Consider the following 72089-nt stretch of genomic DNA (forward strand, 5'->3'; position numbering starts at 1 on the left):
TAGAATGGCTAACTGAAAGTATTAACTGAAATAAAAATGCACACGGTTTGTTTCTGGATGTTCGGAGAATATAATAACTCCTACGTCACCCCTTCTATCACGAAGATAGGATTTCAACTAAAAGACTTTGATCGAATACAATAGTTGTACTGACCCACTTCAGTTTGGACTTAACACTGCCAAAACTGAAACTCTTAGTTCACAAAAACTTTTACAGTGCGTGACTGAAATTTTACACGACTGAATGAATCTAACAAAGATTTCAAAGTGCTAACAAGCTCGTAAATGTAGCCTTGATTGCTACTGATATATCTGATGAGAGTGAGCTTTTCGATATTTGAAGACGAGTTGTGATTTTAGCAGAGTAACAGCAAGCTTGAATAGAATAGTAGTTCGTGTTATCTTCACCTATTTATAGGCTTCCCTCTCAACGGTAATATTAAATAACGTTTGAATCTATATATCTGTTGATTGCCATGTCATTATTCTCTGACATCTGTTGTACTATTTGTCGGTTGTCGTTCTCAACTTATGACGTGTACAACTGAGAGATCAGCTGAAGGATAATAGCTTGAGTGTTTTCGGCTGAATATATCGACTGATAAGTTTACGACTGATCAGTCGGATGACTGCTCATTCAGTTGCGTAAATCAGTTGCGTTGGTATCAGTTGCCTTTAATATTAAGCACATTAATAATCAGTTAGGCAAGTGATAGTCGATTTTCGAAGCCTGGTAACTTGATCAGTTAGTCCAATAAATTCGATGCTTAGTTTGTCAAATCACTGAAATTTAGTTTCCAACAATTTCCTCTTTTTTAGGTGATTGACAAAACTTGGAATTTAATAAACTGATCAGCTGAAGTAAAGAGAATCCTTGTAGATAAAATAATTTTTCTAGTGTACAGATTCGTACAAAGAAAACAAATAATCTTCAACAATAATCTTCAACTAATAGTAGTTGTCTCTTCAGTTGTATCCTCTCTTATTCCTTCATTATTCTAGCTGTTTCCCCCTTTTTGTCAAGCACGTCGACTTTGAGAGATAAAATCCTAACATTAGCTGCAATATCTTTGACGGCAGTCAACACAGTGGTTTGCAGCAAGTCGATTTTCTTTGAGACAGATGTTTCCATAGATTCTACTCGCTTGCTGATTAAGTCTTGAGTAAGTGAGAGACTTTCAGCTAAGCCTCTGTTCTTTTTAAGCTCGTCGATCACAAAAGAGATGGAGGTCACAACTGTTTGAATAGATTTCAGTTTTTCTGAGTTGAATTCACTGGAGGAGTTCAGCTTCAGAGAGTGAGAAAGCTGAGTGCGTTGAATCTCCTTTATTTCGTGCATTATCTTTGACATGTTGAGCTGAATGTCCTGAATCTCTTCAAGGACTAAATCCATGTCTGATGATGGATGAGGAGATACAGGTCCAGACGGCCCTGGTTCTTGTTCCTTGGTAGATTGATCAAATATTATCAAAGTCCGGTCAGAAACCTCTGTTTCAGCATGTGTCAGTTCTGTAACGTCTTGTATACTGACTTCTTGTTGAATAGGAGGAGAAGAAGATTGATTTAAATCAGCAGATGGACTATCCTGCTGATTGATTGGAGATATGTGGAAGTTTCAGTTGGAGGATCAGTGACAGGTGGTTCTGATGGTTGATCAACTGAAACTTGTTGCGGTTTGTCAACATGCAACTGAGTCTCTTCAGTGACAACATTCTCTATATTTGGTTCAACAGTTGAGGGAATGTGTACTTCAGTTTGAACATCTTGTTCAGTAGAGACAGGGATATCAGCATCTGTAACTGCTTGATCTGTGGGAAGATCAACTACTTTAGCTGAAGGCACATTTGTTTGAAATTCTCGGGCTACTGACTGAATGATTTCATCGATATCAGCAAGAGTCAAGTCAGCGTCCGAGTAAGATTGAGGATCAGCAACAAAAGAAGATGGTGGCACATCCTGAATTGGCTCTACAGTTGTAGCAGCAGCTTGTTTAGGGGATGGCTCTTTGTGCTGAGATGTCGATTCATCTTCTTCATCTTCTGAAGAGCCTTCATAAATGACCAATTCCTGATCTATTTCCCAAAATTTTATCTGCGATTGCAAAGCAATAAGATCTATGTCCAACTGAATGAGCACAACTCGATCATTATAAGCAGTTGGACTTGTGGGAATGTAGTTGCTTTTGAGCTTTTCAATCAGTTGGCCCAACTTTTTGGCTCTTATTTGATCAAAGAAATAATTCTTTCTCCCCAATGCCTGAACAATTGTAGCAGCTTTGACCATTTTGAGAACAGTTGCTTCCAATTTGATGAATGTCTCCAGTTTAGACTTCTTTTTCAACTGTTTGGCAAAAGTATGTGTTCTGAAGCTCGTCAAAGCATTATAAACTTTCAATTTTGATTCAGCAAAGGCGTTGACCTGTTCCCATATAAGGTCAATGTGAGTCTGAATGGCATTTGATGGCCTGGGCTCTTCGATATATTTGTCCTTGCCTTTCTCATCAGAAAGAATGTGTGGAATGCTCAGTCCAGAGTGAGTAGTATCCTCTAGCTCCTGAATTTTGATTCCTTTGGTTCGAGCAGGAGCAAGGATTGTAGGTCGATTCATTTCGATCGAAGGAGCTGAAACTTTTGCTGATTCTTTCTCTTTACCAGCTGTACTGATGACCTTTGTGGATGGATCAGTTGTTGGAGGTAACTGATCTTTAGCTGAAACATCAGCTGGAATGGCTTTTAAAGGAATAGCCTGAATAGGCTGTTGAGCGTCTGATTGATTCACATTTTCAGCTGGGAAAGATGCCAAAGTTGCCACTGGCTTGGTTTTTTGAGTCCTTTGTTTCTTTGCAATCAACTGAACAGGTGTTTCCTCAGAATCTGATCCACTGACAATCAGTTTTCTCTTGATTGGTTTCAATTGAGCCAAAGTTTTTCCCTTCTGTACTGATTTGGGAGAATCCTGCTATGTCCCAATCTCCTTTTTTATCTTCACAAACTGATCAGGAGAGATGTCCAGTTTAGTTTTTTGGCGGCTGAACATTCTTGGCGTGAAAGATTTTGAATTTTGATGATTTCTCTGAATCATCAGCCACCATTCCTTTGACTTTCATCAAATAGCTTAGCTGTACGGCGAATCCTTTGGATTGCTTGGTGGATTGAAACATATTCTTCAAGATATTGAAAATAAGGTGCTTCCAGTTCAGTCTTCTACCAGCCATAATGACAGTGATGGCTTGAAATTTCTCCAAGGTTAGGGCAGCAAATGATCCTGCCTTTGCTAGTAGCCCTTTGGCTACAATATCAGCTAGCAACTGAACTTCGTGCTTCAGTTCCTTCTTTGGATCGGAAACTTTGATTTTTCGTCCATCAGCAGAAAGAAGAGTTTGCATCTCTTCGACATCAGATGCTTTAACGTCAGCAAGGTTGGCCAGCCCATCAGAAGGCAATAAGAACATTTCTCCAAACGATTCTTCGGAAATGGTCAACAACTGACCATTGACAGTAGTGATGATGCTTCCATCAGAATTGATATTTCCATTAGAGTAGAAATCCTAAAGTTCCTTCGGGCAGATCTCTTGTAAAGATTGCCCCAAAAATGACCTCAACCCAGCTGATTCTAGCTTCAGAAAAACGTTCTTGACATCGGTCTCGCCGACTGATAGAACTGATTCAAAATTTATAGTCATAGCATTCAACATGTGAGCGGGAATTTGATTTGGCATTAGAATTGAATGATTTCCTGCGAAAAAGAAGGCTTGAATTTGCTTTTGCTCTGAGAATTTTAGGTAAGCGTAAGGAAGAAAAACTGAAATGGAGCGGGCAAAGTACTTATGTACGTGACTGTTTAAATTCTTGGACACGTGTTAGTCCAGAAAATTTTGATTTAAAAGGACGTGTGTACGTGTGGTAAAATCGTGTGTTGAAAGTACATGGATTAAAAAGATCCACATCTTAACCTGTCATTTGTTGAAAGATAGCATTTAATGCTTGGATAATCAGTCACGTCACTAAATTTAAAATAAATAAAATGGTTAATTTGTTAACTTATGTGAGAAGATTAGTGAAATAATCAACTGAACGATCAGTTTTAAAACTGTGTCCTTTCAATTGAAGATTTACTAACTATTGTCTTCTCAGTTAACTTTTTAAACCAATATTCCCCCTTAATAAATGCAAATAAAGATTACGAAATTTTAAGCAAAACGAATCAAATAAAATCTTATGCTTAGAAGATTAATCGTCTGCCGTAATGACTTTGTCCTTTCAGTTTCCTTAACCTTGTGCTATAAATAAGAATAACTCAGTTAGTTTCAATCATATCAGCAAATAACAATCAAAAGCTAAAATGGCAGGTGCAAGTAGCTCGAATACGCCTGATATGGCCAAGGAGTTTATGGACGCAGCTTTGGAGAAACGAAAGGCTGCTATGGAGGATGAAGTCTTCCATAAAATTCTTCGATACTGGGAGGAGCTACATGGACTCCAGTTCCTCTATGAGTGCGGAGAGGCTATCACTCCCAGACTGTTGGCAAAAATAAGGAAATATCGAGAACGCTTGCACGTTGCTGATACGGTGGACCTCTTCGAAGATGGATATGTCTACCAGGCTAATGCTCCAGAAGGAACGGAAGATCCTGGAGCGTATAGCTGACTCAGATAGCTTCCTGAAGACTTCCACTGGAGGGTTAACCCATTGGTTGACCAAGTGGAGGTCTTTTGTTGAAGAAGAATACTTTGATGTAATCCGTGCTAATTTCTTTCGATGAATAAAATGTTTATCAGTTTATCTTTGTCTTTTATTTTCCTGCAAAGATTAATCTCAGCAGTTGATGAATAAATCACGAACTGAACATAATAAATGACAAATAAGAAACTGACATCAGTTAAAAAGTAAGAACTGATAAATAACACAAATTAATCGACAACTGACATAAAAGCAGTAAAACTGATTATGATAAATCAATTAATCCAAGTATATTGCGAAAGTGAGAAAACTTAGTCTCGGGCAACGGTTTGGTGAAGATGTCAGCTGCTTGTTGTTCGGTTGAGACATATTCCAGTCTTATGTCCTTCTTCAAGGAATGATCTCTGATGAACTGATACCTGACATCTATGTGCTTGGTCCTAGAGTGAAGAAGTGGATTGTAGGTGATAGCTATCGTGCTTGTGCTGTCACAAAATATGGGTGATTCTTTGGCGATAAATCCATCGTTTCTCAGTTGTTGCTGAATCCAGAGCAGTTGAGCACAACAACTTCCAGCAGCAAGATATTCTGCTTCAGTTGTGAAAGTAGCATTGGATGTCTGCTTCTTGCTGAACCAAGAGATCAGTCTGTCTCCTAGAAACTAACATGATCCACTTGTACTTTTTCGATCAAGATTACACCCTGCATAATCTGCAACTGAATAGCCAACTAGATTGACAGAGGAGTCTTTAGAATACCTTAACCCAACATTTTGAGTGCCTTTAAAGTATTTTAAAATACGTTTGGCAGCTGAAAAATGTGATTGCTTAGGGTTTGCTTGAAATCTGGCACACATACAGACAACAAATACAATATCAGGGCGACTAGCAGTTAGGTAAAATAATGAACCTATTAAACCTCTGTAAAGTGTCGCCTCGACTGATATTCCCCCTTGATCAGTGTCTAGTTTAACTGATGAGCTCATGGGAGTACTTGCAGCTGAACACGATTCCATGCCAAATTTTTTCAGCAACTCCTTTGTGTATTTAGTTTGACTGATAAACGTGCCTGTCTCCAGTTGCTTCACTTGGAGTCCAAGAAAAAATGTCAGTTCACTCATCATGCTCATTTCAAATTTATTGTGCATCAACTTAGCAAACTTCTCGCATAATTTTGGGTTAATTGACCCAAATATAATGTCATCAACATAAATTTGAACGAGTAAAATATGATCATTCTTAGAGAATTTGAGCAATGTCTTATCAACTGATCCAACAGAAAAATCGTGATCAGTTAGAAATTTTGAAAGAGTTTCATACCAAGCTCTTGGAGCTTGTTTAAGACAATATAAGGCTTTGTTCAAATGGTAGACATGATCAGGAAAAAGGTGATTGATGAAACCTGGATGTTGTTCAACGTAGACTTCCTCTTGCAACTGACCATTTAGGAAAGCACTCTTTACATCCATCTGGTAGACTTTGAAATCCTTAAATGAAGCATAGGCAATGAATATTCTTATAGCTTCCAGTCTTGCAACTGGTGCATATGTTTCATCGTAGTCAATTCCTTCTTCTTGCCTATATCCTTGTGCTACCAGTCTCGCCTTGTTGCGCACAACTGAACCATATTCGTTCAGTTTATTCCTGTACACCCATTTTGTACCTATAAAAGTTTTTGAAACGGGTCTTGGAACTAGGTTCCAGACATTGTTATGTGTAAACTGATTCAGCTCATCTTGCATTGCGTTTGTCCAGTTTGGATCAGCAAGAGCTTCATCAGTTTTCTTCGGTTCTAATTGTGATACGAAATCTGAATGAATAAATAAGTTGAGCATCTGATTTCTAGTTCTCACCGGATCAGATGGGTTACCTATTACCAATTCTGGAGGATGTGATTTCTTCCATCTATATTCAGCATTTGTTGTATCCATGTCAGCAACCGCTTCAGTTTGCAACTGGGTGTTTTCTTCAGCTTCAGTTGCTGCTGCATCAGTTGGTGATTGAATATCCTCAATAGGCTCTGCCAACTGATTATTAGGAACAACTTCCTATTCAACTGATTGATCCACAATTTCAGGTTCTGGTGTTTGAAGGATGTTTCGATTGATGTGATTTTCTTCTTCATGATCATCCTCTAAACTGATATCTGTAAATCTATCTACTAGCTCAACTGGATCAGTTGGCTTGTCAGTTAGTACAGTTTCATCAAAAACAATATGTATAGACTCTTCAACATTTAATGTGCTCTTGTTAATTACTCTATATGCTTTGCAGACTGATGAATATCCCAAAAATATTCCCTCTGCAACATCAAAGGCTTTTAAATGATTTTTGCCATTGTCATTAATAAAACATCTGCAGCCGAATATTTTGAAGTAAGAAACCACACTTTTTCGTTCATGCCAGATCTCATAAGGTGTTGTCAGATGATTTTTATTAATCATCGATCTGTTCTGGGAGTAACACGCAGTGTTTACTGCATCTGCGCAAAACCTTTGAGAAATGCAAGAATCAGCAAGCATTGTTGTAGCAGCTTCTTTGAGGGTCCGATTTCTCCTTTCAGCTACACCATTTTGCTAAGGAGTTCTAGCTGCTGAGAGCTCATGCTTAATTCCCAGCATTCTCTAAAAAATTTGAAAGAATTTGATTGATGAATTCAGCTCCTCAATTGGATCTGATTCTATCAATTCCAACTGATTTCTCATATAATAGTCTTTTGAAAAGCTTAATCAATTGTGCACCAGTTTGGCCTTTGAATTTTAGAAAAATAACCCAAGTAAATCTTGAAAAATTATCCACAACCACCAAGGTGTATTTCATTCCGCCTAAGCTCATGATTGGTATTGGACCAAATAGATCCATATGTAACAGCTCTAAGCATCGAGAAGAAAATTTACTGCCCCTGTTTTTAAAAGAAGATTTAACTTGTTTACCAAACTAACATGCTGAACAAATTTTATCTTTGGTAAAATCCATTTTGGGCAAACCAGTGACAAGATCGTGATTACTCAGATATGCTATGGATTTAAAGTTCAGGTGGTTTAATCTCTTATGCCACAACTAGTTTTTAGAAGATTTTGAAGCAATAAAACATACTGGTGCATAAGGTTGATCATTCCAACTGACTTTGTAAGTGTTTCCACACCGATTGCCAGTTAGTATGACCTCATCAGTTGAATTTTTGACTGAACACGAATGTTTGTCAAACTGAACTGAGAATCCATTATCGCATAACTGACTAATGCTAATCAGATTATACTTGAGATTCTCAACTAATAAAACATCATTAATGATAAAATTACCATGGATAAGCTTACCCTTACCCACAGTTTTACATTTGGAATTATCTCCGAAACTGATGTTTGGTCCAGTGTACTTGATCAGTTGAGATAACAAGTTTGCATATCCCATCGTGTGTCGTGAGCATCCCCTATCCAAGTACCAGATTGATTCCTTGCTTGTACCTGTTACCTGCAATCACACACAAGATATAATTTTGGTACTCTTAGTTATTTGGGTCCTACATTGATTAGTCCTTTAGGAATCTAGACTTGGATCAGTCTAACTGACTGTCCAGTTGCTATATTCCAGATGGTCTTTCTCGATTTGTGTCTGGTAGGTGTGTTGTGTGCAGATGAGACAACATGTGATTTAGCTTTGTTCAACTGATTGTTCAGCCGATATCTTTTTTGAACTGGCTTGTTGTTATAGTAATTGGAGTAGCCATTTGAATAATTCCTGCTGAATCTTTTTGACAACTGACTGCGTGAGTCAGTTAAAACTTTTGGGCTATAACCAATACCATATCTTCTAGCCTTGTTCATACTTTCAGTAGGCTGTTCAACCAGTTTACTTGGCTCAGGTTGTTCTTGTACCATAACTGATTTGACAAAGTGAATGTATTTCACTTTGACCATATTTAGTTTTGGTTGAGTATCATTGGAAGACATTTCATCTTGATTATTGAACCCTAAACCAGTTTTATCAGTAACTGACTTTTGAGAGTTCTGTATATCAGTTAATGCAGCAGATGATTTGTTCCAAGCCTGAATAAGCTCAGCTTGCTTTGAATTTTAAAGCATAAACTTCTGAATCATTGATTGATTCCTGCTTCTTTCAGCATTGAGCTCAACAATATCCCTTTTTAGACTCAACTCATCAACTGATTCATCAGTTTTATTTTTATTGTCTATGGGATCAGTTTGCTTTGCTCTGGCCTTTTCAAAAGATAAGGCAAGCTTTTGGTACTCATTTACCATGTCATGAAGAGTTGAAATAAGTTCTTCTCTAGTAAAATCAGTTGAGGATGAAGTCAAATACATGTTGACTGCTTGACTTCACTTCTGTATCACCAGCCATTAGACACTTTACTTCCTCTTCACCATCACTAGAACTGCATGAGGTTTCTGGCTCTGACTCTTCGCTGTCAGATTATGCCCATTTAGATTTACTCTCTTCAGCTAAGAGTACCTCATGCTTCTTCCTGAAAGATTTCTTATCATCCTTGGATCTCCTCTTGTGCTCATATGACTTCTTCTTTCTTTCAGTCGAGCCTTGACTGTCCTTCTTGGGTTTGGTACAGTCAGCAATGAAGTGACCAGGTTTGCCACAGTTGTAGCAAGCATTTGATTCCTCTTTAGAATTGTTTCTCTGATAATGCTTCTGGCAGTTCCCTTGATTCTTCCTCATGAACCTTCCAAATTTCTTGATGAACAATGACATAGCGTCATTGCTCAGTTTATCAGCAACCTTCTCGACTGAACCATTTGGTTCTGTTCTGATAGCAGCTAAGGCAGTTGTGGCTGCTGGAGTAGATGGTTCTCCTACTCGAATTTGCAGCTCAAACTCATAGGCCTTCAGATCAGCAAATAGATCATGAAGCTCAACCTTGTTTAGATCCTTGGATTCCCTCATTGCCATGGTCTTTACGTCCCACTCCTTGGGAAGACCTCTGATTACTTTTAAGGCAACTTCTTTGTTGGTATACACTTTTCCAAGTGCATTAAGTTCATTGATGATACAGCTGACTCTTTCATCATACTCATGCATAGATTCTCTAGCTCTCATCTTTATGTTGTCAAACTTCTGAACTGCAACAGAGAGTTTATTTTCTTTGGTTTGTTCATTTCCTTCACAAAGCTGGATCAGCTTCTCCCAAATCTCTTTAGCTGTCTTACACATTTTGATCTTGCTGAAAGTTATTTTATCCAGCGTTTTGTACAGTATATCCTTTGCCACATTATCCAAATTTGATTTTCTTTTGTCCTCTGTAGTCCATTCATCTCTGGGCTTTTCAATTCTGTGAGGTGCCCCATCGGTGATTGCAACTGCTGTGTTGGCTTTCAGAATCTTCATTGGTCCGTCAGTGATGACGTACCACATATCATCGTCTTGTGCAGCTAAGTGAGCCTGCATCCTGATTTTCCAATCATCAAAGTCTTCTCTGGAAAACATTGGGATCTTGTTGAAGGATGCCATGATAATCAGTTTGAGTAGAAATATTCTGAGACGAGATATAACCGCTCTGATACCACTTGAAAGGATCGGTTATAAGGTGATAAGTGTTTAGAAGGGGGGGTTGAATAAACACTTACGTATTTTGTATTCTTTTCAAATATTGAGTTCAGTTTAGTGAAAACTGATTCTCGGTATCTCGTCAGTCGATAACAATTAGTTTAACTGAGAAAAACAGTTGCGGAAGTAAACTGACTGAAAGATAGAATGGCTAACTGAAAGTATTAACTGAAATGAAAATGCACACGGTTTGTTTCTGGATGTTCGGAGAATAGAATAACTCATACGTCTCCCCTTCTATCACGAAGATAGGATTTCCACTAAAAGACTTTGATCGAATACAATAGTAAAGTGTATAGCTTGTGAAGAGATAAGTTCTGCTTCTACTTTTCTAAGTTCTGATTCTGTTTTTCTAAGCCGTTAAGTACTCGAAAAGTACTGCTTCTGTTAAAGCGATACGGGAGCTTCTGCTTATTATATTGTCTTCTGATTTAGACCACAATTAAATTAAGTCTAACATTGACAATTTGTAAAAATATCAACAACACAATAATTTGTAGCATGAAAATAAATAATAAGTATGTTAAAGTATTTGTAATTAGGGTAAATTTATAAAATTTTAATCTATTTAATTTATTATAGTTATTTTTATATATGTGTGTTGATGAACTTCTAAAATTATGTATCTTTCACTCACAACATTCATGAAAAATATCATGTACAAGAATTTTGATTTATAATCAAAATCAAGATATAGATTAACTAAAATTATAGAAAATAATTAAACAACAAATATTATATAGTAATTAATAAAAAAATTAATATTTACTTATTAAAAATAATTATTATTTTCAATTTATAGGTAAATAAAATATTATAATTTTTTTATATGTAGTGTAATAATTTTTTAAAATTTTTAATAAATATATTTTTGAATTTTATTTTGAGTTTTTGTGACTGAAACTCCAAAAAAAATGATGTTAATAATTTTGATTTTAAACTATTGCTAGTAATAAAATAATGTTTTTAAAAAGTATAAATAAAAGAAAAAATAAATGGATAAAAAAATGAAAATTTTAGTGTTTGTATTGAGTATGTGAATTTGAGAGATTTTTCAATTAAATGTACATCCAAATCTTTTTTTTGAATCAATGAAATTATTTTACATTTTACTGTTTTACCCTGGACTTAAATTCTTGTACTTAATAGAATTTCATGGAGTCATTAAAATTCTATTGACCTTTTGAATAGCTATAGACTTTTGTAGAATTTATAAAAGTCAAGTTTGAATACCACATGAATTTTTAAAATTCCATAAAAGTTTAAATTGAGTACCACTAAACTTTTATAGAGTATATAAAAGTTAGATTGAATATCTCAAAATTTTTAAATTTCATAAAAGCTTAAAACTAATACACCCCCACTAGATTAGTTAGAATATAGGAAATTTTTTATATTATTATTAAGATATAGGTTTAGATTAGTTAAACTAAATATAGGAAATATTTTTGTAAATATATAATTCTTATCTCAAAATAATAAATATTTTCTATTGAAATGGAAATTCCCATTTCAGTGATATATCAAACATGCCTTTATACGTTATTATAAGTTGTATCGTATGAAGCACTAACTTTCTATGTAAATTAAAAGGTCTCTTAGCTCGAAGGTTGCTAATATTATTTTAACAATAAATTATAATTTAAATATTAATTTTTCAAAATTAGTCTTCAAAATTTAATTACACTTACAACTTGCAATTAAATACGTAAATATAATAAATGTAATCTTCGAAAAATTTAAATATAATAAAATATAAACTCGAATGTTTGTGTAACCTTTTTACTATGGCAAAAACTTGCGTGAGACGGTCTCACAAGTCGTATTTTGTGAGACGGATCTCTTATTTGGGTCATCCATGAGAAAGTATTATTTTTTATGTTAATAGTATTACTTTCGATTGTGAATATCGGTAGAGTTGATCCGTCTCACAAATAAAAATTCGTAAAATCTTCTCATTAGAGACGTACTCTTACCATTCAATCCATGGAACCTTACCAAAAGGGTGTTGCTTATATAAGCAATAACAGAGTTAGTTCCGTCCTATTTTTAAATTAATTTAAATATTGTTTAATTATTCCTAATAGTATATGTTGATTAGTACACGCCAAATTACATATTTTTAATATTTAATATATATTATTTATTTGGTTTTTATCAAATATTATAAACTTGAATTTGTTGGGCTTTCAACGTCGACTTTTCAACGAGCATTATAATTTAAACATGTCATTTTCATTCTTTTTTAATTATTTATAAAAGATTCAACTATTTTCAAATAAATATTGGGATATTTTGATGTGTGGTTATATAATTAAGGGTCAAAACAAATCGAAACGAGCCAAATACGATGGAAATTTGAAGTCTCGAATTCAGCTCGAATTAAACCCTGAGTTTGACTCGAAAAATTCGATCATGTTGAAAATTATTTGAATTATTGCTAAAAAATAAGTATTCGAAATGGTCGAAATTTATTTTTTCAATATATAATTATATTATATTAATAAATAATAAAGCTCATGAACAGCTCGCGAGCTATTGAACAAAATAATTTCGACTCGAAAAAATTTCAAACATATTCGAGTTTGACTCAAATTCAATAAGGTCAAATAAAAAATAAATATTTTTCAATCTGCCTCAAAAAGCTTAGCTCGCGAGCTATTGAACAAAATAATTTCGACTCGAGTTCGACTCGAAAAAAGTTCGAACATATTCGAGTTTGACTCAAATTCAATAAGCTCGAATAAAAAATAAATATTTTTCAATCCGCCTCAAAACGCTCACAAACTATTTTGGTTAATTTACACAACTAGTTATAAAGTGATAACATGTATAAATTGATTCCCCCCACCACCACCACCACCTCGGTTCAAGCCTAATTTCTATCTGACAAGTCCAACCGACTTCATATTTAATTAATCACCGAGTCATAGGAATTCACGGGCCTATAAAGAATTTTAAGCAGAAAAGGCCCAAAATATCTATAAATAGATAGCTAATATAAGTTATGTTTTATTTTGTGTACTTTCACTTTTCTTTTATTAAAGCTGACTTAACAACCATTGATTTGAGCTTAGCAACCATTGATTTGAGCGTTGGAAAGTATTCGTACGATAACCTAGGTGCTTCTAAATTTTTCTTTTTGACTTAGGCAACGACCAGCCAAATCATTCACATGATCATTCGAGCAATCAATATAACATCAATTTGTCGTAGTGACGCAATATGTGAGAAAAGCTAACAAGTATCGAGAAATCATACTCGATTGAACGTGCCTCGTGACGCCAAAGAAAACGGACGCCCACCACCTGTTTCTCAACAACAACCTGAGTTGAGTATCATCCTTGAAGCACTGAAGATGTTACATTGAAAATGTCTCAGTTTTGGTGATAACAAACATTATCGAGCTGTTTATAAGTCAAACCGTTATTTCTTGTATTTATAGGATTCTAGCTAAATGTTATAAGTCAAGCTGGACAACCTTATATTCAAGACTTTTGAAGTAAGGCTGCATTTATATCTACTAGACAAGCAAATTCCCAGCTCTCTAACTAGACTATACAATAAAGCTGAAGACATTTTTTAGAACATTTCATGTTCGAAATCTTGATTTTGATGTTAACAAAACTTGTTAATTTATTTCTAATGAATTTACCTAAGTGCGCAGAAGCTGAAACTGACCAGGATTCGAACTGATAAGTTATTGAGCCAAAACTAAATTATCGAGACGTAAAACTGAAAATGCTAACTGATTACCCAAACTAAATAAGTTAAACTGATAAATCAAAGACCAATTCAACTAATTGTCCAGCTAATAGGTAGTTCAGCAGAGCCTAACTGATGAAAAACACAGCTGACCAGTTCAACTGAATCAGTGAAATCAGATCAGCTGACGAGCCAACCGATTTCACCAAACCAGTTCAATATCATTTCAACTGACCAGTTTAGAAATCAATTAGGAATTAATAAGTTTGCAGTACACCGACAAATTTATTCAAATGGAATCCAGAGCATTGAGGAAAATCTTTTGTCCAGTCAAAAGACATTAATGGACGTTGATGTAGAGCTTAAAGCCAAAACGTTCCAGAATGGGTGTCGGAAAGCATAGACATATTTCGAGGAACAGATTCAAATTGCAACGAACATGTTTGATGAGTCTTGGTGTACGGTCTCATTGCCTCTATAAATACCAGACCAAAGTCTTCAATATACAAGAGTGTGTGTGGAAAAATATAGAGAGAAGGGCACGCTCAATGCACATCAGCTTACAAGAAGCAATCAGCCACATTTGAGGGAACGCTTCAAAGTGTTATCAGCTTAGATTAGAAGCACAATTCCCTCTGTGTGTGAGAACACTTTCGTATTGAATTCATAGATCAGTTCTCGCACACTCACACACGATTACTCACATATACAAAGAGTAGAGCGTATTTAATAGTTGAGTGAGTCTTGCACAAAGATAATAAACTTGTTTATGTAGTCTTTGACATATAAACGTTAAACAAGTGTCGGCTGAAAAGTGTTGCATTCAAATTAGGTAGTAGTGTAAGTCCTAAGCTACATATCTTGTGTATTTAACAGCTTAACTTTTGTTTTAAAACTAATTTGATCAGTTCAGCTGATATCAGTTTAGTTTCACCATAACTGAATCTGATACAAGCTCGAACTGATTCCTCTTATATCAGTTAGTCAGTTTACACAATATAAGAGGCTTTCAAACTAGTTAGCTTTCTTAACGAAAGATTACTTCGAGTATTTTCCGCTTGGTTTAAAACCAAACTAGATTTAATTCATCGGTGTTTACATTCTTTGAATACGAGCTATTGCAGCTCATTGAAAATATTGTGTTTGAAGCACCCTCGCAGGTGTCAAAACCGATCCATCATTGTTCTCTAGTTGGTATTCTTGCAGACCAATCCAGTTTGTCTGCATTCCATCCCGACATTTCATAAGATATATTGACCAATCAATGCACATTATCGGACATCTCTATTTCTCCTTGAATGTCTATTAATAAGAAAAATTTATGCGCATACCTTAGTCTTTTATATATAAACATTTCAGAAGCCGTTTATGAAACGTCTGCCTTTCTTAATGTTTAAACAGTACTAGAAATTTTTTTTTCTCTACCTCAAATTCGGCCATGTGCATGATCCCATAAAAATATTTTCCAAAATATTTTGCATCATTTTAAATGTAAAACGTCAACCAACTAATATTTGAAAATCCAAAGGAAATATTCAAATGTTTTACCAAGTCTAAAAGCAAAATACGTGAAGTGTACCATCCTCTCAAAAACCACTCTAAAGTATAAATAAATGGTCTTAAAAATCTTTTAACGTAAAGTCGTAACCAAAATCATAAGTGCGAAAAAAGTAGAAGCGCTGGTCCTCGGGTTGTGTGCACCGTCAGTCCAGCCAAATCAAGCATCAAGACCTCCTTCAACCTCACCTGCATCTATCACACCTAGTGAGTCTAAAGACTTAACACTCCATAATCTTGATAGCAAGTATACGTATAAAAATCACATGCAACAGTAAAAATACTTTTACGTAAAAATAACATTTTCATGACATGCATACCAAAAACCTTAACATTTTCTCTTTTTCCTCAATCATAACATGACATACAACCTTTTTCATGATCATAAACATGATCCTTTCCTTAATTGAATTCAGATCGTTAATTGTGACTTTCCTCAATCCTCAAAAGTCGATGCATCCATCTACATGAAACCACAGTACTGGGCGGCGGGGACATCAGCAACACAAGATCATCAACTGAGCCTTGGCCTATCCTCACCTTCATGTCTAGTTTTTCCCCCTGATGCATCTCATTTCAATTTTAAGCTTGGTGTTATCCAACGTTTACCCAATTTTCATGGCTTAGATTCTGAAAATCCATACATGCATTTACGAGAGTTTGAAGAAGTGTGCAACACATATAATGATCTAAATTGTAGCATGAACACCATTCGACTTAAGCTTTTTCCTTTTTCTTTAAAAGATAAAGCTAAAACTTGGCTCCAAAATCTTATATCGGGATCAATTCGAACTTGGAATGAATTGCAACAACAATTTTTGAAAAAGTTATTTTCCATCTCATAGAACAAATTCTTTGAAACGGCAAATCATCACTTTCACTCAAAAACAAGGAGAAACTTTTTATCAGTATTGGGATAGATTCAAAGAATTGCTTAATCTTTGTCCACATTATGGTTTTGAAATTTGGAGAGTTTTTTCTCAATTTTATGAAGGCTTAACACCTAAAGATAGGCAAATGGTTGAATTTATGTGTAATGGAACATTTGAAGATAAAGATCCAAACGAGGCAATTGAGTATCTCGATTCATTAGCTGAAAATGCTCAAAATTGGGACACTATAAATACAATCGAACCATCAAACAAGATTCAATCTCCCACATCTGGTGGAGGTATGTACACCCTCAAAGATGAACATGATCTCCAAGCTAGATTTACCTCTTTGGCAAGAAAAGTTAAGGCACTTGAATTGAAAAAGAATTGTCACTTAAAATCTGTTCAAGAAATTGCGTGTCACATCTGTGATACAAGTGATCATTACACAAAAGATTGTCCCACTTTGCCCTCTTTTAAAGAATGTGTGGGGACCCAGACGCTAATTCCAATTTTAATCATTCTTAGGAATTATTCAATCGATTATAATACACAGGATCTAAATTTTTTTTAAAAATACAATGCCGAAACGTAATGTAAATCAATCTGAATTACATATTAAGCATAAACATACAAATCTTGTATTGTCTACGATAATTCAACTAGGTTAAACTACATATCAGTGCTGAAACCTAATTTAATTCTGAGCCCGGATCTCCACGCTAACTAGTCCTGCCTCGTTCTCTTCTTGACCCTGATCCTGTCCCACCTGTTGTCATGCACACATACAAACAAGACAACAGCCGGATAACTCCGGTGAAAATTACATTCCCAGTATAAATCAAGTATACATGCAATCATATAAACAATATAAAAGTATGAATCAGATATACATAACATGTATCTAAATCAGAAACATGAATCAATATCAACTATCAATTACATTTTAAATATGTACCGCAATCTGGAACATAATTCAATATCAAATAAGGAATCACACTCTGTGACTCTCAGACTCAGACTCGACTCATTTCTAATCTAGGGATCCCAATCTAAATAAGAACGCAACGTTCTCCCATCTACTATACCCCACCTAGATGGTGGTACGTTCTTAGTCCCAGACTTTGGCTGTCTATATTGAAGATCTGCAATAGGAGTCGGTCTTCTCATCAGTCTATCAATATATATCCAAAAGTCCAGTGACTCGGCGGTTCTGCCAAAGACTAGGCGGCTCTGACAATGTGCAATGGGCCATTAACAACTCTGTCCTAATCTGGCCCTTCTGTCAGTGACTCTCACTCAATAGCTATCTGCTATACTATGCTGTTCTATAAATCAATAACCAAAGCATATTCATTCAAATAATACAAAGGTATGAAAAGCAATAACATACAAGTATGTGATTTAGGAAACTCAAGTCCAATCTGACTTAAGTCGATCTCCCGATTCACATTGATTTATACATTTGTCTTCTCGGTCTGACGAAGACGAAGTCTCGCATTCCAATCGGTCCATACCCAATCTGGCAATGAAAATATCAAATATGCACAATATCAATGTACAACTCAATTTAAGACCTGTTCTGATCAATACTCAAATCCAGACATAGTCTGATCAATATCAACAAAGTACGATACAATCTCAATCAATACAAAATCTGATCAATATCAATCTACTGATGTTTCGTTGGCATAAAAATACAGTCTCGATATCCCGTCAATCTCAACATCACAGATATAATACCAGAACTCATCATCAGTATCAGTACAACTCATAATCTGAATAACAATACAACTCTGATATTGAATGTTAATCAAATAACCTCTGAAAATCATAACAATTACATAAACAGTCCGTTCTTTGATCTGACTTCAATTATACGATGTCTACTATATCAGAAACACCATATATGATTCATATTCGATTCTGACCATATCATAATTTCAAATCATATCTAAACATAACAAAACTTACGTCCAGTTGTAGCTGTCGTCGCGAGGAACTCGGTACTGAAGTCGGATTCAAAAACAGACGGACGGATTGCTCGTAACTTAAATTTCACCCGAAGCTTCCCTTGGTTTTCCTCCTTTGATTCTCAGAGAAGAATTGCTTGTACATATATATATATATACACGTTGCATGAGAAGGTTAGGTGGCGTGATCTTTGCGCTGCACGTCTCGCGCATATGCGCGACCTGTCTTGGCGCATATGCGTGAGACAATATGTCTTAGCGCGTAGCTTCACGGTGACTCGCGCATATGCGCGCCCCATCGTAGTGCATATGCGCGAGACCTACTGTCTCGTGCACACACACACTCGCGCATATGCGCGCCTCCACGCCGCGCATATGCGCCCAACACTCTGGACTCGAATTCCACCTGGTGCACCGCTCGCGCATATGCGCGACCACTTCTCGGGCATATGCGCGAGGTCTTCTGCCACCCACGCGCATATGCGAGGCTCCTTATCACGCATATGCGCGAGGTGCTCTGTCCTCGCACATATTTCGTGTTTTCTCCCGTCTTTCTCGGTCTAATACTTTCCGTCTATAATCACATCAATGAATCCATAAATCATTTCAGATTAATCTCCGATTACGATAAATAAAATCTCGGGCATTACATTTCTCCCCCCTAAGATTTGATTTCGTCCCCGAAATCATATGCAATTAATTCAGATATATCAGAAGAAATGTATAACAGAGTTTAATCAGAAATTCATCTCAATGAATCCATTCTGAAATCAATCTCATATCCGATTCTGTCTTTCAGGTAGTCTCTTTGATATTCTGAAAATCTTACTGTTTTTAACAACAGAATAATCTTCATTCTGAAATATCTCTCTTTTACGGATCTCTAATTCCAAACTGGAATCAACTTACATCCAGCATAATCTGCATCTGAATAGCCAACTAACTTAAACGATGAGTCCTTAGTATACCATAAGCCCACATTTTGTGTGCATTTAAGATATTTTAATATACGTTTGGCTTAGGATTTGCTTGAAATCTGGCACACATACAAACAACAAATACAACATCAGGACGAATAGCAATTAGGTATAATAAAGAACCTATTAGACCTATGTAGAGTACCGTCTCAACTGATATTCTCCCTTGATCATTATCCAATTTAATCGAAGAACTCATGGGAGTATTAGCAACTAAACATGTTTCCATGCCAAATTTCTTGAGCAATTCCTTCGTGTATTTGGTCTGACTTATAAAAGTACCAGTTTCCAGTTGTTTCACTTGCAGATCGAGAAAGAATATCAGTCCACCCATCATTATACTCATCTCAAATTTTTTCTGCATTAACTTGGCAAATTTCCCACATAATTTGGGGTTAGTTGACCCAAAAATAATATCATCAACATATATTTGCACAAGTAAAATATGATCATTTTTTGAAAATTTGAACAGTCTTATCAACCGATCCAACAGTAAAATCATGATCAGTTAGGAATTTTGAAAGTGTTTCATACCAAGCTCTTGGAGCTTGTTTAAGACCATATAGAGCTTTGTTCAAATGATAAACATGATCAGGAAGAGAGTGATTAACAGAACCTGGTGGTTGTTCAAGATATACTTCTTCCTGCAACTGACCATTCAGAAATGCACTCTTCACATCCATTTGGTAGACTTTAAAGTTTTTGAATTAGCATAAGTAAGGAATATTCTGATTGCTTCCAGTTTTGCAACTGGTTCATATGTCTCGTCGTAATCTATTCATTCTTCTTGTCTATATCCTTGTGATACATGCAACGCTTTATTGCGCACAACTGAACCATCTTCGTTCAGTTTGTTTCTGTACACCCATTTCGTAACTATAACAGTTTTAGAAACTGATCTTGGAACTAAGTTCAAGACATTGTTATGGGTAAACTGATTTAGCTCTTCTTGCATGGCATTTATCCAGCTAGGATCAGCAAGAGCTTCATCAATTTTCTTCGTTTCCAGTTGGGAAACAAAAGCTGAATGAATAAATAAATTAAACATTTGATTTCGAATTCATACTGGATCAGATGGGTTACCCGTCACCAATTCTGGTCGATGAGATTTCTTCCACCTGTATTAAGCATTTGTTGCATCGATCTCAACAACTGTTTCAGTTGGCAACTGAATGTTCTCTTCATTTTCAGTTGCTGCTGCTTCAGTTGGTATTTGAATATTATCATTTTGCACTACCAACTGATTATCAGGAACAATTTCTTGTTCAACTGATTGATCCAGCACTTCTGGTTCTGATGTTTGTAGGATATTTTGATTGATGTGATTTTCTTTTTCACTATCATCCTCCAAACTTATATCTGTAAAGTGATCAACTAGCTCAACTGGATTAGTTGGCTTATCAGTTAGTACAGATTCATCAAATACCACATGAATTGACTCTTCGACATTCAAAGTGCATTTGTTAAATACTCGATAAGCTTTACTAACTGATGAATAACCAAGAAATATTATCTCTGCATATTTAGCATCAAAAGCTTTTAAATGGTTTTTTCCATTATCGAGAATAAAAAACTGCAGCCGATTATTTTGAAATAAGAAACCACACTTCTACGTCCATGCCAAATCTCATATTGCGTTTTCAAATGATTTTTATTAATCATCGATCTGTTCTGAGTGTAACACGCAGTGTTTACTGTTTTTGCCCAAAACCTCTGAGAAATACCATAATCAGCAAGCATTGTTCTAGCAGCTTCTTTAAGGGTTTGATTTCTTCTCTCAGCTACACCATTTTGCTGAGGTGTTCTTGCTGCTGAGAGCTAATGCTTGATCCTAGTATTTTCTAAAAATTGTGAAAGATTTTAATTGATCAATTTAGTCCCTCGATCAGACCTTATTGTATCAACACCAACTGATTTTTCATTTAATAATCTTTTGAAAAGTTTAATCAGTTTTGCAGCAGTTTGGTCTTTGGATTTTAGAAAGATAACCCAAGTAAATCTTGAAAAATCATCAAAATCATGAAGGTGTATTTCATTCCCCCAAAACTAATGACTGGTATAGGACCAAAAAGATCCATATGCAACAGTTCTATGCATTTGGAGGATGATTTACTCCTCTTGTTTTTAAATGAAGATCTTACTTGCTTACCAAACTGACATTCTGAACAAGTTTTATCCTTTGAAAAATCTATTTTGGGCAAACTAGTTACAAGATCATGATTACTCAGATAAGCAATAGACTTAAAGTTTAGGTGGTTCAACCTTTTATGCCATAACCAGTTCTTAGAAGATTTTGAATCTATAAAACAAACTGGTGAATTAGGTTGATCAGTCCAACTGACTTTGTAAGTATTTCCACAACGATTGCCAGTTAAAATAATCTCATCAGTTGAATTTCTAACTGAGCAAGTGTGTATGTTGAACTGAACTGAGAAATTGTTGTCGCATAAGTGACTGATGCTAATCAAGTTATACTTTAAATTCTCAACTAGTAAGACTTCTTTGATAGTAAAGTTACCATGGATAAGTGCACCCGAAAATTTTAAGGTTCCGTGTGTATTAAATTTCTTATGTGTTTTAATTAAATGGTTTTAATTGCATGAATTAAATATAGTGTGCATGTTTACACATTTAAATGTACTTTTCTACATTAATGCATAAAACTGTATTTTTAAGGGTTATTCGAGTTACGATCGAGGAACGGAGACCGAGGGCAGAAAAATGTAAAATAATTTTATTAAATAATTGTTCTTAATTATTTAAAATATGGTTGATGTTTTTTCTTATTTTTGAAAATAAGGAGTTTTGAGGTGATTTTATACGTCGGGACGTAATTTTTATCGATGTTGGATTTTCAACAAAAATACGAACGTTTTGACAACTTGGCTAATAATTTCACAAATTTTCCTACACGAGATATTTTAAATATGCACTGATAGACTTAATGGGCCTATTGTACCATGCTAATGGGCCTAAGATATCAATCAGTGTTTTTATTAATTAGTTAAAACTAAACCCTACACTTATTTTTTTATTTAAAGCACACGCCCACCTCCCCTCCACACACAAAACTCCTAGCACAACAATTCACGGCACACACCATCAAGATCAAGAGAAAGCTTCGAAATTTTTCAAGGTTTTTCAATCCAACGTCTTCTCGTCATTGTTCTTCGATCCGTCAACGACAATTTGTGCGTTATACACGAAAAAACATGCCATATTCTTTTCTTTACTCATCATCACACCATTTTATGTATTTGAATATGTTTTTCATGAAAAACAAGTGATGCTTTTAATTATTTTCGTTTATGCATATGAATAAACTATTAAGGCTTCGGTTTTTATCCAAAAATCACGATTTACATGTACCTAAGGGGCTGCCATGATTAGGAAGTGTTAACGGTTTTTTTACACGATTTAAAAGAGTCCTAGAACACACACAACACGCTGCACATGAAAACGACACAAGCTATAACCATCTTTCGATTTTGGGTGATCAAGGGCTCGGGTTCAAGGGTTTGGTTGCATGGCTTGGCTTGCGTCACGGCTGGGGCTTGGCTTGGGTAAGGAAAGTGGTCCTATCCACGCTAGGACTCGAGGGTCACGGCTGAGGAAGTCGCGTATGGGTGCAGCAGCATCGAGGGAAGGCGCGCATGGGTGCAGCAGCGCGCAGGGTTGGTAGGCTCGGCCAGGGGGCTTTGGGCTAGGCTAGGTCGAGTCACTAGGGTCCTAAGAGGGTGCACAAGGGTCTGGTTTAGGGATTGTTCCATCGTCTAGAGTCCTAGGCGCGATTCGAGGAGTCCTTGTCATTGAGGAGTCTCAGTCGAGAACTTGCATCTGATGTTGTGCCTTCGGTTCGAGCTTGGGGTGATGTCCTAGGCGTGATAAAGGTTCAAGAGGGTCCAGGGGAGGTCTGGTTTGAAGTGGGCTTGGGCTGGCTCGAGCGTGGCTCGGTAAAAATCGAAGATGGCTCAAGGGTTTTGGGTTGGTTCGATTTAGGGTTTTTCAATGGTTAAAAATTCTAAACATGGCTCACGGGGGACGAGTCATGGTTCATGTGAGTAAAATAATATAAAAAAACTAAGTTATTAATTTAAGAATTTTATATTAAAGTTTGAATTAATTCGGGATTAGAACACATTAAAAATGAATAATTAAGGAATAATTAAGAAGGCTAAAATTTAAGCTAAATAAAATTTTGGTAAATTTAATTTAAACTTAAATAATTATTTGGGATGTTCTAGAGTCAATGGAATTAAGAAAAAGTCAAATTCGAGGATTTTTACGTCTAGGGGTAAAACGGTAATTTATACCTAAAAATTAGTAAATGTCATAGCAGTGCTCTGAATGCTGTTTTATATGTTAAAATATTTATTTTAATTGTTTATGAAATTTTATGATTTAATATGGGCATTTAAAAAATATGTTGCATGCTTGGTTTAAAAGAAAAATGATATTAATATATATTAATATGCATGCTTTTATAAAGTGATGGAACTATAAAATGTAGAAGGATGTGAAGGGAGTGTGATTAATACGATGATATGTTAATACATAAGGCCAAGACTCAGTTGACGGGTGAGAGTGTCGTTGTTGTCCCCGCCGCCCAGTACTGTTGTTACATGTAGATGGATCCATCGCTCCTAATACGAATACCAAAGTCACAATCAACGATCTGAATTCAACGAATATGAATATGTATATGTTTTGAAAGATATGAATATGTTGATGATAATATGAATATGTTTAAGTTGTACATGATTATGAAAATGTTATTTTAAGTAAAAGTATTTTCACTATTGCATGTGATCTGTACACGTATTATGTTTTATTAAGATTATGGTATGTTGAGTCTTTAGACTCATTATATGTGATCGATGCAGGTGAGTTTGATGTTGATGGTAGTGAAGGTCTTCAAGGTTGACCTTACTGGGTTGAAGGTGCACATGACCCGAGGACCAGCGCTTATCTTTTTTCGCACTTATGTTTACGTTTATGATTAAATATTTTCACGACTTTTATTTATGTTTTGAGAGGTTTATAGATTTAGCTTTACTGCTAAGTTAGGAGTTGAAAACGTTTGACGATTTTACGTTTTGAACTATTTCCTTTGAGTTTTCAAATATAGTTGGTGGTTTTATTATAAAAATGGTGCAAGGTATTTTAAAGTACATATATGTGTCATTTTAATTTCGGCCGAATATTAGATGGAAAAAAAATTCTAGTACTTTTTAAGAAAATGAGTAGTGGACGTTTCAATAAGCTTACCCTTACCCACAGTTTTACCTTTAGAGTTGTCTCCAAAACTGATGTTTGGACCAGTGTAGAGCATCCACTGTCCAGATACCATATTGATTCTTTGTTTGTACATGTCACCTGCAATCACACACAATGAATAATTTTGGTACCCATATCTATTTGGGTCCTAAACTGATTAGTCCTTTAGAGAACCAGACTTGGATCAGTCTGACTGACTTTCCAGTTGATGTGTTCCAAATGGTTTTTCCCGGATTGTGTGCTTGGTGTATTGTGTGCAGATGAGGCAATATGTGCTTTAGCCTTGTTCAACTGGTTTTTCAGCCGATATTTTTTCTGAACTGGTTTACAATTGTGGTAATTGGAATAGCCATTTGGATAAATCATGTGTTTATTACTGAACCTTTTAGGTGGCCAGGTACGCGAATAAGTTGAAGTTTTAGGGCTATAACCAATTCCATACCTTTTAGCCTTGTTCTTATTTTCAATAGGATGTTCAACTGGTCTACTCGGCTCAGGTTGTTCTTGTACCACAACTGATTTGACAAAGTCAATATATTTCCCTTTGCTCATGTTCAATTTTTGCTGAGTATCACTGATAGAAGTTTCATCATGATTGCTAAAGCCTAAATCAGTTTTATCGATAACTGATTTTTGCATATCTTGTATTTCAGCTAGTGCAACTGATGATTTATTTCATGCATGAAAAAGCTCAGTTTGCTTTGAATTCTCAAGCATTAACTGCTGAATCATAGATTGATTCTTGCTTCTTTCAGCATTCAGCTCAGCAATATCCCGTTTAAGACTCAACAGTTCACCTGATTTATCAGTTTCAGTTTTATCGTAATTGGGATCATTTTTCTTTGCTTTGGCCTTCTCAACTGAGATAGCAAGCTTTTGATACTCGTTGACCATGTCATGTAATGTGGAAATAAGTACATCACGTGTAAATTCAGTTGAACTAAAATCGAATACATGTTCACTAGTTGATTCTAGTTCTGTGTCATTAGCCATCAGACACTTGACTTCCTCATCATCGCTGGAGCTGCTCAAGCTCTCGGGTTCTGATTCATCGCTGTCAGATTCAGCCCATTTGGATTTACTTTCATCAGCTAGAAGAACTTCATGTTTCTTTCTGAATGATTTCTTATCATCTTTGGTTCTTCTCCTGTGCTCATGTGATTTCTTTCCCTTTTCAGCTGACATTTGACTATCTTTCTTTGGCTTAGGACAGTCAGCAATGAAATGTTCAGTTTTGTCACAGTTGTAGCAAGCATTTGGTTCTTCCTTGGTCTTATTCCTCTTATATTGTCTTTGAAAAGAGCATTGATTTCTTCTCATGAATCTTCCAAATTTTTTGACAAATAATGATATTGCGTCATTGCTTAACTGATCAGTAGTTTTCTCAACTGAAGGAGTTGGTTCCAGTTTGACAGGACTAAGAGCTGTTGTAGCTGCTGGTGTGGAAGGTTCTCCTTCTCTCGTTTGCAACTCGAACTCATAGGCCTTCGTATCAGCAAATAGATCATGTAATTCGAACTTATTCAGGTCCTTTGATTCTCTCATAGCCTTTGTCTTAACATCTCATTCCTTGAGAAGACCTCTGACTACCTTTAGCGCTACTTCTTTATTTGAATACACTTTTCCAAGTTCATTCAATTCGTTTATTAAGCTGCTGATTTTCTCATCATATTCGTGCATAGATTCTCAAATATTCAATTTAATATTATCGAATTTTTGAACAGCAACTGAAAGTTTATTCTCTTTGGTTTTCTCATTGGCTTCGCTGAGCTGAGTCAACTTCTCCTAGATTTCTTTTGCAGTCTTGCACATCTTTCTTTTGCTGAAAGTGATTTTATCTAGCGTTTTGTACAAGATATCTTTGGCCACATTGTCCAAGTTGGCTTTTCTTTTGTCCTCTGCTGTCCATTCTTCTCTTGGCTTCTCAATACGGTGTGGTGCGCCATCAGTTATGACAACATCAGTATTTGCTTTCACTATTCTCATGGGTCCGTCAGTAATGTCATACCACATATCATCTTGTGCAGCTAGATGAGCCTGCATCCTAATCCTCTATTCATCGAACTCTTCCCTTGAGAACATTGGAATTTTGTTGAAGGAAGACATGATAATCAGATTTTCTAGGTATGAATATTCTGGAACAAGATTCAACTGCTCTGATACCACTTGATAGGATCGTTTGGTAGGTGAAAGATTGTTTAGAAGGGGATAGGGGGTTGAATAAATACTTGACAATTTTACCACATTTTCAAATAATGAGTCAGTTTAGTGATAAACTGAACACGGGAATCTTGTTATGTCAATGTCAATCAGTTAACTAATGAAAGTGCGGAAATAAACTGACTGACAGAATAAAACTGAAATTAAGAGACACAAGATCTATGGATGTTCAGAGATTTTAATCACACCTACGTCACCCATTCTATCTAAAAGATAGGATTTCCACTAAAAAAACTTTGATCAATACAAGACTTGTACAGAACCCCTTCAGATTTGGACTTAACAATGTCAAACTGAAACTCTTAGTTTCAATACAGTCTATCAGTTCTCAACTGATCTGAAACTACTTTGCACAACTGATCTCTATAAGATCGAATATTACCACAATATGTGTTTGTGCTTGTAAGCTCAATGTATAGCATTAAATGCTATGAATGTATATGCTAAGTATGAGCTTTTGAAATCTTTTTAATATGAACAGAAAGCTTGTGAGGAGATTTCAACGGAATAACAATTTGGTAGTTTGGTTCGTCATATTTTCTCAGCTGCTCTTCTCGTCTATTTATAAGCTTTGCTGTAACGTACCGTACTATACACTACTTAGAATTTTGCGGAACAATAAAAATTTTCTCAAATAAGAAATAAACTTTCGAATTTGCATTAAAATGTCTCGTTCGTCTAAAAACATTTGCCATAAACCAACCACCCTCAAGTTTGCCAACCATCTAAAAGTATTTGCAATAAAAGATCATCATAGAGATTTTGCTAACGAAAATACTTGTTTAGAACATCGTAAACAAACATGAAATCAGAGTATTTGAAACTTTCATAAATTCTTAAAAACATGGCGGTCCTCGGGTTTAGCCTCCCGCTCAGTCCAAGCCAGCTCATTGGTCCTCACCCCTCGTCTCCTCAAATGCATCCTCACCTGCATCGATCAAGTCCAGTGAGTCTAAAGACTCAACACGTATAAACTGGAAGTAGCAAGTAATACGTAATAAAATCACATGCAACTATAAAATAGAACATACATACTTAAACTTTAACATGCGTGTAAAATCTTGATCTTACATACATTACATAGACGTGCCATAACGTGAAACTTTTCTTAAACATACTTGCATACTTGTACATACTTGAACATACGTAACTTCATCATTTTGCGTAAAGGCATGTTTCAAAGCAAGTGACCCATACATAAATACGCCTGATCAGACAAAACCACAGTACTGGACTGACAGGGAAGATCCACTACCACATACATGATATCCCCGTTCATGCTTTAACGGGTGGATTGGTCCTTGGTCATGCTTTACCGCTTTCCAATCCCATACATAAATTGGTCACAAGACAATTAGCATACCTCAAAAACTTAAAAATATTTTCTTTGCACGTCAAACATACTTACTTGGTGTTGAGAGATTCATTGAATCTCGCTTGGGGCCACTGCTGCACATACTATCATGAATTTCAACATTTAACTTGCATAACTTAAACGTAGGTATTCTTGCTCACCACCGAAGTAAATAAACAGCTTATGACTTTCTAGATCACTCGGGACTTGACCTCGTTAAATCATCTTACTAACCCATGACATCGAACCCCGAACAATCTCTAAAATGATGATGTGAACATTTCCCAAAAATAAAAGACATGAACTCACTATTGAACTTAAAAAGAAGAAATAAACCAAAAATTTTTACAGATGGGTCCGCGCTCGGGCGGTAAAACTTTACCGCTCGAGCGCCAGATCTTCTGGGAAAAATACTCGGACAGAAGGAGTGGCGCTCGGGCGCCGAGTTTCTGGACTCCGCGACTTGCATAACTAAAATAATATGATTCGTGAACCAATCCATCGAAACCCATCCTAGGACACTATGACGCTGACCCGACTCCATAAAAATGCCCCGAACATTCCCAAAGAAACGAAGCACCTCACCCAACGCAATAAAACCCATAAACTCAAATTTTGACATCAATTATTTCCTACGATTTCTAGTACAACCCACGACTAACGACGCGAAACGAAGCATCAAAACTCATCCCAAACTCATACTCCATATACCTAAACACAGGAGCGATCACCCGACGGTTCCCAACGAAGCCTGCAATAAATAAACTTCAAGAACACATCAATAGCATAATTTTCAGAAAAACGCAGTTTGAGCAGTCCCACGAAAAACACCATAACTCACTCAAAAATATTTCGAATTTTATATCAAATCGAAGGTATTGAAAACTCTATGTTTCATATGTTGAAAGTTTTCCAAAATTCGCGACCGAAAAATCAAAGTTTTCAAAATACAGTGAAAAACGAAAATTTAGATCTAAAAATTATTTCAAAACTGATCCAACAAATTTTCTGCTCAAACTAAGAACATCATACATGAATTTTATGCATAATAAACATCAACATATATACTATGACAAGATCGATGCAGGAAAAACAAAATATACGTGCCTTTAGATTTTTAACGTTACCGAAACGACGACTCCGACGCGGGAAGAAAGCGAGGGTTGATCCGGGACGATCGCGCAATGATTTCCTTGAAATAAAACTCACGAAAATTTGCTGGAGAATTAAAAGGAGAGGGGCGGCTGCTGAAGGTAGAAGAACCCTAGGTTTTTGCTCTCCAAAAATATAAAAAATCTGAATGGAATATGTGTGTGTGTGTGTGTTATCGGTTTTGTGTGTGTGTAAGTGTGGGTGTGTGCGTGTGTTTAATAGTAATTAGGAGAATAAAATTGCTTAATTAAAAATAAAGGTGTTGATTAAAAGTTAATCCTCTCAACCTACCCCAAATTCTCTAATTTAAAATAAAATGCACACTCACTAACTTTTAAAAATAGTAAAATCTTAAAATCACTAAATAATTAAAGTAGGCTTTAAAAATGCTAAAAAATTAATAAATCATTTAAAATGTCTCATTCTTAACTTAAAATAAAATACCGCGTTTTAAAATTGCCAAAATCGTCACCGGTCTCTTTTCCTCGATCCCGCATCGAATAACCGCCTGAAACATGAAACTCGAGAAAACATTTTAACGTGCATCACATAAACATAATTAATTTAAAATAATGCATTTGAATAAATCATGCATCGCTAAAATCACTTTAAAATTAAATAAGTAATTTAACAATTAAATTGATGCATGAGATTTACGTGTACTGATTTTGGGCTCTACATTTGCTTTCAACGGTAACAATTAATATGTTTGAATCTTTCTATCTTTTGTTTTCCACTTCAATATCCTTCTGACAATCGTACAATGTAGCATTGATGATATACGGCGTTCTTACTACGTGTTGCAGTATACCTTTGTACAGTTGTCGGTTGATAGCTACATTCCTTAATTGTTTATGTGTCAAACAGTTTTATTAGTTTGACACAACCGATAGAATTAGGTAATAGCTCTGAACTGATTGTAGTAAAACTGGTCAGTTCCAACTGATCATCCAGTCGACTACATAGTTCAGTTAGCTTATTTCAGTTGTATTATCTGCGCACTAATCTTCAGTTAGGCAATCAATAGTTTGCGTATTTTTATCTCAGTTTTTTTCAATCTTCTTGATCAGTTTGTTCAATCTTTTTACGCTCGGTTTGTCAAACTTTCGAAATTAAGTTTCCAACAATAGTACAGTAATTGGACGTTGCAGCAAAGCTTTAAAGACAAATGTTCCAGAATGGCTGTCGGAAAAGTCGAGACATGAATCTCAAGGAACACATTCAAGCTGCAACGGATACAATTAATGAGTCTCATTGTACGATAAGTTTTTCGCCTATAAATAAAAGATTAGGGAAGACCAATAGGATATAAGTGTGAAGATAGAAAGACATGCATATTGCATATTAGCTTACAAGAAGCAATCAGCCTAGAGGGAACACTTCAACGTGTTATTAGTTTAGATTAGAAGCACATTCCCCTCAGCGTGTGGGAACACCTTTTCGGTGTATTCCTTGTTCAGTTCCCACACATACACACTCACCGTCACCACCAAAATACAGTCTTGCACAAAGACAATAAACTTGTTTATGTAGTCTTTGACACACAGACGTTAAAGAAGTGTTGGCTGAAAGGTACTGTCTTGAGTCTAGGCTATGAGTTTAGATTAGGCACTAGGGTAAGTCCTAAGCTGAGTGAGTTTGTAAAAGTTGTTGTATAGATCACAGTTTTCTATTGAATCCTACCCGATGTGGTAGAAGGGGTGACGTAGGAGCATTTGAAATCTCCAAACATCCATAAACATATCTTGTGTATTAACTGTTTAACTATTGCTTTCCAAACTGATTTGATCAGTTCAAGGTGTTATCAGTTCAGTTTTTACCATAACTGAACGGATATATCCCAGAACTGAATATCTGCTTTTCAGTTGTTCAGTTACATAAGTTAAAAGGCTTTCTAAAATAGCAGCTTTCTCCACAAAGGATTACTTCGAGTTTCTTCCGCTTGGTTTAAAATCAAACTCGATTTAATTTATCGGTGTTAACATTCTTAGAACACGAGCTATTGCAACTCATTGGAGAAGTTTGTGTTTCAAGAATCTCAAAGGTTCCCAGCACACGATCCTTCACATCGAATCATGGTAAGAGCGTTATTTAGCATCGTCCCTTGATTTCCTAGGTATAGCTGATAGTGCCTGCAAGAACCAATCGGTTTTGATTAACATACAGTAGGTCCCTTCATATCGTATACCCCGATCGAATCTGCAACCGTTGGTTCATCGATCGTTGCATATTAAATTTGGTAGCTATGTGCTATAATCATGAAATATGTATAGTGTCATCGCATGCACAACTAAAGAAACCTTGTCAATAATATAAATCTTACACACTGGCCATAAATTTCATGCACTACTATTTTGTTAAATCACATAGGATATCAACACCTGTAGGTGAGCGGTGAATTCTCGACTACAATGCATTGGCTCCTACACATTTCACAATTGCGCTCAACCTTGCCACCTTGTGACCCTCGCGAAGTCGGTAAACGAGTCAGAGCACAAACTTAGTGTGTAGAACATCAATATTGTCTGGGGTCGTAAGGACTAATGATGTACAATTAAAACCACGAACTTTTTCTCTCGGTGAATGATAACAACTTGGAAAGTCCGAGAGAGGGTTGTTCGGTACAATCATCATATGATTATTCATATGCATAATTGGACATTTCTATGCCATTACCATGAAACAGAGTACACATCACAGATGCTAGTCTTAAGCTCAAGCAGATTTTATCCTTATTTTTAGGTGGTTGAATTGACTATGAACGTATTTAAGATATACGATGTTTACAAATGAGTTTCAAATTCGAATTACGGTTCATTTGTATTAAAGTATAATAAAAACTTTATTTATGTCGATTGCATGGATATACAGATGAAGTTAAATATTTAAACGTAAATTATATTAAAATAAACAATGTTATTTATGGATGAGTTAATAAATTTCTTAGCCACCGTTAGTTTACATGAAATACATTCTAGCACCGATGATTTGAGGTGATTTATATCAAAGGATGGAGCATAGCATAGCATGGGAATGTCGTAATCAAGAATTCATATAATTGAAGAATCTTGTTGATTTCACATCCATAAACAACGAAACGAAGATAAGACGATAAGCCTGCATGGCATAAATTAAACAGAGAACCATATCCTATTATTTTCACACGCTTCACCAAAAATTACAAACCCCCACAGCTCAACCTCCCATGGCCTCCCCAACTCTGTTCACTCCCGCCGCCGCCAGAAAACCCCTTCAACCCGTCAAATCAAAACTCACTTCCAACCCCACCACTACCACCCCTGACACACTCTCGCTGCCCACTCGTCGCCGCGACCTCATGTCTCTGTCAGCCTGCTTCCTGCTTCTATCACCGGTCAAATATGTGCTAGCTGCTTCGGACGAGGAATACGTGAAGGAGACGGCGGAGACGATCGAAAAGGTTAGAACCACCCTAAATCTGGACAAGAATGACCCCAACATCTCCGCCGCGGTGTCGGATCTGCGGGACATCTCCAACGGTTGGGTGGCGAAGTACAGGAAGGAGAAAACCCTACTGAGCCGGTCCTCGTTCCGCGAGATGTATTCGGCCCTCAATGCTGTTTCTGGTCATTATATTAGCTTCGGCCCGACGGCTCCGCTACCTGCGAAGAGAAAGCAGAGAATCTTGGAGGAGATGGATACCGCGGAGAAGGCGCTTTCGAGGGGGAGATAGGAGACTCAGACTAGCTGTGAATCCCTTTTTTTTTTTGTATTTTATTATTTAACGAGTTACAAAATGCACCGAGGTGCATTTTCCGAGGACAGCTTGTGCAATTGAAATTTATATGTTTCTAATCTACAACGGATCAATGTCCCATTTTATAATTCTTCTTTTTTCTCTCAAATAATCATTTGATCAATTTCTTGAAATTTATATGGGGAAATTAATATGATTTGGTTTCTGATGAGTGATCTTCGGTGACCGATCGAATCGGTTATTTTAATTGGAAAATTCAGTTGTCTTTTTTAAAACTCTTTTTGATTTCGGTTGTTAATATCTATACTATTTGGCTACGTTTGGTTGGAAGGATAGGATAAACTAATGATTAGTATGTAAATGATGAAGAAAATGATTGTGGTAGGATTGTAATATATGGTGTAAAATAATATTATGTTTGGTAAGATTTTTAAGTGTAGGATAATTTTGAATTTTTTGATGAAAAGACAAAATTGTCTTTCCCCTTCGCGGCGGCGGCGACGGCGACAGTGGCGGCGGGGGCCGGCGGCCGGCCAGCCGGCGCCGGCGCTCGGCCGGTGGTAGGCCGGCGGCGGTCGGTGGCGTGAAGTGGTGGTGAGTTTGAATATAATAGAGGGGTAAAATTGGAAAAATAGGAGGTATTAAGTGTTGGATAAATAATCCTAGGGGGTGAGGAGGTATTATTTTAACCTACCTAATATAACCTAATCATTCATAGGAGTGATTGACTTGGTTAAATAATCACGCGTACCAAACAGCTGACTAGGCAGGATAAAAAAAATAATACCCCCTAATCCTGTCAACCAAACACTCCCTTTATATACTATTTTATTAAGTTTGAGACCCTTAGACTAACTAATTTTGGTGTCATGGTTTGTTTTAATAATTATTTATATTAATAAAATGTTAAAAATTTAATGTAAGTTATATGTAGTTCAGTGGATAGAAACATTGTTTTTTGGAGTTTAGGTCATATAGGTTCAATTCTCACTGATGTCATTTTTTTATTATTTTATTTTTTGATTTATTTTTAAATTTATATATCAAAATTACAGTGTATTCTCTCGCTATTCCTTATAATTATATTTTGATCCTCATTTTTTTATTCTTTTATTTTTCAATTTATTTTTTAATCTATATATCAAAATTACAGTATAGCTCATCGCTATTTCTTATAATTACATTTTGATCCTCATTTAAATATAAATCAAATGAATTATAAAAAATATTATACAAGCGTGCGTCAATGCACTAATTAAAATTAAGTTAAAACCAAGCTAACCAATATTTTTAAAATAATATTAATTATTCATGGCATTGGTCCGTGGGCTCTAAATTGGTAATTAATAAGTCTGTTGCCATACTTGCCCTCTTTCTGCAGAAAATAGTTGCCATACAATCCAACGTCGATAGACGTATCCATTTTCTCCCTTACGATTCCGCTAGAAATAGAAAATTCTTCATCCCAAAAGTTAATCGACTTTCCTACGCACCATTTAAGGTAAAGTCCGATGAACCAGGTTAGGTCGATGCTACATGTGGGGCACTGCCCTCACATTATTTGGATGGACAAGATTCACACACATATGTGATTTTAAAAAAATTAGTGGACCTCATGTATGTGTGACTAAATTTAGGACACTTGATTCTATCATGGGGTAGTGCCCCTACATATAGGATGGAAACAATCGATGAACGATGTCCATTTTCTCTTTTTTATTCGTGTTAGCGGTGGATAATGGTTTTGTTGGATGCAAATCGCGACTCTTGTGGTGAAATAAGATTGCAAATTTCAATTGATACAATGTTGTATCACTGCAGCCATAAGTTTCTCTTTTTTTTTTTAAGTTTTTATTTTTCTCTGATTTCTTTTTAATTCGGTTTGGTTTGTTAAGCCTTCAAAATTGATTCGCTCGATTTTGTCAAGAATATTTCAATCAGCTCAATTTTAAAAAAACTAAACCGACCCAGTGTTCGCCCGTGAGTGTTCAAGGTACAAAAAGCAGTAGAAGTTAATTTTGTTTTTTTGTTTTGTTTTTTAGATTTTCAGTTTTGAACACTTGAAATGAGTGTTGCACGTATCTAAATCCATTCATAGGGTATTTATTGAAATTCTATATATAGCGTCAAACGTTTTACTCCAATTATTTCTGGTTTTAAGTGCAGATAACTCTTGTTATATATTTTTATGAATGATCAACTAAAAGTCGTCTTTTTTCAAAATCCAAGAATTAAGGTCAACGATTGAAAACTTTGTTCCTTTTCTATATTATATTAAAAATATAAACACAATTATGCGTTGAGATCAACCACCAAAAAACGACGAGATTCTGACAGTGACATCGGAACATTGCGGTGTGGTGGTGCTCGGCCGTAACGTGACTTGTCTAGATTTTCTTGATTCCGTTGTTTGTAATAAATCTTGATTTTCTTCATTGCATTGTTTGTAATAAATATTTTATCACATATATGTAATGTCTCAAGTGTACAAGGATCCTTCTAGAACCAGGAGTTTTGCTATTGTCAAATCTCCTTTGTTTATTTTATCAACTTTCGAACAAGATTTGATAGGAATAGATAAGCCTTTATCTATCTATGAGACTCTAGAACTTTCAAGAATTTTCCTTACGTGATTTAACCAATTAGAAAATTTTAAAAATTCAATTTTAAATAGGAAACTCGAAGTTTATTAATCAAACAATCAATGATTATCATAATCTCGATTGACGACTATATATCACTGAGTAACGTGATTACTCGTTGTTATGATGTAAAATGAATATTTCTAATAACAAAATTTCCACTTATTCATTTTTTGTAGTTACCAAATTTAGAACTTCTTCACAAAGTTTTAGTTAGTTTCACTCTCCTACTAAATTTAGTAGTCAGGCTAACTATCACAACTTCCAAATTTTGAATTCATCAAACTCTAATCACCAAATTCAAGTCCGGGCAGAACACATGCTAGCAGCTGCTGCAGATCTGGGCGACAGTGAAGGCCCATATGAGATTTAAGAATAAAAAATAATACATGGCTATTTCATGAAAAAAGGCTTCCGTCCTTCGGCGGTTGGCCGAAAATTTTGGGCAGCAGTTAGGTCAGAAATCGGAGAAGCCTGAGATGGTCTTACGTAGTTTCTAGCCCATGGGCTTGAAAATTTTGGGCCCATGTTTGATTTTATGATTTTTAAAATTATGAGTTAAAATTGATTTTTTTTACGAAAATTGAATAATTTTGACCTTGAAATATTTTTAATACTAGCCACCGAGGCACACGCGTTGGGTGTGTCATGAATATATGAGGCTAATATATAAAACATTCATGATATTACAACACAATGACACCAAAACATTTTATACTTGTTCCATAAAAAGCAAGGGATTCCAAAGCTTAAACATTTTGTACTTGACACCAAAACATGATATAGGTGTTGATTATAAAAATAATATTCTTTTGAAGCGGTAATATCATCTCATGTGAAATAATGATAAATTTCAATGTAAAAGAAGTAAACAAATTGTCAAAAGATTGTCCAAAAATTATGAGAATATCATCAAACAAAAATTTATTGAATATAAAAACCTAAAATTTGTCTTCTACATTCAGCTAATAAATAGAACAAAAAACAATTAAAATTGAAGTTATCTTTAAGCATTTTATGCATAAGCTAAACTCACTCTGGTTATAAATAGTACAACATAAACATATAAAATTAATAGAACAATCTATTAAAGCGTGCTATAAAAAATTGATATGACAGAACAAAATGTAAATTATTGCAAGTATTTCGCTAATATATGGTAAATAAAGTAGAAATTGGCAAACTCCTATTATTTGGAAAAAAACCGAAATATTGTAAGTAGATCACTTGACCAAAATGAATAATACAAAGATGAAGTAGAAATGGAAGAAGTAAAATCCATTCTTCTAATTTGGTAATTCGATCGACGTCGAGCAAGGTAAGATTGTCGTCGTTGTTGGGTCATAGAATGTATTCTTTCATGTTCATTATGCGTTAGCATTTGTCGTCTTTCCATGATGTAAGAGTTGGAATTTGTCATATCCTTCATAGAATTATAGACCAATAGTAAATGTACTTGTGAAAATGACAAAATAATAATGGAATACATTTCAGGAAAATTTGATCGAATTATTTTTGTGCATGTATGTACATGGAATTGTCGTAAACTATTTGAAGCTATATTTTGTCTATATATCGTCGTTTTTGTCTAAATACGAAATATATAAAAAATTATATATATTAATACTATTGTGTTATGTTGATTGATCATGAAAGAATTTGATTGTTAAAATATAAATTTTTTCTAATTTTTTTAGAATTGTCCACAATAAAGTATCAAAATGTTTACTTGACATTTTGAAAGAAAAAAAATATCATACTTGCGGAGACATTTGTTGTTGATTTGCGCCGTCATTTTGGATAGAAGACATGTTATTGACATTGATGTTTCGTCTATGTTCTACTGAACTCGTGGATTCTATTTTTAAATGTTTAGATATCTGCAAGAGAAATATAAATAAAAAATTAAAATTTGTTAGTTGAGATGTAGTGTTTGATCACTGTTTTTTACTTACTCTTACTTCTACAATAAAATTGTTAAAACTCAGATATTGTAAATAAAATTTTAAAATTCGTTAGTTTCAGAATGAGGTAATATGACAACGTATGACAAAATAAAAAGTGTCTTTTGAGACAACTTGAATGATCATTATGAAGTTCAATAAGTTTAAATTTTCATCAGCATAAAAAATTCCAAGTACATTTATAAAAAACCACAAAACTCGATTATCTTGTTTGAAGAATAAATCAACATGAGGTGAAATAAAAACATTGCATCCAATTCCAAACCAAAATTTTTCTCTTAACAAAATATAAAGACAATGTACATCTTTTTCTTCAAGTTCAAGTGACAGAATAACAATAAACTTGTCAACACATTTGACCGTTTGTAATGTTTCCAAGCATTATAAACTGGAGTATTTGATAATAAAAAGTCTCACCAGAACTCAAATCCTAACATAAAACAATAACAAACAATTATAAAGCGTTGGAATAAAATTTTTTAAAAACTAAAGGTTTTCATTATTAACATGTGAAAACTGAATTTTTTTTAAATATAAAGGTTGTCATCAACACAGCCAAAGAGAAAAATAAATAAAATAGGATTTTTTTGATACACTGATATGATTAAAAAGATATGGAAAAATATAAATTAACCTAAGAAGCCCTACATAAAGATCTCAAATGTGCAGCACGAAATAAAATTAAAAGGTGTTGGAAAATAAATAAAATAGTATTTGATGAAATATTATATAAAAGTTTAAATAGTAAATTTACTTCGAGTATTATATCTTTTGGCATAACAATCATAGAGATCTCAATTTAAATTTAATTTAAATTTATATAGTAAACCAAAAACATAAAATAAAATAGCTCTTTTAGTTATTTTTATTTGATTGCAAGACCAAAAACAACATAAAGAAATTTTTTTTCCCAAAAATAAAAACAATTTAAAATTTTGAATGCATGCATGAGCTAATAAAAACAATAAATTTAGATTTTGTTACATGGTGTTGCAATATAGGAGAACAATTCAATAAACGTAGATGAGTTGAGACAATTGAGAGATGGTTGAAATTGAACACCTAATAAAATAAAAAAATTAATGAATAAAATATTGAACATCCTCCCTCACTCTCAGCTAGAATTGAATAAGAAGCCTTCATCAATATAAAAAACACCGAGCTCGATAACAAAAAAATAAACTTTTGATTTGGCTTCAAGAAGAAGTCATTCTCACAAGGATACACATCTTCAAAAAAGTAAATTATTATTGCTATAGAAAATATTTTTTAAAACTTACATAGATTGAGTATACTAAAATAAAAAACTTTATTAAAACTGACATAAATGAAAATCTCTTTTTTATTTCAAAAAAAGCAATATTATGCAAAGTAAGATAAATTTGTTCCTAGTGAATTAAAAAATTAATAACCAAAAAAGGATGACAGACAATTTTAAAAACAATAAATCGAAGAGGGATGAGAAAAAACTCATGTCGAAGCTAGCTATTCACCTTATCATCTCGAGAAAAACAAAGTGGTAGACCCATCATCTGTTTTTTTTAAATAACATACACTCAGCTAGCTATTCACCTTATCATCTCGGCTCCACCTTATCGATCTCGAAAACCTACGTGGGGCCCCGGGTCCGAAATCTAATATTAATGATTATAAATATAACAGACCAAATGATTGAGTCAAATACATAATGTGTGGTTCACAAATCCAAATAAACATCTTTAAAATAATTTAAATGTCTCAAATGTTTGAAATATATGTTTCAACATGCCAAAATAAACTAGTGGCCAAATTAATCCAAACATCATCAAATAGCTCCTAAGATCCGAGAATCCCACTCTAACTCGTATCTCCTCGCCTGGAGCTGGACTCTGGCATCCCAAGCCTCGCCTCACCTACCGTCAAGCATATGAAAACAAGAGGTAGCCGACGTGCCGTGAGTATAAATCCAGTATGATACAATCAATAACATATGAGAATTAAATTTTCAAATAGTTCATATAAATTCATAAAGATGCAATATAATGCAATGTATGATCAGAAGCTGTGGGCTGTCAATAAATCTCAAGATCAAGTGAATCAATTGGTCATAGGGTACCCAAGGAAAGAGAATCCCCCAGCAACATCCACCGACTCATCCGCTCGGGGTGGTTTGATGTGTTCTACAATCCCTGGACTATGGTGCGCCTATAGAGAGTGTTCAGGCCATAGCAGCGACCTCCGCATACGCTATGCCAATTCAACTATAGCCCCATACGTTCAAAAAATCAATAAGTCAAGGCGATCTCCGCCATATCAAATCTGAATAGAAAAGTGGCTCAATATGCAATGCAATGATGCATTTCAATCTCATCAAGTCAATATCATAATAAGCTAATCTCAAAATATCAATCATCAACAAATCACAAGTAATTCATCAAGCCATCGAATTTTCAATTTAAAATAAAAATGATACTTTTACCTCGTATGTTACCGACCGTAACATACCTTTCAGATATTACCAAAAAGTGATCGAAATGTGTAGTTGAGTAGTCTTCAACCTCTGAATTCTACTACAACTCAAGAACTCGGATCATTTATAAAAACAGAGTAGTTTCTGTTCAAAATTCATAATTAATTCAATACTACTTCAAATCAAGATCCGCAAATTAGATATTCAAGAAAACTCAAATCCCAACAATTGTGTAAAGAATGAATCCGTATCATTTCTTAACCGTAATATTCTATAAAAACATTCATTGAATCATTTTATCAAACACGTGGCGTGCGTGCTAAAAAGTTAGCTCCTTTACTTTGCCCTTGTCTTCAATTCCATTTCTTTTCAAAATATCAATACATACAATATACATAATCAATGATTTAAATGAGCTAAAATAAATTGAATCTTCATTTATCATATACATAGCTCATGAGATGCATTCTAAGGAAGAATCTACTTACAACCAAATAGAGATAGACTAGTCTTGGCACTTGGTGATGATTCTACAAGATCAAACCACAATAGAATCCATTAATATCATTTTCTTAAGATTTCAATCCCCCGTAAGTCGAAAACTTACCAATACAAACTTACAACTCAAGAAATCCAAGAACAAGACAAAGTAATAGCTTACCTTGATCTTTCTATTACCGTAGATGAAGATACCAATTTGGATTGAAGGAATAAATCAAGAGATGATACGAGGGAAAGAAGAAAAATGAAAGAACCCTAGCTTCTAAGCCGATGGAGAGAAATGAGGATGAGAAGAAATGATACAAAAATCATTCCTCAATCTAATATATACCATCCAAACCTCAAAACACATTTTTTGTACAAGTGCTGGGGCGACATGGCGCGTGTTTTGGCGTAGGGGCGCGCACCATACAGCCCAACACCCAAAGTTTCAGCACCGGGCGCGCCATATTCTGCCAAAAACGAATTTTTAACTTCAGAATTTGCGAAAGTGGTCAACAAGAAAGTTGTAGCTCTATGTCTTGGCTTGCATCTCCAATTGGCCTCATGTCATTTGTAGGTCTAAGTAAAAAGTTATGCTCAATCTCCCAACATGTGTCAGCGTAGGAACGTCGATACACACGACACACTTCGGGCCACTTTTGTCTCGTCTTCCCTAATGATTTGACCAAAACTCAAAATAAAAAAGTTATAGCCTTATGTCTTATCATTTTAATGAAAGTGGACCTCACATCAATTGGATCAATATACAAAACATTATGCTAAAAACCACAACTACTGCCACATTTTTCATACCGTTTCTGCACTTCCATTACCTATTTAGCTCAAATTCAACCTTTAATTCTACCCATTCATTATCTATTCCATTCTATAACATTCATTACCATTCATAACATAAAGTCATAAACCATCACAACTACTGCCACAATTTTATTTTTTTCAAAATTCGGGCATTACAATCCCTCCCCTCTAAAAATAGATTTCGTCATCGAAATCAATAATCTCTTTCAAGTCTAACGTGTAATGATCAATACTGAAAATAAAATCGAGAATAGAAGCGTACTTCATTTGAATAACTCTTGATATTTATGTCTCATTTTATCTTCTAATTCCCAAGTTGCCTCTTCGACACCATGTATGTTTCACTGTACTTTAATCAACGGTATCAATTTATTTCTGAGTTGCTTATCTTTTCTATCTAGAATTTGAATCGGTCTGTCAATGTAGCTCAAATTCTGATCTAACCCAACTTCATCGGGTGGAAGTACATGAGAAGGATCTGGATGATATTTCCTCAACATGGACACATGAAAAACATCATGAACACCTGATAACGCAGGAGGAATAGCTAATCTATAAGCCAAGTCACCAACACGTTCCAAAATCTCATACGGACCTATGAATCTTTGTGATAATTTACCCTTCTTTCCAAATCTAACTGTACCACGGAAAGGAGATATTTTCAGAAAAACTCTGTCACCTTTCTCAAAAATCAACGGTCGTCTTCTGATGTTCGCATACTTAGCATGCCTATCCTGAGCAGCTCGCATACGACTCTGAATCAATTTCACCTTCTCTGTCATATCTCATATCATAACAGGTCCTACAATTGGTGCTTCAGATAAATCATCCCAATACAAAGGAGATCGACACTTCCTGCCATATAGTGCTTCAAATGGTGACATTCCAATGCTCACTTGATAACTATTGTTATAAGAAAACTCGACAAGTGGTAACGAATCCTGCCAACCAATGCCAAAATCCATAACTACAGCTCTCAGCATATCATCTAATGTCTGAATAGTACGTTCTGACTGTCCGTTGTCTGAGGATGATAGGCTGTACTCAAATGCAAACGAGTACCAAGGGCCTCTTGTAAACTCTGCCAAAAATGAGAAAAAAAATCTGGGATCACGATCAGATACCATGGACTTAGGAACACCATGCAATCTCAAAACTTCTCTGATGTACAATCTGGCCATCTGATCATGCCTATATGTCATATGATAAGGAATAAAACATGAATACTTGGTTAATCTATCAACGATAACCCAAATTGAATCGCAACCCTTCGACGACCTCAGCAATTTCGTGAAAAAGTCCATGGTGATATGGTCCCACTTCCATTCTGGAACCTTAAGGCTATGCAAAAGACCTCCTGGTCAGTTTCTTTCTGCTTTCACTTGTTGACAATTCAAACAACGAGATACAAATCTTGCTATGTCAGATTTCATTCTTTTCCACCAAAATTGTTTCTTCAAATCATTGTACATTTTTTACTTCCAGGGTGTACACTGAATTTACTGCAATGAGCATCACGCAAAATCTGTATCCTCAAATCTGAAATATTAGGAACTACAATACGATCATTCACAAACAAAATACCCTCATTATTGACCTGAAATTCTGATCGATGTCCTGATCTGACGAGTTCAACTGATTTCTGAATGCTTTGATCTAACCTTTGAGCCTCTTTAATCTTTACAAACAACTCTGGCTCTGCCTGAATCATAAATACTCTTACAGGTTGAGTATCTACCACAAAATCCAAACCAAAAAGACAACATTCTTCTATTAAGTCAGATACACTGCTAGTGATCAAGACATATTGCATACTTTTCTGCTCAAAGCATCGGCTGCTGCATTAGACTTTCCTGGATAATATTTTATTTCGCAATTATAGTCTTTCAACAAATCTAACCAACGCCTCTGTCTCATGTTCAGCTCCGCTTGTGAAAAGAGGTATTTCAAACTCTTATGATCAGTGAATATCTCAAATGTCTCCCCATACAAGTAGTGACGCCAAATCTTTAGCGCAAAAACCACTCCTGCTAGTTCCAAGTCATGCACTGGGTATTTAGACTCATGTGGCTTCAGCTGTCGTGAAGCATAGGCAACAACACGGCCATGCTGCATTAATACACAACACAGTCCTTGATGTGAAGCATCAGTGTGCACTGTAAATCCTCCAACACCTGATGGGATAGGTCAGAACCGGAGCACTAGTCAATCTCTGCTTAAGTTCAACAAAACTAGCCCCACATGCCGGTGACCAAATAAATGGTACATTCTTTTGTGTCAGCTGGGTAATTGGCCTCGCAATCTGTGAGAATCCTTCAATAAATCTGCGATAATATCCTGCCAAACCCATAAAACTACGCACCTCAGGAACTGATGTCGGTCTACACTAATTGATGACTGCCTCAACTTTACTCGGATCAACTGATATACCAGCACTTGAAATCACATGTCCAAGGAAAACCACTCTATCCAACCAAAAATCGCACTTGAATAATTTAGCATACAACTTTTCAGTTCTCAAAATCTGCAGTACAACTCTCAAGTGTTCGGCATGCTCAATTTCAGATTTTGAATAAATAAGAATATCATCAATGAAGATCACAACAAATTGATCTATATACCGTTGAAACACACGATTCATCAAATCCATAAACACTGCAGGTGCATTGGTCAACCAAAAAGGCATAACCAAAAATTCAAAATGCCCATACCTGGTACGAAAAGCAGTCTTAGGCACATCTGTCCTCTCTAACTCTTAACTGATGATATCCGGATCTTAAATCAATCTTAGAATATACCGAAGAACCCTGCAACTGGTCAAAAAGATCATCAATCCTTGGCAAAGGATACTTATTCTTTACTGTGGCTTTATTCAACTGTCTATAATCGACACAAAGCCTCATAGACCCATCTTTCTTCTTCACGAATAAAACTGGAGCACCCCAAGGTGAAACACTTGGTCTTATATATCCTTTAGCCAATAGATCCTCAAGTTGTTCCTTTAGTTCCTTCAATTCAATTGGCGCCATCCTATAAGGAGCTCTAGAAATAGGCTGTGTACCTGACATCAACTCAATGTTGAACTCAATCTCTCGGACTGGAGGAAATCCTGGAATTTCATCTGAAATACATCTGAAAATTCACTAACAATTGGAATATCTGCCAATTTAGGTACTGACCTTGAAATATCAATTGCATAAACCAAGAAACATTCTTCTCCTCTCTGCAACAAACGAGTCATGGACAAAACAGATATCAAAGGAATCTTAGCTCGAGAACACTTACCATAAAACGTCCAGTGATCTGTCATATGAGGCCTAAGCTTAACAATCTTCTGAAAAAAATCTACAGTAGCCATGTATCTTGTCAACATGTCAATACCAACTATGCAGTCAAAATCAGACATCTCCAGCACAATGCAATCAAGCTCAATGACATTATTCTCATAACGAAATTCACAACCACTTAACATTTCAGCAGACCTCATCACTTTGCCCAGTGGAGTAGAAATAGATAAGGTAGATGATAATGTTATAGAATGCAACGAATGCAATGTGACAAAGTGTTCAGCTATGAAAGTATGTGATGCACCAGTATCCATCAAAACATAAGCAGCATAACCTGAGAGAAAACAATTACCTGAAATAACATTATCTGGAGCATTATGTGCCTCATCCTCAGTGAGTGCAAAAACTCGGGCCTGCTGTCTAGGTGGCTGTCCTGCCCTATGACTACCACTCTGTTTGTTCTGATCTGACCAGTTTGATTGCTGATAGGAATGAACTGTAGGAGTCTGGAGATTCTGGTGAGGTGTCTGTTTCGATGATCCCACAATCTGAGATATATCACTGCCACGATTAGGACACACTCGAGCATAGTGTCCCACTTGGTTACACAAGTGGCAAGCTCATGAGACTCCTCTACACTGATCGGTATAATGTCTACCACCACACTGACCACAAGTCTGGCATGAATAACCAGTGCTCTGAACTGAACCAGACTGTCTCGATCCACTAGAACTCGAAAAATTACTGCCATGTCTCTTGAATTGCTTGCTTCTAGCCCTAAATTTTTCTCTTGTTTTGCCACTGTTTCCGCCACTATTACCCTGTCTGAACTGCTGTCGGAACTTTGGACTGTTGGGGTCGTTGCGAATATTGAGAACCTCTCTGCCTAATGATTCCAGTTTCAGCTCCCTTGGCTCGATCAAGAGCCTCAGCAGAAGTGTTAGGCCTTCCAGTATTAACCAGGGTAAATATATCAGGATTAAGACCATTTATGAAATGATCGGCCTTAGCTTCTTCATCGGATGCTACATGAGGAGCAAATCTCAGTAAATTCGAGAACTTGGCAACAGTATTCCTCAATATTCAGATTTCCTTGCTTTAAATTTTCAAACTCGGCTCCCCTATCTTTCCTGTAAGAGGTAGGAAAGAAACGCTGATAAAATTCAGATTTAAAAATATCCCAGGTAACAATCGTACCTCGACTCTCTAAAGCTTTCTTTGTCATGATCCACCAACTCTTAGCCAACATCTAATAACTGATGAACAACTAATTTGATCCTACGATCATCTGGATACTCAAGAGATTCAAATAATCGATCCATATTCTCCAACCAGTTCTCACACTCTAATGCATTCTCGGTACCCTTCAACATCGGTGGGTGCAAAGATTGAAATCTGGCCAACTAGTATCTCCATCGGAGTCGGAGTTATATCCATCTGAGTATGAGTAGCACTGCCTTGATCTTGTGCCACAGGTATATTCTGTCTAGGTCTACCACGACCTCTACCACGAGTAGCCATGTCTGATATACAATATATCAACACATATAAAATCACAATATCATAATCATCTCAATCTTGTATCAATCATCTCTGGCTCTCGAGACTCAACAATCTCAAAAATCCCAAATAAAGCTCAACAATATAATATCTCAATTATAATCATGTATTTCACATTATGGTACAATGATAATGCTAGCAAACATATCTCATGATCAAGCAATTCGAACTGACTCGATCTACCCTGTTCCCAAATATCTTACGCTCTGATACCACCTAATGTGGGCCTCGGGTCCGACATCTAATATTAATGATTATAAATATAATAGACCAAATGATTGAGTCAAATACATAATGTGTGGTTCACAAATCCACATAAACATCTTAAAAATAATTTAAATGTCTCAAATGTTTGAAATATATGTTCAACATGCCAAAATAAACTAGTGGCCAAATTAATCCAAACATCATCAAATAGCTCCTAAGACCCGAGAATCCCACTCTAACTCGTATCTCCTCGCCTGGAGCTGGACTCTGGCATCCCAAGCCTCGCCTCACCTACAGTCAAGCACATGAAAATAAGAGGTAGCCGACGTGCCGGTGAGTGTAAACCCAGTATGATACAATCAATAACATATGAGAATTAAATTTTCGAATAGTTCATATAAATTCATAAAGATGCAATATAATGCAATGTATGATCAGAAGCTGTGGGCTGTCAATAAATCTCAAGATCAAGTGAATCATCTGGTCATAGGGTACCCAAGGAAAGAGAATCCCCCAGCAACATCTACCGACTCATCCGCTCGGGGTGGTTTGCGGTGTTCTACAATCCCTGGACTATGGTGCGCCTATAGAGAGTATTCAGGCCATAGCAGCGACCTCCGCATACGCTATGCCAACTCAACTATAGCCCCATACGTCCAAAAAATCAATAAGTCAAGGCGATTTCGCCATATCAAATCTGAATAGAAAAGTGGCTCAATATGCAATGCAATGATGCATTTCAATCTCATCAAGTCAATATCATAATAAGCTAATCTCAAAAGATCAATCATCAACAAATCACAAGTAATTCATCAAGCCATCGAATTTTCTATTTAAAATAAAAATGATACTTTTACCTCGTATGTTACCGACCGTAACATACCTTTCAAATATTACTAAAAAGTGATCGAAATGTGTAGTTGAGAAGTCTTCAACCTCTGAATTCTACTATAACTCAAGAACTCGGATCATTTATCAAAACAGAGTAGTTTCTGTTCAAAATTCATAATTAATTCAATACTACTTCAAATCAAGATCCGCAAATTAGATATTCAAGAAAACTCAAATCCCAACAATTGTGTAAAGAATGAATCCGTATCATTTCTTAACCGTAATATTCTATAAAAACATTCATTGAGTCATTTTATCAAACACGTGGCTTGCGTGCTAAAGAGTTAGCTCCTTTACTTTGCCCTTGTCTTCAATTCCATTTCTTTTCAAAATATCAATACATACAATATACATAATCAATGATTTAAAGGAGCTAAAATAAATTGAATCTTCATTTATCATATACATAGCTCATGAGATGCATTCTAAGGAAGAATCTACTTACAACCAAATAGTGATAGACTAGTCTTGGCACTTGGTGATGATTCTACAAGATCAAATAAAAAAAAAATCCATTAATATCATTTTCTTAAGCTTTCAATCCCCCGTAAGTCGAAAACTTACCAATACAAACTTACAACTCAAGAAATCCAAGAACAAGACAAAGTAATAACTTACCTTGATCTTTCTATTAGAGTAGATGAAGATACCAATTTGGATTGAAGGAATAAATCAAGAGATGATAGGAGGGAAAGAAGAAAAATGGAAGAACCCTAGCTTCTAACCGATGGAGAAAAATGAGGATGAGAAGAAATGATACAAAAATCATTCCCCAATCTAATATATATCATCCAAATCTCAAAACACTTTTTTGTACAAGTGCTGGGCGCCATGGCACGTGTTTTGGCGTAGGGGCGCGCACCATACTGCCCAACACCCAAAGTTTCAGCACCGGGCGCGTCATCTCGCGGGATCTGGCGCAGGGGCGCGCCATATTCTGCCAAAAACGAATTTTTAACTTCAGAATTTGCGAAAGTGGTCAACAAGAAAGTTGTAGCTCTATGTCTTGGCTTGCATCTCCAATTGGCCTCATGTCATTTGGAGGTCTGAGTAAAACGTTATGCTCAATCTCCCAACATTTGTCAGTGCAGGAACGACGATACACACAACACACTTCGGGCCACTTTTGTCTCGTCTTCCCTAATGATTTGACCAAAACTCAAAATAAGAAAGTTATAGCCTTATGTCTTATCTTTCTAATGAAAGTGGCATCACATCAATTGGATCAATGTTAGGATCGGTTAGGGGGAAAAATCGATGAACTACAATAGCTCGGTTCTTGAAATGTTGAACACCGATTAATTAAATCGAGTTTGGTGTTCAAACCAAGCGGAAATTACTCTAAATAATCCTCCGTAGAAACCGATTAAATATTTTGTAAACCATTTAAAATATATGCAAGTTGAATGAGTAAAAATATTTTTGTTGAAGCATTTTATCAAACAATTGGTATGCAATATTTTGGTTTTTGAAGAACACATAAAATGCTTCAACAATGCTTCTTTAAAACTATGAAAATTAAAAGTAAATGCAATAAACAAATAGACACGAATTTGTTTATGGCTGTTCGGAGATTTAAATAGTCCTACATCACCCCTTCTTCCCCTTGAGAAGGATTCACTAGAAGACTTTGATTTATACAACACTTTGTACAAACCCATTCAGCTAGGACTTACCCACTGCCTAAACTGAACTCCTAGCACTCAAGATTGTAGGCAGCACCTCACAATCAGCATATTATTTAATGTCTCATATGCAAAGACTACATACACAAGTTTATTGTCTTTGTGCAAGACTCACTAAACTAATCTTTGAAGTTCAACTCTCTTGTATATGTGTGAGTGATTCTGTGTGAGAAATTTATCATTTACAGTGTACATCTCAAATGTATCCTCACACAAGGGCTTGTGCTCTCAACTAGCTGATTTTTTCATGATAACTGCCCATGCTTTGAATCCTCTTCCAAAGCTCTTGTTTGATCTTCAAGATGTATTTATAGGCTCCAACACTGATATATACGTTAGACACAAGAATATGACCGTTTGGAAATTTTCTGTACTGTTTCTGGAATTGCAACGGTCAAATTCGTCTTGCTGGACATTTTCCCGACTGGTCAACTCTGGTCAACTCAACTGATCATTCAGTTCAACTGGTCAGCAGCTAGTTCAGTTCAGTTCAGTTGGTCAGCTGCTGGTTTGGTTCAGTTGGTCAGCTGGTTCAGTTCAACTGGTTCGATTCAGTTTCAGCTGGTCTGGTTCAACTGGTCTTCAGTTGGTCAGCAGCTGGTTCAGTTCAGTTGGTTGGTCAACTGGTCAGCAGTTGGTTCAGTTTCAGCTGGTGTGCTGAAATCAGCCTAGCTGATTTCAGTTTGTGCAGAACCAGTAACTTCATCGTCATTTATCAACATCTTAAGCTTTGATTCAGACTTTGACTTCTGAATATGATTCGTAGATCATCGTCATATATTTCCAACGCATACTGAATCGCTTGATTTCGATAACCGAGCTGAGAGATATGACCAAAATACCGCAGCTGCTCAAACCCAACTGATTGCTGTTTTCGTATGATCGGTTCGGTAAGTGAGCGATCAGTTAGACCTTGATAACATCCGATTTTGCCCAACTGACGTGAAATACGACTTTTTCCAAATTGAGTTTTCTAATCAGTCCAGTTGGCGGATTGTTATTTGGATATTTCAGTTGAGATATATCTTCCAAACACCAAAGTTTGCCAGAAATTCAGTTTGTGCAGAATTCGGTTTCAGTTTGCTTCTTGTGTTAACAACTTCACACTTGAGTAAATATGTTAGAAACACAATAACAAGTTTTGTTAACATCAAAATCAAGATTGAGAACTTGAAAAGTTCCAACAATCTCCCCCTTTTTTATGATCACAAAACTTGGATAAACAATCAACTCAACTAACATATTTCTCCCCCTTTTTGTGTGAATCAAAAAGTCATATTTTCAAAACATTTTAAACAAAATTTTCTCCCCCTCAATATTTAAAAATAATCTCTCCATTATAATGAGTTATCCCCCTATATTTTTGAAAATTTGAAAATTATAAAAGAAGAGGGATAACTAACCAATTTTCTCCATGGCTCATTTTCTGCTGCAGCACATATGCTCTGCCTTCAACGAATAAACTGTATTTTCTCAAAGCATAATTAGGCTGCAAAATTTTATACCGTTGTAAACCTCTATGAGTCTAGTTTGCAACGCAAAAAGCGGTTCATCATTTGGACACTCGAGCAAGGAGATATGCCATTTTTCCTACGGTCGCTGCAAGCTGCGCGAAAATTCAGTTTTGCATATATATGTGTAAAAATCTGAAATTTCGAATTTTAAACATCAAAATCAGTTTCAATGTTATTTCAAGAACAACCCGCTCAGATACCACTTGTTAGGATCGGTTAGGGCGAAAAATCGATGAACTACAATAGCTCGGTTCTTGAAATGTTGAACACCGATGAATTAAATCGAGTTTGGTGTTCAAACCAAGCGGAAATTACTCGAAATAATCCTTCGTAGAAACCGATTAAATATTTTGTAAACTATTTAAAATATATGCAAGTTGAATGAGTAAAAATATTTTAATTGAAGCATTTTATCAAACAATTAGTATGCAATATTTTGGTTTTTGAAGAACACATAAAATGCTTCAACAATGCTTCTTTAAAACTATGAAAATGATAAGTAAATGCAATAAACAAATAGACACGAATTTGTTTATGGATGTTCGGAGATTTAAATACTCCTACTTCACCCCTTCTTACACTTGGGAAGGATTCACTAGAAGACTTTGATTTATACAACACTTTGTACAAACCCATTCAGCTAGGACTTACACACTGCCTAAACTGAACTCCTAGCACTCAAGATTGTAGGCAGCACCTCACAATCAGCATATTGTTTAATGTCTCATATGCAAAGACTACGTACACAAGTTTATTGTCTTTGTGCAAGACTCACTCAACTAATCTTTGAAGTTCAACTCTCTTGTATATGTGTGAGTGATTGTGTGTGAGAAATTTATCATTTACAGTGTACATCTCAAATGTATCCTCACACAAGGGCTTGTGCTCTCAACTAGCTGATTTCTTCATGCTAACTGCTCATGCTTTGAATCCTCTTCCAAAGCTATTGTTTGATCTTCAAGATGTTGTATTTATAGGCTCCAACATTGATATATACGTTAGACACAAGAATATGACCGTTTAGAAATTTCCTGTACTGTTTCTGGAATTGCAACGGTCAAATTCGTCTTGCTGGACATTTTCCCGACTGGTCAACTCTGGTCAACTCAACTGGTCATTCAGTTCAACTGGTCAGCAGCTGGTTCAGTTCAGTTCAGTTCAGTTGATCAGCTGCTGGTTCGGTTCAGTTCAGTTGGTCAGCTGCTGGTTCGGGTCAACTGGTTCGGTTCAGTTACAGCTGGTCTGGTTCAGTTCAACTGGTCTGGTTCAACTGGTCTTCAGTTGGTCAGCAACTGGTTCAGTTCAGTTGGTTGGTCAGCAGTTAGTTCAGTTTCAGCTGGTGTGCTGAAATCAGCCTAGCTGATTTCAGTTTGTGCAGAACCAGTAACGTCATCGTCATTTATCAGCATCTTAAGCTTCGATTTAGACTTTGACTTCTGAAGATGATTTATAGATCATCGTCTTATCTTTCTAACGCATACTGAATCGCTTCATTTCGATAACCGAGCTGAGAGATATGACCAAAATACCGCAGCTGCTCAAACCCAACTGATTGCTGTTTTCGTATGATCGGTTCGGTAATTGAGCGATCAGTTAGACCTTGATAACATCCGATTTTGCCCAACTGACGTGAAATACGACTTGTTCCAAATTAAGTTTTCTAATCAGTCCAATTAGCGGATTGTTATTTGGATCTTCCAGTTGAGATATATCTTCCAAACACCGAAGCTTGCCAGAAATTCAGTTTGTGCAGAATTCGATTTCAGTTTGCTTCTTGTGTTAACAACTTCACACTTGAGTAAATATGTTAGAAACACAATAACAAGTTTTGTTACATCAAAATCAAGATTGAGAACTTGAAAAGTTCCAACAATCAATGTACAAAACATTATGCTAAAACCACAACTACTGCCACATTTTTCATACCGTTTCTGCACTTCTATTACCTATTTAGCTCAAATTCAACCTTTGATTCTACCCATCCATTATCTATTCCATTCTACAACATTCATTACCATTCATAACGTAAAGTCATAAACCATCACAACTACTGCCACAATTTTATTTTTTTTCAAAATTCGGGCATTACAACCTATATGCTTTTTGAAATTATTTTTTCCCTTCCTCTGTTGCATCAGCACCAACATGAAAATTTTAATAATAGAAGTTTAAAATTAAACAAAGTTTAAATTTCCCCAATTCTGTTAGTCTTCACTGTAAGGGCCAAGAGGAAAGATAAAAGATGTAAAGGATTGAATCCCATGGAGTTCTAAGCAAAGAACAACTTACATCACATAGTATTTTGTATGACAATCCTGAATCTCCTATTGGATGAAACTCTAGAAAATTAGGAGCAATGCATTTGAATCCACTATCTTTGATTCATCGGCTTTATATGTACACAGAATCCAATTTTTGGTTGGGGCCTTAGATATCGTAAGGTAATTTGTACAACGATATGGATGCTTTTTAAAAAAAAAATTACAAAAGCAAATTCGACATATAAAAAATGCAATTTGTGTTATTTCGGATTCAATTTGGTTCTTGAGATGACATACATGCTACCAAGTGAGGTCTTATATTTCCTTGCGTAAAGTAAACAAATTGCACAATTTTTAAGAAGAAATTACCATGTGGAGACAGAGGAGCCAATGAACCGCTGTTTCTTCAGCTTCAAATCCTTCATGGACCATGAAAATAAAGAAGTTGAAAAGCACGAAAAATGAACCAAACAGATTATCATTGATTGCAGAAGCATTCCCAGGCAATCAAACTCGAAAAATCATTCTAAAGATTTGAGAGAATCAGGGTTATACCAGTCCACATGAACAAAATAATTCAGAAATCACCAAAACACGAAGAAAGATAATAGAAGGCCAACAGCCAAAATCTTGAATAACCCTGGGCCCTAATGGGAGACAAAAACCAGACAATAAAAGGGGGAAATCAATTTCAACATGAAGAACAATCAACCGGCGATCACAACACAATAAAAACAGAGAAGAAACAACCTTGATTCTAGTGGAAACAGCGGAAATACCTGGAAATTGGATCATCTAAATCAACAAAGGAATCACTAAAAAGCCATACAAATTATGTCCATTGATATTATGTATATAAAATCCAGACAACATTTCCATCTCAATTAAACATGTAAATGTTTAGGGAGAAAAATATATAAAAAAATAAATAGACGATAACCGTGAATCAAACCCGTGTAAATCTTCACATACATTACTCGACCAGTCGCCACTATTTCTCCATCGTACAATCACCGATCATTCAATCCAAATTGGAGAAAAAGTAGAATTCAATACCTTTCACTACGTTTACAAATGTGTACCTCAGCTTCAGGAGACATTGCCCTCTTCTTTGTGCCCATAATCCACAATAACAGCCGTTTCTTTTGAACATCATCCAAGTTCAGATCCAAACCTACCGTATGTTGCGGCGGTCTACCATCACCGATCATTCACTTTTCGTGGATCTGCCATTGACGATCATATAATTGACTTCGAATGTTCTGAAAATTCCGATTAGATTTTTTTAGTGAGAAAAGGAATTGAAGAAGAGAAAAACGGGAAATCACGTTTTGATTTTGTGCGGCTCTTGGTTTGGGAGCGAAGAAGAGTGTATGATTTGGTGGGAGGGAACCCTATGAACGTGGTGTGTGTGAAGGGTAATATAGGTAGGTTATAAAACAAATCAAGATACCATTCAGTTGGTATTAGATGCTTAACTTTGATAAATAGTAAAAGATAATCATGATATTTTAATGTAAAATAAATAAATTAAAAATATGTTTTTTTATTTACGGAGAAAAAATGTTTTACAAAAAATGTAATTATTAATAAATATGATAATTAAATAAAGTTGTTTATTTAATTTTTAATTATTGATTTTAATGTTATATTTGTAAGTTACGTGATTTGATAATATTCAATATTGTGGTTTTAATATAATGTTTTATATTATATGAAAAATGATAATCAAAAGGCATGACCAATTTTCAGATCCTTTCTGCACAGCTTCTTGTCCAATTCAGTGAGCTTTTGCTTCTGATTTTCGAGTTTATGTATATTGTGCACTTAGAATATCGACTCGTGGTTTGAATAGCACTTGTTGATCTATTTGTTAGCTTTCTGTAGCCGTTGGAAAAATGGAATTCCAATTCAAAACGGATTTGATATGATTTTTCTACCTAACAGTGTCACAATCAAACTCTGTGTTTGAACCGTGTAGAATGACTACTGTAATTCGAGGTTATGACCTTTTTGCATTTGGATTCCAGATCGTTGTTAAAATAGAAATTGTAGATCTATATATTATCTTTGGAATGAGACTTGAATCGTTAAAGTCCATTAAGAATTGAATAAGTTATGCACGTTTTACTGAAATTACTCATTTTTAGGCTTCTATCTGAGAATTTCGTGAATAACAATGTATTCTTATAAATTCTGAGATTAATTGGTTTCAATTCAAGATTATATGTTCAAATAAAATTATATAACATTGTCTTGTCTTCGAAATGATACCAGATTGGCTTGATTCCATTGGGTATTGAGGATGTTATGCTCAAAATACTAAAATGTGATAGATATGTACTTATCTAGAATTCGTGAGAGTTATGTTGTACGTTTCAGGTTACGAAGGACTGGGTGAATGACTTTATTTGACAAAACATTGTGAAAAATAATTGTTGGGATTTGATTTTTTCTTGCATATCCAATTGCGGATCTTGATTTGAAGCAATATTGAATTAATTATGAATTTTGAATAAAAACTACTCTGTTTAGATAAACGAGTTCTTGACTTATGTATTTTCAGATTTGGTTGAAGTATTGACTTGGGTTGCTCATGATTATTTACTTTAAGTTGTTTGGCAGCGACTCGAGGGTTGTTTATTGGCATATCATATTTTTAGTTTGTTTTGGGTCGAATTCTTTGATGGAATAAGAATTTAGTTGATATTGTATTTTGTTGATATTATAGTAGGCTTCGGGAGTTCAAAACTTCTCAGCCACACCTTTCGATATCTTTTTTGTAATATTTGAAAGGTATGTTACAGTCGGTAATATACAAGGTAAAAGTATCATTTTTATTTTAAATTATAAATTCAATGGCTCGATGAATTACGTGTCATTTGTTGATGATTGTTATCTTGAGATGAGCTTAATATGATATCGATTCGATGATACGTGTCCTTTTTGACATATTTTGGCAGCGCTGAAACATGAAATTTTGTTTAAGGTTCATTGACTGTTGGTATGGAAACCTTTATCCAATATTATACATGGGCTCTGATCCTTAATTATTGATCATATATACAGATTCTTCAGGGAATATATGGATTTGGTCTGACTGATCAACTAGATAGACTATCAATTGGGCTTCATTAGTCGACCTAAAATCGCTTTGTCTATTAGTATCTTTCTTAGGTTTTATAAGTCTAACTTTGTAATCATTTAGGCTTCTTAATATAATTTTTTCAATGAATTTAGTTCGATTAGGTTTAGTAATTATCCTTTGGATCAACAATCTTATTCAATCATTAAAATATAAATGTTCCAACAGGTTTAGATGAAATAACATAACTTTTGATCATACGCAAAAATTAATCATTGACTTTTTTTATGATCGAAGAAGAATGAAGATCCGTTCGTAGAGATTTAAAAAGATGATTATTACTGGTTAAAACAGGAATAGTTAGAGCTGACATCAAATACATATTTATATTTTAAATTATATGAGGCCAAATGAACTTTTTGAGTATCAAAACAAAAATTTTTGAACTTAGAAACCACCGGTTTTGTTTGGTGGTCGGAAATGCTCGACTTATTGATTTATTATTAAAAAATTAAAATTTGAAATATAAAATTCAATAATTTTCATTTTTCATTACATGTTTTTTGGATGACTTAAAAAAAGATTTATGGACTTTTCCCCACCTAATGTAACTTTTGAGTGATTTGGGTTTACAATTGGTTGGTATAAAAAAAGGCTATCCCTCTCAATCACTTTTCTAGTTAGAGATCAATGTCTTGAGGCTAATATAGGAGTTGCTCTAGGACCTACTGGTTTAGGTAAATACTTAATGTGTTGAAATCAATTTCGCTACCGTACATGCCGCTTTTACTAATAATCTAATATTTCCGAGTTAAAATTCTATGTTATGTATGGCCTTGCCTAAGGGCATATCGGTTGAAATATATTTCTCACTCTGTAAGTACAAAGGAATTATTCCTCAATAATAATAGTGGAATCAATGGTGCCGAGTCAAACAAAGGGGATTTTGTCCGAACACTATTGCAAAGCGTGAAGTGCAATAAGATCTATTTATAGGACGAGTTTCGGGTACAATTGAGGGTTCTTTCCCGATTGTGGTTCGACATGTTGATAGCTTGAAGCACTATTCTAGCTAGTAGTAGAAAAACCATCTTCTTCTTCTATGGTTTCTCGGAAGAACCCTATTTCACCCAAAGTGTTTCGGAACCAGAAAAAGAAAGGTTTTCCGATGCGATCCGAGTGGCCCTCTTACCTCTATTTTCCCTCAACACTTCCTGCGACAGCTGCGTCTTGGGTGAGAGAAAATGATACTCCAGCATTAATATCAAGTCGTGATGTATTAGGTTTCTTTAATTGTATCCGATTTATTTTGGGAGTCGATAGAGGGAACCCATCCGAATTTTTTTCTAAAAAATATAAGATGGTTCCAACCCATTTTCGCCCAACAATCTGGAGATTACAAATTTTTCGTATGTTGCCTAAAGTAATCGAGATCAAGCAACTATTATTATTATTATTATTATTATTATATTTGTTTAATGTTCTAAGCTCAGTCAATATTATTTCTTAGCATATGACATTAATAAATTCCTCCATATCTGTAATTGTTAAAGTTGTGTTTCATTTTACAATAAGTGCATTTTGATATAGCGTTTTTATCCTTGTATATAAATAGAACATTTGACAGTTGTATTAGTTAACAGAACAATAATAGAACTTGAGGGCTGATATTCTCTTTTGGAGAGCAACTCTTCATTGCGGTTCTTCTTCCTTTACAACTTCAACATGGTATCAGAGCCTAATTCTCTTGGATTCGATTTCCTGCTGCTTAATCGTAATTGATTGCAGATCCTTCAATTTCTCCTTTCTTCGCTGTAGCTACAAAAATCTATTTGTGATTGCGATGGCCTCTGCTACGATCGATGTTCAGGATCCACTATATATCAATCCGTCCGATATGCCAGGGCTCAATTTGATAAATGAACAGCTGATCGGTACTGAGAATTATGGGATCTGGAGTCGTGCAATGTTAATTGCTTTGCGAGCCAAGAATAAACTTGCATTTATCGATGGAAGCTGTACAAGGCTAGAATCTGATCCAGATAAGGTGTTACAATGGGAGAGATGTAATGCTATTGTTTTGTCATGGATTATGAATGCTGTCTCGAAGGAGATTTTCTGTGGAATTGTATATTCAACTGACGTCGATGTGGTTTGGAATGATTTGCGTGAACGATTCAACAAAGTGAACGGCTCAAGGATCTTCGCACTTCATCGAGAAATAGGTTGCCATGTTCAAGGTAACAATTCGATTTCAGTATATTATTCAAAACTTAGACAATTGTGGGATGAATACGGATCTCTAGTCACATTACCTACGTGCTCATGTGAATCTTCGAGGAAATATGTAGAATTTGATCAACAGCACAAGCTGCTTCAGTTCTTCATGGGACTCAATGAAAGCTTTGTTCATATTCGAAGTCACATTTTAATGATGAACCCCTTACCTACTGTCAATAATGCATTTGCCATCATCTCCCAAGAAGAATCACATCGAGGTCTGTTTAGTGCTGTTCCTCAACAATTGGAATCTGCTGCATTTTTTTCTGCTCAAAGTAAGAAGAAAAATGATGTTCGTTGTGAGCATTGCAAATTGATTGGTCATAGCAGAGAAAATTGTTTTCGGTTGGTAGGATATCCCCCTGGACACAAATTCTATAAAGGACAATGGAAAGGTGATGGTCAAAGATTTAATAGGGAAGGAGATTTCAGAGGTAGACCGATGGGAAGAGCTAATGTATCTGTGGTTCATCCTGGAGAGGCTGAACAATCTATGCCATCAAAGACCGCTGGTTCTACCTTCACCCCTGAACAGTATGCTGCAATTCTAAAGCTTCTTGCAAAGGATCAACCAGATACTGCAACTCACAACTCTGCATTCTCTGCGAACATGGCAGGTAATAATCAAACCTGTTCTCATATTGACACCGAGTGGATACTTGACACCGGTGCTAATGATCACATGGTTGGGGGTAATGGATTACTTGGAAACTTTAAGTCCTGTGCACATGCCACGGGATCAATCACATTGCCTAATGGTAGTACCACCAAACTTACCAGTTTAGGAACCATGTATATCAACAAAGCCATCACCTTATCAAATGTACTCCTTGTTCCAGAATTTCATCACAATCTACTGTCCATCTCTAAATTCACCAAGGAACATCATTGTTTTGTCACTTTCTACCCCTGTTTTTGTGTGTTTCAGGAAAGATAACGGGGATTGGTAAAGAGAGGCATGGCCTATACTACCTCGAAAGTTCCAGTTTACAACCCAGCAGTGTGTACCAAAAACTTCTTCATCTCCAATTTTTACATATTCTTTCAATAAGTCGTCACTTTCTGCTGTAAATAATACACCATATGCGTCTGTATCACAAGAAAATCTTTGGCATCAAAGACGTGGTCACATTTCTTTGTCTCGAATGAAAATGTTACCTTTTTTACCTGCTACTTTTGAGTTGTCTCATTGCTCCATTTGTCCTTTATCTAAGCAAACTCGTATGAGTTTTCCACAGAAGAGATCATGTAATACCAAGATGGCATTTCAGTTAATTCATATGGATGTATGGGGCCCTTTTAATACACCTACTTATAATGGGGAGCGTTTTTTTCTTACAATTGTTGATGATTTTACACGTGCCACTTGGGTCTACCTTATGCATTCCAAATTAGATGTCCTTCCTTTACTTAAAAGATTCTTGACCTTCATTAAGACTCAATTTTTGGCCACTGTTAAAATCATCCGATCTGATAATGCTATGGAATTCTTTCAGCAGGAATGCACTGCCCTTTTCCATACCTTGGGTATAATGCATCAAAGCTCTTGTCCTTATACTCCCCAACAGAATGGTTTAGTGGAACGTAAACATAGACATATCCTAAATGTTGCTCGTTCTTTGATGTTTCAAGCTTTTTTTCCAACTCCCTATTGGGGTTATTGTGTGCTTGCTTCAGTTTACATCATCAATCGAACACCAACCCCCCTTTTATCAAATAAGACACCCTATGAAGCCTTGTTTGGTTCTTCGTCTTCTTATTTCCAATTACGGGTTTTGGGTTGCTTGTGTTATGTCTCTACTTTGCCCAAGAAAGATAAGTTTGCCCCTCGAGCGAGTGCTTGTGTCTTCCTTGGGTATCCAAGTAACCAAAAAAGATACATGGTTCAAGATCTCACCACTAAACGAATTTTCATTTCCAGAGATATTTCTTTCCATGAATCTGTTTTTCCCTTCTCCCAAGTTCACACTACTGAGCCCATTTTCCCCAACATAGCTGTGCCCATTCTTCATCCTGACTCTATCCCAGCTTCTTCCTCACCACATCCTCCTTCTCCTGCTTCTGTTCCACGTCCTATTCGACACTCCACTCGTATTTCAAACCACCAATTTGGTCCCATGATTACATTTGTTCTAACTCACAATCCTCTTCCTCCCATATTCATTCTATCTCCAATTATGTTCAGTACACTGGTTTGTCTCCTACATATAAGGCTTTCCTTTCCTCCTTCTCAGCCATAAAAGAACCATCCACCTACCATGAGGCAATTCTTGATCCCCGTTGGCAAACTGCCATGGACCTCGAGTTACAGGCTTTAGAGAGTAATCACACATGGGAGATTGTGGACCTCCCTCACGGGAAACTTCCTATTGCCAATAAGTGGGTCTATAAGATCAAACAAAATCCGGATGGCAGTGTGGATTGGTTCAAAGCACGTCTTGTGGCTAAAGGCTACACTCAAACTTATGGAGTAGATTTCCATGACAATTTTTCACCAGTGGCTAAGATTGCCACGGTTCGTTGTCTTCTCAGTGTTGCTTCCATGTCTAACTGGCCTCTATACCAGATGGACGTCACAAATGCATTTCTCCAGGGTGATCTTGATGAAGATATTTACATGATATTACCTTAGGGCTTTCGAAGTCAGGGGGAGCTTCATGAGGTACTTCGACACAACAAGAAAATACAAACTAATAAGGTGTGCAAGTCGATGAAATCTCTTTATGGTCTCAAGCAAGCTTCGAGACAATGGAATATGAAATTCACATCAATCATGAAAGGGGCTGGTTTCCTTCAATCAAAGCATGACCACTCATTGTTTGTTAAGAAAGAGCAACAGTTTGTTACTTTATTGTTAGTATATGTAGATGATATAGTGATCACGCGTAATCACGAGGAATCGAATCCGAGCACTTAAAAAGCATCTGAATCTGCACATTAAAATTAAAGATTTGGGAACACTGAGATACTTTCTTGGCATAGAAGTTGCTAGATCAAAGGAAGGGATATGTTTAAACCAAAGAAAGTATGCTCTTGAACTCATATCGGATGCAGGCCTATCTGGTGTGAAGGTCTGTGAAAATCCTATGGAACAAAATGGTAGGCTTACATCAAAAGAATTTGATGATAGTACAGGTCAAGACATGGGAATTGATCCTCTGTTGGAAGATGCCAGTGCATATCGAAGATTAGTTGGCCGACTTATATACCTCACGGTGACAAGGCCTGATATTTGTTTTGCGTTACAAACATTGAGTCAGTTCATGAACAATCCTAAGACATCGCACTTGGAAGCAGCATTTAGAGTGTTGAGATATATAAAGTCTGCACCTGGAAAAGGAATTCTTCTCTCGGCACAGTGGTCATCATCGTTAACAGCCTATTGCGACTCTGATTGGGGAACTTGTCCCATGACTAGAAGATCCATAACTGGTTATTGCATTAAGCTTGGAGAATCTTTGATTTCATGGAAGACTAAGAAACAAGCTACTGTCTCAAGGTCCTCTGCCGAGGCAGAATACAGAGCAATGGCCAACACAACTTGTGAAGTAGTTTGGTTAGTCGGTGTTTTGAAGGATATGGGATTGGAGTTAACATTCCCTGTGATGCTAAATTGTGATAGTACTGCAGCCTTACACATTGCATCGAATCCAATGTATCACGAACGAACGAAGCATATAGAAATCGATTGTCATCTAGTTCGAGAGAAGATACGTGATGGGTTAATCAAGGCGTCACACATCAAGACCGAGGAACAACCAGCTGATTTGTTCACCAAGGCCTTGGGGAAGACTCAACATCAGAATCTCTTGTTCAATCTTGGAATGATGAATCTATTCCAAGCTTGAGGGGGAGTGTTAAAGTTGTGTTTCATTTTACAATAAGTGCATTTTGATATAGCGTTTTTATCCTTGTATATAAATAGAACATTTGACAGTTGTATTAGTTAACAGAACAATAATAGAACTTGAGGGCTGATATTCTCTTTTGGAGAGCAACTCTTCATTGCGGTTCTTCTTCCTTTACAACTTCAACTGTAATAAAATCTTTCATTCAGCATTTTGTATCATGTAAAGATGTTAATTGTGATATGATATCACAATTAATATCTTTAAATGATAAAATATGCTAGCATGCAACACCTGCTTCATTATTGTAAATTTTTTTTTTATTTTAGTTTAATTTTAGTTTAACCAACAAACTGCTTCTCACTTTATAAAATGATCACACATGTTCTTCAGATTTAGAAAGATTAAAATACCATAGAACGAGTACTGTAGAATGTCAAGACTATTCAAATTTAACCTTTGACGAAATTTTCAATGATCCAAAAAAAATTATATATTTAACAAAAAATTAAAAAATATTCATGAATCATGCGTTCTGATACACTGTACATCAAAGATTGTTAATTAGATGACAATATTGCTTAGTGAAATTGAATTCCTACCTTTAGTTTTCCCCATTATTTTAAACGAATTCACAATGGTCGTGAGCTCTATAAATAGGGGTGTGCCCTTTGTGATTTTTCCCATCCCTATTGAGCAAAAAAAAAAAAAAGAAACTAAAAAACAAAAAAATCATGTGGAGTTCAATCTTGATAAATATTTTCCTGTCTACTATACTAGTTTTCGCATGGAGATTCTTGGACTGGGTTTGGTTCAAACCTAGGAAAATGGAGAAAAATCCTTAGGAAACTAGGATTCCAAGAAATTCTTACAAGATTCTTTTTGGAGATGCTAAAGAAATCTCTGAAATGGGCAAAAAAGCCTACTCCAAACCTCTCTCTCTCACCCACGATATTGTGCCTCGCGTCTTTCCCTTTATATCGAATACGATAAAGAAATACGGTACGTTTCCAGTTAGGAAAAATCATGAAATTGTAATCAAAGTTTGTCTCTCGGTTGTTTTAAAGTAGTCAAGTTTAAGTCTTAACGCCGCAATATATAAATATATATATATATATATATTTATTTGAGATTTCAGGGAAGAATTCTTTCATGTGGGTGGGACCGAGACCAAATATATTCGTGACAGATGTCGAATTGGTGAAAGATGTGTTGAATAAATACCAAACTTATCAGAAGAATTTTAATATATCTAATCCGATAGTGAAGCAGCTCAAGCCTGCTTTTAATGTGAACAAGTTGAAGGTCAGTTAATTTTTCATTTGATCGTTGCATGGATCTCAAAACGATAATATGTATCAGTCGTTGACCAAAGAACCATGTAATATTGTTTCTTACAACATTCTCTTACTTTTACATCTACGTACAGAAAATTGTGCCTACAACTCAACAATGCTGCGAGAAAATTCTTAATGAATGCGTGAAGATGATGTCCAGCGATGGGTCCGGCGTGGTCGATATGGCTGCTCAAATCGAAAAGTTCACTGCTTCATCCGTGGGATGCTCATTGTTCTGTTGGGAAAGATAGCCAAGTTAAATAACTTTTCGTGCAGCGGAAGAGTTGATTCTTTTCCCTTTAGCGGTAATATCGGATCAAAATATTTTCACGATATCAACAATGATAATAATCATGAAGAAAACGACACAAGGATTTTTACGTGGAAAACCCAAATTAGGGAAAAACCACGAGACCGAAGTCCAACAAAAGAAATCTCCACTATATCAATAATGGGTACAAATCGTTCATACAACAATAGGAGATAACAACAACTCTCCCTAGAACAACTTAGGGGACACCAAGAACTTCAAGAATAATTATTCTTGGATGACACACACTCAATCTCACTTTCAAAGTGGAACTCAGACAATTCTAATCATATAGAAAATTCTTTCTGATGTGGAAGATCGGACATTGCCGCAACCACAGAGCATACTAAAATTTATCTAAATGACTAGGCTATACAACACTCAAATGCTTGTGTTTTTGCTTGTCTTGGGATGGATTGAATGGATGCAAATGTATGGTATTTATAGGAAAAATTTTGGGTTTGGTGAAGTATGAATGATGGATGCATTTTCAAAGTTTGGTAGCCTAACTTTGAACCAAACTTTGAAAAATGGTTTGAACAAAAATAAGGCTTGAATTTTCAACAATTCTCCCCCTCGAGCTTCATTTTGTAGATTCAAACAGACCTGCCACATTTCTACAGTTTTCCAGCTTTTCTTTGGACAATGACTTCGTAAACATATCAGAACCATTATCATCGGTATGTATCTTCTCAAGATGTAACAATTTCTCGTTCAACGCATCTCGGATCCAATGATACCTTACATCAATATGCTTTAACCTTGAGTGTAAACTGGAGTTCTTACTCAGATGAATTGCACTCTGACTATCACAGTAGAGCGTAAATTTGTCTTGTCTCAAGCCTAACTCTTTTAGAAACTTCTTCAACCATAGTAGTTTTTTACATGCTTCAGTTGTGGCTATGTACTCGGCTTCTCTTGTGGACAATGCCACGCACTTTTGAAGTTTTGATTGCCATGAAACTACTCCCCCTGCAAATGTCATCAAGTATCCGGATGTGGACTTTCTAGAATCAACATCACCAGCCATATCTGCATCAGTATAACCTTCTAACACAGTTTGACTAGTTCCGAATCTCAAACAAAGCCTAGAAGTACCTCTCAGATATCGGAATATCCATTTCACTGCCGACCAGTGATCTTTGCCAGGATTCGAGAGAAATCGACTTACCATCCCACTGCGTGAGCAATGTCAGGTCTCGTACATACCATTGCATACATCAAACTGCCAACTGCTGAAGCATAAGGAACCCTTTCCATTTCTTTCTTTTCTTCTTCACTTGTGGGACATTGAATGGAACTTAATTTGAAATGACCTGCAAGTGGAGTACCAACAGCCTTTGCTTTATCCATTTTGAATCTTTCAAGAACTTTCTCAATGTATTGTTCTTGAGATAACCCTAGTTTCTTATTGGCCATATCCCTAGAGATCTTCATTCCAAGAATCTGTTTTGCTGGTCCTAAGTCTTTCATTGCAAAAGACTTCTTAAGCTCTCCCTTAAGCTTTTCTATCTTTGCTTGGATCATGACCAATGATCAACATATCATCAACATACAACAATAATATGATGATATCATTCTGATCATATTTCTTAACAAATACACAATGATCAGAATTGGTTCTGCTGTACCCATGATTCATCATGAATGTATCAAACTTCTTGTACCACTGTCTTGGAGCTTGCTTCAACCCGTACAAATATTTGTTTAGTCGACACACCATATCTTCTTTGCCTTTAACTATGAATCCTTTAGGTTGCTCCATATATATTTCTTCATCTAGATCACCATGAAGAAATGCAGTCTTAACATCGAGTTGTTCTATTTCCAGATCCATACTAGCTGCAAGTCCCATAACAACTCTGATAGAGGACATCTTCACCACTGGTGAGAAAATTTCATCAAAATCAACACCTTTCTTCTGGCTAAAACCCTTCACAACTAGCCTCGCTTTGTACCTTAGCTGTGATTTATTTTCTTCAGTTTTCAACCTGTAAACCCATTTATTTTTGAGTGCTTTCTTACCTTTTGGTAGCTTTACTAAGTTGTAGGTGTGATTTTCATGAAGCGATTGCATCTCTTCTTTCATTGCTTCGATCAACTTATCTTTTTGTGTACTTGATACAGCTTCTTTGAAACTCTCTGGTTCTCCGCCATCAGTGATCATCACATACTCATGTCAGTTGTATCTAGTAGAAGGTATTCTTTGTCTGGTGGACCTTCTGATCTCTGTTTCTGAAGGTGGAGTTGAAGAGTTGTCTTGAGCATCTATTGGCTCAACTATCTCGTCATGCTCAGTTTGTGTTTCTCCCCCGTGACCCTGAATTGTGGGGAAATAAAGTGGATCTAAATTTACAGGAATTTCTGAATTGGATGATTGTGATTGTTTGTTGTGTTCCACATAAGAAGCAACTTCATCTTCGAGGAATACAACATCTCGGCTTCTAACATTCTTTTGATTCAATGGATCCCGTAATCTGTATCCGAACTCTTCATGGCCATAACCCAAAAATATGCACTTTTTGGATTTGTCATCAAGCTTGGATCTTTCATCTTTTGGTATATGAACAAAGGCTTTGCAACCAAACACTCTCAAGTGTTTGTATGAAACATCTTTCCCTGTACAAACTTTGTTAGGAACATCACCATCTAACGCAGCTAATGGAGAAAAGTTGATCAAATCAATTGCAGTTCTCATAGCTTCGCCCCAAAAGGAATTGGGCAATTTGGAGTGTGATAACATGCACTTTATCCTTTCACAAATTGTCCTATTCATTCTTTCAGCTAGACCATTGTGCTGAGGGGTTTTTGGAACACTTTTCTCGAGCCTGATTCCATGAGTTATACAGTATTGCTCAAACGGACCCCTGTATTCACCACCATTGTCAGAACGAATACACTTCAGTTTCTTTCCTGTTTCTCTTTCAACTTTTGCGTGAAAATGCTTAAAGACCTCAAGGACATGATCTTTAGATTTCAGCGCAAAGCACCAGACCTTTCGTGAGAAATCATCAATAAAGGTGACAAAATACAACGCACCACCGAGAGTTCTGTCTTTCATGTAACACAAATCTGTGTGTACTAACTCCATGCGTTGAGTTTTTCTTGATGAAGAAAAACTTTGAAATGCAAATCTGTGTTGTTTTCCGGCCAAATAATCAACACAAGTTTCCAAATGCATACCAGATACTTCAGGAAGGTGTTTTCTCTTAGCCAAAGTTTCCATTCCCTTCTGGCTAATATGTCCAAGTTTCTAGTGCACAACTCAATGGATGAGGTTTTTGTAGATGCATGAACCTCTCCATTTGATATTTTTGCTTGCATGAGGTAAAGAGAATTTTGCTTCATACCTCTAGCAATAATAAGAGATCCTTTGGTGAGTTTCCATTTTCCTTCACCAAAGTGACTGGAACAACCATCATCATCAAGCTTGCCTGTAGAGATGATGTTAAATCGAATATCTGGAACATGTCGAACATCTATGAGAATGAGATGACACCCTGTATCTGTCTCCAAGACAATGCTCCCCATACCAACGACCTCAGTCAAACCTTGATTGGCCATTCTAACTTTGCCAAAGTTTCCGTTTGAGTATGATGCAAACATATCTCTGTGTGGAGTAATATGATATGAAGCTCCTAAGTCAATAATCCAATCAGTTTGCTGGTATGATATATTGACACATGCATCATCACCAAGGATTATAATATCTCCATCAGATGTAACTGCAACTGTGTCTTTCTCTTCCGACTTTGTCCCATTCCTTTGATCTCTCTTCTTTTTTCTGCATTCTCTTTCATAGTGATTTGGACCTCCACAATAATGGCACTTGAATTCTTTTCTGGTCTTGGACTTTGCTCTAGATTTGTCTTTTCCTTTATGAGGTCCTCTGGTGTAATTTCTTCCTCGATTATCAACGATTTCTGTAACTAATGCCTTAGTTTCAGAGTTGGCTTCTTGCTCCTTTCTTCTGGACTCTTCATTTAGAAGAGAATCTTTGACTGTTTGTAATGTCAGTTTTCCATCAGGAGCAGAATTACTGAGCGACACCATAAGAGTATCCCAACTATCTGGCAAGGAGCTCAGTAATAATAGTGCCGTAACTTCGTCATCCAGGGTAATCTTCATGGTGATAGATTGGTTGATTAAACCCTGATAAGCATTCAGATGCTCTGTCATATTTGCATTTTCTTTGTATCTCAGTCGTGCAAGATTTCTGATAATCGAAGCTTTGTTCAAGGCACTGTTTCTCTCAAACATAGCTTCAATTTTGGTCCACAGAGCATCAGCTTTATTTTCGTTCGCGAAGTGTTGAAAGATGCTGTGTTCGATAAAACGTCGTATGAAACCGACAGCTTTTCGATGCAGTACAGTCCATTCTTCGTTTGATAGGTTTTCTGGCTTGGCACTATCACCACTCAATGGCAAATACAGATCTTTGCAATATAGCAAGTCCAACATGCTTGCCTTCCATATGGAATAATTTGATCCGTTGAGTTTAAACATCCCTCCAATGGATTCTTCCATGTATCCTAATGTGGCTCTGATACCACTTGTTGGGAAAGATAGCCAAGTTAAATAACTTTTCGTGCAGCGGAAGGGTTGATTCTTTTCCATTTTGCGGTAATATCGGATCAAAATATTTTCACGATATCAACAATGATAATAATTATGAAGAAAACGACACAAGGATTTTTACGTGGAAAACCCAAATTAGGGAAAAACCACGAGACCGAAGTCCAACAAAAGAAATCTCCACTATATCAATAATGGGTACAAATCGTTCATACAACAATAGGAGATAACAACAACTCTCCCTAGAACAACTTAGGGGACACCAAAAACTTCAAGAATAATTATTCTTGGATGACACACACTCAATCTCACTTTCAAAGTGGAACTCACATAATTCTAATCATATAGAAAATTCTTTCTGATGTGGAAGATCGGACATTGCCGCAACCACATAGCATACTAAAATTTATCTAAATGACTAGGCTATACAACACTCAAATGCTTGTGTTTTTGCTTGTCTTGGGATGGATTGAATGGATGCAAATGTATGGTATTTATAGGAAAAATTTTGGGTTTGGTGAAGTATGAATGATGGATGCATTTTCAAAGTTTGGTAGCCTAACTTTGAACCAAACTTTGAAAAATGGTTTGAGCAAAAATAAGGCTTGAATTTTCAACATGTTCAGGGCCAACTATGGCGCAACCGACAAGGTTTTTGAGCTTGTTAAAGAGTACGCAGTCCTTGCAAATCCGGCCAGACCTTTCAGTATTCCGGGTGAAGGGTGAGTTATAATACGACTTCCATTAGCATCCCTGGTTAGCTGAAACCGTTGCAGAGATTAATGTTCTAGTTTCATGCATCTTATCTCATTATTAATTCGATCAAATTTTAAATTTTCTGAGATTGTGGAATCCTTGTTTAGGTACTGGCCTACCAAGAAAAACAGGAGAGTCAAGGAAATCGAAGAACAAATACGATGCACAGTTATGGATGAGATTAACAAGAGAGTAAAGCGAGACATAAATAGAGTAAATGAAGATCCAGATTTGTTTGATCTAATCTTGGAGGAATTGCACAAGAATAAGAACAAAAGAAACCATGATCGAGTAATAAATGAAACAATAGGACAAGCCAAGGTCTTCTACTTGGCATCTTTCGAAAGCAGTTCAAATCTGGTTGGTTGGACCATGGTTGTTCTTTCTATGCACCCAGACTGCCAAACTCGTGCTAGGGAAGAGGTTTTTCAAGTCATGGGCGACAGAAACGAACTCCAATATGATGATTTGTCTCAGCTGAAATATGTAAGTTTTGTACGATCGAGATTTTGTACGCATTCAAGCGCGCGCACACATGTATATATATATATATACATATAGGTTGACAGATTGAGGCTTTTGGTATACTAATAATTGATCAAAATTTTGTTCATAGAGCAACAACGTAACTTTGTTCCCTTGGCCATTTCTTTTCAGTAATGCTGATCGTCGAGATGTCTGCACGCCGATTTATATTAAAAAAAACTAAAAGTGGAAAAGAAATCGAGATGTCAGCATACCAATTAATAAAAAAGTATTATATTATTATATTTTATCGAAAAATTTATTTAAGTTTTTGCGCTCCACCTGATTTTAAAATCTTGCGTCTCTGTGTATATGGTTGCAGGTGACAATGATTTTGCACGAGGTGCTGCGTTTATACCCGCCAGTCATCGAGTTATCAAGAATAGTAGAAGAAGAAACAACACTAGGAGGAATCTGCATACGGGCACATCGATCATGCTACCTACTCTACTATTGCACCGAGACACTGAAGTTTGGGGCGAAGATGCAGGTGAGTTCAAGCCCGAACGATTTGCCGAAGGCATGGCGAAAGCAACCAAGGGCCAAGTCGCATTCGTGCCGTTCGGTTGGGGACCGCGAATATGGGTTAACGAGATTTTATCTATGTGGGCACTACCCTCGTTTCATTTCAACGGGTAAGATCTTGCCACACATACAATTTAAAAAAAAAAGTGGGTCCTATATATGCATGGGCAAATCTTGGCCATCCATCCTATCATGGGGACAATGCCGACATGGGTAGGATGAAATAAACCGCGAATATGCATCGGACAGAATTTCGCTCTTTTGGGGCCAAAATTTTCATGGCAATACTACTCCGCACATTCTCTTTTGAGCTTTCGCCAACATATGTGCATGCCCCTTGTGTCACTGGTTTCACGATAAAACCACAATTTGGTGCAGCTATCAAGCTGCAAAAACTCTAGCCACCTACGCAGAATTTACGATGTTTCAATTTTATAAAAAAAATTCAATAAAAAAGGAAACAACAAACTTGGTTGTCTACCAGGCCTAATCTTGTTTTCAGCCCAGTACTTAATAAAATTTCAGCTTTAATGTAATGATATTTTTTTTACAATCTTCTTCTTTTTCCCCAAGAGTACTTTTAGTGTTGACATAACACCACGTCAGTACACTGGTAAAATTATTGGCATGTCATTTTCTCGAATTCAAAACGCAACAGAAGTTTTAAATTTTTCAATAAAATTTAATTTGAAAATCAATTATTTCTTTTTCGTCGTATAATTCAAACCATATACATAGGGTGTTTAAAATTTAATTACCTTGGCGTTCAAAAACTCTTGCACCAAACTAATCCGAAATTAGCAGATATTGTAACGCCCCCGAAATTTTTAAGGTCCACGCGAACCACATGCATTTGAGTTATTAAATTCTTTGTATTTTAATTAATTTTTTTAATTGCATTTATTAATTATGTTGTGCATATTTACATGCTTAAAATATATTTTTCTACATGGTTGCATTAAAATGTATTTTTAAAGGATATTCGAGTTGCGATCGAGGAACGGAGACCGAGGGCTGAAAAATAGAAAATGTTTTTAATAAATAATTGTTTTTAATTATCTAAAGTATGGGCGATGCTTTTTCTTATTTTTAAAATATGGGGTTTTTGTAGTGATTTTATACGCCGGGGCGTAAATTTTATCGGTGTTGGTTTTTCAACAAAAATACAAACTTTTTTGGCAACTCGGCTAATAAATTCACAAACTTATTTAAGCAAAATTATTTTAAATATTTTAATTAAATACTAATGGGCTAAGTGGGCTTAATTAAGTTGTTAATGTGCCTAAACTAGCAATTAGAATTTAATTAGGATTCTAAGCATTATTTAAAAGTTAAAACCCTACACCTTGCAAACAAGACACGGCTACACACTCTTAAATTCAGTAAACTCTCTCCCAAAAGCACAACACACACGGCACAAACTCACTGCAAGGTGGAAGGATTTTTCGAAGGGGTTAAAGGAAAAGCTAGCCAAGGTTCCTCTCCGTTCTTCGTCGTTAACGGTTTTTCTAGCGTTTAAAATGCAAAGGCACGCCATACATCTCTTTTTTCTCATCTATCACATCATAGTATCGTTTTAAATATCGTGTGCATGAAAAACATGAAATTCTTTGAATTAATTTCGGAATATTGCACATACATGTATGAAATCCATGAATTTTGATCCAAAAACATGTTTATATGGTTGCTAAAGGGGCTGTCATGGCTAGGATATAATTAAGGATGATTTACACAAGTTTTAAGAGTCCTAATCACCCCAAAACGCTGCACAAACATGAAAGTTAAAGGCTGGAATCCAAGGGGAATACGTACAGAGAGGGCCGATGGTTTTGGTTGGGTTGTCAAAGTGCAAGGTTTCGGTTGTCTTGCATGGGGTTTAGGGGTTCGACCAGGGCTTGAGGAGGGCTCGGTTGGGATTTTGCTAGGTCCTAGAAAGGGTCCTAGGGCGGCTAGGTCGAAGGAGAAGGGTGAAGAAGAGCCCTTGCGAGAAGGGACTCTTCACGCGTAACT

The 72089-nt window shown here is 35.9% G+C and overlaps 1 protein-coding gene, 1 long non-coding RNA gene and 1 pseudogene across 2 annotated transcripts; 2 read left to right on the top strand and 1 right to left on the bottom strand.

The window, feature by feature from the left end:
• Positions 1–32469: 32469 nt before the first annotated feature.
• On the top strand, positions 32470–33207 carry LOC142526740 (photosystem II repair protein PSB27-H1, chloroplastic-like). Its single transcript, XM_075631300.1, has one exon. It carries the CDS (start codon positions 32546–32548, stop codon positions 33050–33052), a length of 507 nt encoding a protein of 168 aa, XP_075487415.1. The 5' UTR covers positions 32470–32545; the 3' UTR covers positions 33053–33207.
• Positions 33208–37453: 4246 nt separating this feature from the next.
• LOC142525749 (uncharacterized) lies at positions 37454–54355 on the bottom strand. The gene is made up of 5 exons (XR_012815192.1): positions 53921–54355; positions 52670–53617; positions 39255–39291; positions 38667–38744; positions 37454–37598 (listed from the first exon to the last, which is right to left on the bottom strand). It is a non-coding gene; the product is annotated as an uncharacterized LOC142525749 (long non-coding RNA).
• Positions 54356–62711: 8356 nt separating this feature from the next.
• LOC142528024 (secologanin synthase 2-like) lies at positions 62712–70663 on the top strand (annotated as a pseudogene).
• Positions 70664–72089: the final 1426 nt, after the last annotated feature.

The sequence above is a fragment of the Primulina tabacum genome, chromosome 15 (genome assembly GCF_025594145.1).
Source record: "Primulina tabacum isolate GXHZ01 chromosome 15, ASM2559414v2, whole genome shotgun sequence".
NCBI lineage: Eukaryota > Viridiplantae > Streptophyta > Magnoliopsida > Lamiales > Gesneriaceae > Primulina > Primulina tabacum.

What these genes read in the sequence shown, in the direction of transcription:
- LOC142526740 (XM_075631300.1), top strand. Translation starts at nt 32,546, where the DNA reads ATGGCCTCCCCAACTCTGTTCACTCCCGCCGCCGCCAGAAAACCCCTT.